Here is a 60948-nt window from a genome sequence, read left to right on the forward strand (position 1 = left end):
TGCATCCAGCTCACAATAGTCTGTTTTCCCACCAGCCAACTTACATTATATAGCACCAGAAGAGAATCTGTCTGCCTAACTGAGAAAGTCAGATCCAAATAAAGTGCCTGGACCACATCCAAAAGAGCCAAAATTTCCCTGCTCCGCAGCGGAAGCAGGAGGCCGATACACAGGAAGAACTATTTCCTGTTAGATGCAGATAGTCAGCACAATTTTCGTCTGGAATGACGGAGCCATATGCAAAACTTCAACTCAACAGTCTCCAAGGGCTCAAATTGAGTCTCTTGAAGGGCAGACAGAACCAGGTTCCAAGGAGCCAGCAGTTCGTCAAAGGGAGGCTGAGAACACAACCTGCACTGCAAAAAAGTACAAACCGTCAGAAGTGCCAACCTACGTTGGAAATAGGGACAGTGCCAAGACCTGCATCTTGAGAGAACCAAATTGGAGTCCTGCCTCCAAACCATTCTGAAGGAAAGCAAGAAAATGGGAGAGATGAAAAACTTGAGTACTGCAAGTACTCCTCCTTCTCGCACCACAAAGTGTAGGAGCTGCCTGCCTGCAACATGGTCTGCACGACACTGAAGAAATTCTCTTAGCCCTCAAAAGACCCGCTTCAATAAAAAAACGGTCAAATACCAAAACATCACACGAGGGAAGGGAGGGATCGCAGTGTTCCCCAGCCTGCTTAATAGAAACAGGATTCAACGGTAAGTTAGATATGAGGATTTAGATATAAATTAGATGTCTTCACTCTTATGTATTGCTAGGTCGGGGTAGCGACTATAACTCTTTTCTATTTAAACACATTACATATGTGTCAGCTTTTTTGTGTTTTTTCTGGTCTTTTTCTTTTTTCTTTCTTGATAATAGGTTAAGATTGTATTTTATTTTTATATACACCAATTTATCAACTGTATTACTAATAAATATCTTTATCGAATCAGATGAGATAATTTTATTATTATTATTTTTAACTTTAATTTCCATTTTTATAATTATTATATATTATAAATTAATCAATATTTGAAATACCCTGACTTAATAAGTCATATTTATGTTGGGACACCAGATTGATTTTTATCTATTGTAATATGTTATATATCTATATGCTGTATTTATTTCTAACAATCATGCTAATTAACATTATTGTTCATATTATTTTTATAAATTTATTTTCTTTATATTAATTATCCATAAATTAAGTTATGCATACTAGTCTATTTATTTAATGGAGTAATATTCCACAGTCAATGATGTATGCTGTTTTAACTAGACATAATGAATTATAAACCTGCTGAATGGCTTTCTGAATGTACCATCATGGGTTAAAAAACAAATCAATTCAAATTGATGGATTGACCAATGAAATTGATGTGGGGGTTATTTAAACCAGACAACAGACATTTGGGAACATCTTGGCTTGAAAAAGGCTACAGTGGTAGCCGAAACGCGTTGCTGTTCCCCTGGATGCCTGGAGATTCAACCTGCCTACAGTTTTTTCTTCCACCTTTTTAATACAAGCTGCAGTGGATTGCCGAATCCAGCTTCCTGTCTATCGTGACTTACATTGCTGTAGGAGTCGTAGGAGCAGAGGCTTATCTGTTATTGAGGATCAGCAGGACGCCTATCCATCGCCCATGCCGCTGCCCTCCTGAGTAAGCTGTCAGCCGGTGCACTGCATGCAGGTGCATATTACTGCTACGGCTTGCTCTCCACTACATGTCGGTCACCAATTAGCTGTCTAAGAGATACTGCGGCTTCCCTTGGAGACGCTTTACAGCCAGGGCTTCACACTGTCACGTTTGGAAATTGTCTGCTCGAGAGCCACAGCTAACCCCTTGAAGACGGCTCCTACCGTGTTTCCCCGATAATAAGACCTACCCCGAAAATAAGCCCTACCCTTACTTTTGTAATCCAGTCCAAATTAAGCCCTACCTCGAAAATAAGACCTACCAAAATCCCATTTTGAGCTGGGAACGCTTCAGAGGCCAGCGTTCCCAGTCATGCAGTGCGCGGGTGATGTCATGACATCACCCGCACGCTGAGGATCCTGTGCGACCGCGCCTGCTGGATCATGTTAGATCCAGTCAGTGCGCAAGTGAGAGGGACATCCCGGACGGCGGCGAGTCAGGTAAGTACCATACTGTACTGGTGGGTGGGGGATCAATTAGAGGGGGCTTGCACTGCAATAAGGGAGGCTGCATAAGGGACACTGCTACAGGGGGGGGCCTGCATAAAGGGGCATTTCTACAAGGGGGCCTGCAAGGGGGGGTCTGCATAAGGGGCACTGCTGTCACTGCTAATTAAAATAAGACCTACCCCGAAAATAAGCCCTATGGTGTTTTTTGGAACAAAAAAAAAAAATAAGACAGTGTCTTATTATCGGGGAAACACGGTAGCTGGCGGCTCATACTACAAGTGAGTTCTATTACGAGCAATTAATCTATGCAGCATACAGCTTACAATCAGGTGTACTCAGGATAGGGGAGGTCAGTTTTATTTGTATGACATACCCCGTACACTGACTTTATACGAGATTTATTTGTTTCATACAGAGAGCCTGTTATATGTGATCCTGATTTAGGCAATACCGATGAACCACCTCCTTTTAAATACTGGTATAATATCCCTGTATCCTGTTTTGTGCTGAACCAATACGTGAAATTTAATATACAGCATAACCACTGAGGCAATTTTTTCCGGTCTCCAGGCTACCATACTTGTTTACTTGTATAAATATCCTCAAATTGTAGGATTATTGATACATTGACTCGCTTTGACAAGGATCCCCAGGAACATTATTGCTACTTCGTATTGTATCTATTTCTCAGATACAAGTCAATTCAAGACTGTTTTTTTTCATTCTTTTTTATGTGTCGAGAGTCTGATCAACTCTATTGCATTGTTATTTTATTATTTTTCATTATTTCCTGTTTGTCTATGTGTGGCTAATTAGCCTTTTTTTATTAAAATCAATTGTATAATCCTATTATTGTATCTTGCTGGTGTCCCAACATGGACTTTAGAGCGCAGTCTAATTGCCTATTATTCAACGGTAAGTTGACCAAAAATCATTTTCTCTGGCAGCAAGGCTGGGGAACACTGGACAACAGAACATTCAACAGCCACCCCCAGGGAAGGGAACGCTCAGACTGTCTGACCGGAAAATTGTACAGCCAAAGTGCGTGCCACCAGAAGGACAATATCCTGTTGTAATTACAAGGCTGAAACAAGTGTCATCTGGAACGTTAAACCTGTACGGAGAACCACACAATCTTCATGGAAGACCATGAAGGTTAAACACTAAACTATGCAGAGGGAAGGCAATAGCCATAACATTCCCGTTAGGCTGTTTTAGCGGGGGCATAGCACCCTGCCTGATTTAAAAAGGGCAGAAAGCACCCTGCCCTTTTGGTGGCACCCCGCTAAAGCAATCTGTCGGGTACCGTCCCCACCCGCGGGCTGCAGTGACCCGCGAGTGGAAAAAATAGTGGTGAAGCAATCACCGCCGGTGAATAGATGACAGGAGAACTTGGGGGCAGCCCGGCATGTTGGTAAGTTCCGGACACGCCCCCAAGAGCAATGGAAAAAGGATGAGACTTAAAGCCTCCTCTTCAGAAGTGTCCCTTACTAGGACCGGCACCCTGCCCAGCGCCATACCTAGCGTGAACACTAAGCCATAAGGAAGACCAGCTTCCAAAATCTACTGAACGCAACAACTCAAATGAAGCCTGTTTGAGAGCGGATTCCACGGTTCCACCTGCAGAGGAAACTGTGGCTGAATACGCAGCACACCTTGTAAAAGCGGTTTGGACCCGCGGAAGACAAGCCAAAGACGCTGGAAAGAAAATTACATGGCCAAAGCCTGTATGATCACAAAACAAAAATGTCAACTGGCCTCCAAATTCTCCAGAAGGAAGGCCAACAAACATAAGAGTTGAAAATTTGTATTGCTTACACCACAAGAGGTAGAATCTCCAAACTCAGGAGGTAAGCGCGAGATGGAAACGATGTCCAGGTAAGCAGCCTAGTACAGACTACAGAGAGAATAACCTGCAGCTTTCTCACGCATGGTCACACAAGTCCGAGTTGTGAAAACCAACCAAGGAAGTGCCCTTGTAGAAACAGGCCATGCTGCAGCAGGTCTGGACGAAGTGGAAAATGCCACCCTGGACCTTGGGAGAACATCCGCGTACCATGACATTGTAGCCAGCCTGGAGTCACTAGGTTTACCCTCACTCAGGAAGCCTAATGGAGACCTGAGGGAACAGTGGGGTCGGTGGAAATAGATGCTAGAGATGAAAAATTCCATGGTACAGTCAAGGTAACCACTGCAGACGGGAGCGTATACCCAGATGCGGATACCCAGATTACATACAGAAAACTGTGGAACCTCAAAAACGTGTTAAGAGCCCATAAGATCACTGCCCAGGGAGAAACCTGGTTCTGCTGAGGAAGTCCGCTGTCCAATTTCCCACTACCAGTATGACCATCGCTGAGAGAGTCAGAACAATTGTCTGCCCCGGAAAAGATTTCCGGCTGCCTCCACACTCTTGTGCCTACTGGAAGACATACATATGCCACAGCCGCGTCATTGCCCGACCGACTGCAATCGGCCGGCGAGGACAGACAGGTCCCCCAAGAGAGCCAGAAAGATGGCTTGGAGCTCAAGCCCATCGATCAGCCGAGCCATTGTGGACAGTTACCCATGGCCCTGGAGCTGAAAAAGCTATTTCACGGCACCTAAGCCCTGGAGACTCGGTCTGTGGTCACAATGAGCCAATCCGGAAGACCAAGGGCTAGACTTGGAGGAAGAAAACAGAAACCCTCCACCAATGAACAGTGATGAGTGCTGTTGACAGAACGAGAAACTGAGATGAAAGGGATGCTGAGCAACCCATTCAAGTTTGGAGGATTCCGCACTGGCACTCCAGCGAGTAGAACCTGGTCCACTGAATGGTCCCCAAGTGGAGACCTTATGCCTAACAACCGAATGTTCCGCAAAGTTGATGGACTAGGCACCGACCAAACTGAATCTTGCACTGTCTGCCACAAGAAAGCACCGCTGGTGAGAGGTGCCGAAGGCCACCCACAGAACTGGTGGCGCAGACAAGGAAGTGAGGGATACCTTGCAAAAAGTCAGGATACAGCACTGATCCAAAAGTACTGGAAACAAGCAACCTAGGAAGGTCCGTAACTGTGAAGCCGAGGTATCCTTCACAAGCAGTACCTCTGAATAGGGCCAAAATGCGATACCTTCTGTGCGCAATATGCGCAGCATCACCAACCGTATTGTGTTACAAACACATGTAGCCAGTGCTCCACCCGGTAGGGCAAGGAATAAACAGGGAACAGAGGGCCTGATTCAGCAAGGAATGCACGGATACAGACACACGCACCCGTTCGCTGCGAGTATATGCTAACAAATGCATATGCACACAGAATAAGCAGACAGCTAGCAAAATACAATACCTCCCACTTCCCTTAACGTGCATTCTGTTATACCATTGAAGACAGCCGAAACATCGGTAACATTGAGAACCATCGAACACATTAGCATATTAGTGCTTGACCTGACTCCACGCAGGATGTGTGCTACTTCCCGCATGCAACTAGACCTCAGGCTATGGCCGTCGCCGCAAGGGCTTAATTATGCATGCCCCTAAAACTCTGACCAAACGCACAGACACGCCTTTGTTTGCCCGTCCACCCCCACAAAACGGAACTTGCTGTCAAACACTTTTCTCTGGGTCTGCGTTGTCTCTGCAGATGCAGTCCCCATCGCAATAGCTAGTACGCACATGCGCAATGCGATGCATACGCAGAGCTAAAACATCGGCTGAATGCGTGAGTTCTCTGTACTTTCCTTGCTGACTCAGGCCCAGAGTCGATTATCCACTGAGGAAGAAGGACGACCTGCCCAAAACAGAACCTGAAGACACGTGTTTGAGACGTATAGCGAGGATTTGCTGGCCTCTGTGCTGTGGATCCTTGATCGGCGAGAGTTCATGCGAACTGAACTATCCACCCCCTGGTGCTCAAGGCATGAAGAGACAAGAGCGGCCAGAATGAGCCATTCGAACTAGAAAGGAGATAGAATCCCAATTTCTATTCCTGCGGCAGAACTTGAGTAAAAACATGCCAGCTGAGAGGAGTGGAATGATACAACGGCCCAAAGTCACTGCATTTGCCGGGAAGAGCGATGTGAAAAACAATAAACAACGCCTTGGCGGTGGACCTCTGAGGTCCAAAATGGAGCCATAGCGAATGATGCCAAGCACCCAGCTGTCTAAAGAGTTCACTCAACGGTCTATGAACTGGAGCAACCGCCCTACTACTTGCAAGCGAACTGGGAAGAGAGAAAGACACACCATTAGGCCCTAGGCTTCCCAGAACAGTGTTCCCAGAACGGCGAGTGGTACTACAACAACTGCCCCAGAAATGGAACCTCTGCCGGGGAAGAATCGGCTTGTGTCAGGCTTACCTTTCAAGGATGCACCACATCGAAGGAGGAGTGAAACTTCGAACCGCTGTTAGGGACGGCCACTGAAAGAAAAGTGTTTTCCCGACCAGTGGGTAATATCCAGGTTTGACTAAAAGTACATCCTTACCAAACAGAAGATAGTGTAAGAAACAATTTGGTGATGAAAGCACATGCGAAGCACAGAGCCAAGGGACCTTCGAGCCAAACCGGCCATAGCTGAAACCTGTAAGCTACCTGTGCCCCGACTTGCCTGGCCACCCACACAGAGCCTGCCACAAAACTGTCCCACCAATTCAGCAGGTAATCCCAGGGCAAATCACTGTGAAACCCTGCAACATATCCTTCAGCAGAAATTACCATAGCTCACGTCACCCATGTCGAGGCAAAAATGTTTGGAACGGAGACCTCTTAATCCAGCGTCTGCTTGGCCTCCCAGATGAGACCGGAGATTTGCAGAAGGGAAAGTAATGACTTTCCATTGCCAACGCTTGAACAGACCAACAGCCTCCACTTGGGAATCCCTATCCAAACTGCCTAGAGAGCGGTGCACAGTAGCAATGAGCCAAAAAAGACAGGTCCTCACCGTACGGCATGCGTAAAACTACGCTTGCTCCTTCACATGAGAAGCAACTAATGGAGTCCTGGAAGGAGGAAGATGCCACCAAGATCACCCTCCACCTGCGCCTCGCACAGCAGAGGGTATCCTGAAAAAGCATGCCAAATGAGAGGGACCTATCTTAAATTCGAACACTACACAGCATGGAGCCGGAGCTGGACATACCGTGGCTGGGAACTTAACCCTATACAGGGAAAGAATCCTGCGCCACAGACGAGAGACTACCCAAGCTTGAACTTAGTTTCCCTGCGAAGCACAACCAGCACCACTTGGGTGTACACCAACCTGCTGAGAGCCTGAGCCCACGTAGTTCCCCCCTCGATAGATGCAGCACCTCAGATGCCTGCACAACAATGGGCCCTATACACACAAGGCCCCTGAGGGCAACCACCCAGTACCCAGTGCATACCCAGCAAAAACATTGCCCAAAATACGGCAAAATCCAGGCATACAAGCTTCCCACAATTAGAGCTGTAGCAGGAAACTAACCCATGACCGGGCGGCGGGGCCATAATGCTAACCATTACACAGTCTACACTGCCTCTTGTATAACAAAAGACAGCAGGTGTGATTACCTGCAAAGCAGGCAGCAGTGAAAACACTGTGACAGAGCCTGTGTATACATAGGTAAGTAACACAGAAGCAGCTAACACAGACGGCGAATACAAATGGAGAGTACTTAGCCCTCCAGGGGCTGCAAGGGAGAAGAGTGGAGTCTTCCTGTGACATGCAGAAGAAACCAGCAGTCCCTGCAGAGGGATGATGCTCTGTGCACCTGCTGTTGGCAGAGCTGGCATTCTGTGCTACTGCAGAAGGGTTGGAAACTCCGCCTACTCCTTCTCCATGCTCCGCAGAACTGGAGTGCTTCCAAGGCTTAGGGAAAACTCTGGTCAAGCCCTGTTGATGGGCAGCCGCAGCAACAAGCCCATCTTCAAAATGGCAGCCACCATTTGGGTACACAACCCTCGCCGGCACCCTCTAAAAAGGGTGACTGCATGCGCTGGTCCCTGGCGGTCTCACTGGAGACCAGAGTGCTGTGGCACACAGCTACCCAACTAAAAAGAAAGAAAAAATGACAAATAAAAAGTCAAATCTATAGCTACACAAAGGGCTGCTTAGCAGCCCTCTTAAACGTGCCCTATTCCTTGAAGCACTTCAAGAACACTGGAATTGTGGGATTGCAGGGGGAGGAGTTTCAGATTTAAAGCTAGTTTCATTAGGTGCCAGCTTCAGCCCCAACCTACAATTCCATTGTCCATCGTTCCCTAGCCTTGCTGCAAGAGAAACAAACACTGCAATACATAACCTTCCTGTAGAGGCCAAGAAGCAGCAGTTGCAGAAGGGAGAAGCTGACTATCTGTGAAGCAGTTTTCCCAGAGAGCTGTCTGTGGCTGCACTGCAGAGAAATGTCATCCTTCCCTCCTTCGGCTGCAGCACAAATAGGCTAAAGGACCGCACCATCATGGGGATGGGGGTACAAGGGTAACAGCCAACTTCTCTCCCATAAGAGCGCTCACAACCCAGCCAGTGCACCATACTGAACTTCCCTTAAGAGTAGATTTTCCATATCATCCCATCAATTAGGTACACATATGAATTTCACTTTATTTTAATCAGCCACAGAGCCTGTGTAATTCATGAGTGTCCCAAATTAAAAGGGATAATATGGCAATCCTACTTAAGTGGGAAAACAGTCTATCCATTTCCTGGGCTGTCTGTTATTTGCATGGTCCTCCTCCAAGAAGGGGGTAGCTGTGATAGAAAATACCCACAAGATGGCACAGCCATATGACAGCGCAGCTACTGGCACCTTCTAAAGGGGTGGTGGTGCTTACCAACCAGCTACGCTGGCCCCCAAAGCAAGGACCATGACAGGAGAGTGAATAAAGTTCACTCCCCTGCTGGTTCAACAGCAACACCGCTCTCTAGTGCCGCTGGATCTCCTGATGTTGTGCTGCGTGTCACAGCACACATCCACCTAAAGTGGAAACAAAAAAAAGCTACAAATTAGCACTAATGAAAGGGCTGTCAGCACAGCCCCCTGCAAAACAGCCCAGCTCCCATGGGCACTTAAGTAACACAATACCAGGGTTTGCAGGGGGGGAGGAGCTTCTATCTTAAAGTTATAGTAGTATAATAAGTACCAGCTCCTCCTAACCCCTCTGACGACCCGTGGTGAGCAGGCAGGTGCAAATTCTGGATTTCTAGAGTGGGGTTCCAAATGCTTGATTTTAGCGCAAGTGTTGCCAGCAATTACAGTATGCCATTAGATGCAGCAGTAGTGCCAGTCCACCTGAGTTGAATGTTTTTCTGTTCCAAATGTGGTAACCATTCCAGAGTCCTGGGACCCTGTTCTGCGGAGCATTGGAATTAGTTGGGGATTCTTGGGGAGCAGCAGAAAAACCTACACCGGTCCTGGACATAAATACACATTGAATAGTGTATTTAATATAGTATTAAAAATGAACACCATTAATGGTCTATAGTATAGGCCAGTGGTTGTCAAACTCGGTCCTCAGGACCCCACACAGGTCACGTTTTGCAGGTCACCCAGCAGGTGCACAGGTGTTCTCATTACTCACTGACATATTTTAAAAGATCCACAGGTGGAGCTAATTATTTCACTTGCGATTCTGTGAGGAGACATGGAAAACATGCACTGTTTGGGGTCCTGAGGACCGAGTTTGAGAACCTGTGGTATAGGCTAAAATAATGAACTTTCTATATCATTCTGCATTTGCTATGGCAGTGTCCCCCAATTGGATGCAAAAGAAAAGGCATAAATAAACTTTGAAGCGTGGTGTCTCAGTGTCATAATGTCACATAGCTCCATACAGACCAGGCTTAAGGCTGAGTTCTTTAGAGGAATAGGTCCTGCCAAAAAAATGTTGCCCTTTCCCTTGTGGTAAAACAGCCCCCTGCTGAAAGCACTAGGGCTCTTCCCACACCCCTGGAGTGGTAAGTATGGAGTAATAGTTAATAGATATGTATTTTGCTTGCACATTATTGGTCTCACAAGCCTTGGTAATCCTATACTGTTTGGCTATGCTGATCTCTTACAGTACAGTACTAACAGATGCTTACAGTGCTTTGAACAATTCATGATCAAGGCACAATATGTAAGCTCCACTGGGAACAGGGACTGATGTGAATGACTGAAAATACTCTTTGAAAAAGCTCTCTGTGCGCTATATAAATGACTGATCAATCAAACAAAACCTGTAACCAGAATTTTCCTGTAAATGTGTGGCTAATGTGAGAAAAGCCTTCAGTTGCTTAGAGGTTACCTTGGGTTCCTTTGTGACCTTGCAAACTATTAGATGCCTTGCTCTTGGCGTGATCTTTGTTGGTCAACCACTCCTGGGGAGGGTAATAAATGGTCTGGAATTTCCTCCATTTGTAAACAATCTGTCTGACTGCTGATTGGTGGAGTCCAAAGTTTTTAGAGATAGTTTTGTAACCTTTTCCAGCCTGATGAACATCAACAACTCTTCTTCAGAGGTCCTCAGAAATCTCCTTTGTCCGTGGCATGATACACTTCCACAAACATGAGTTGTGAACATCAGACTAATAGTGGATACACCTGATTGTCATCCCATAGATTGAAAGTACCTGACTAATTTCACCTTCAAAATATCTGGTAAGCCTTAAGGTGCATACAAACACGATTTTTGGAACGATTATCGTTAACGAAATCGTTTATCGTTCAATCACTGTAAAAATCGTTCACTTTCTGAGTTAGAATGATGAACGATTATCGTTCATGCGCGTTCACATTTGTAGTTCAGTCAGACTGACCAACTGAACGATTTTCATTAAGGAAATATGCAAAAATCATTTGTAGTTCAAAAAAATCATTCATTACACTTTTAAAAATCTGACAGAAAATCGTTCATAAAATCGTTGGTAACAAAATCATTGTGTGTGTATGCAGCTTAAGGGTTCACACACTTTGCCACTCACAGATATTTTTTATTGAGTAAAATGATCTACTATCACATGAGCACGTCTACATTTTTGTGTCTCATTTGTTTGATTTGGTTCTTTATCTACTTTCAGGTGTGAAAATTGGAGGTACTTTTAGGCCAAAATTTCAGCAGAAATATAGAAAGTTCTGAAGGGTTCATCACACACTTTCAAGCATCGCTGTAGCTTAGCGTATCATAGGGAACAATTACAGGGCAGCTTTGTTTTTTAACTAAAATGTAAAATTTAGGTAGGATCTGCGTCGTAACTATGGATCCCGGCAGAAGCTATGCCCTCTCCACCTGACGTCACCAAGAGGGGGACGGTGCCACGATTGCTGGAAATGACAGCAATGACCAGAGCATCCTCAGGATGTGCCAGGGTACTGTAAGGGCAGCAGTGTGCACGTCTGATGCATCCTAAGGGCGCTCCAGGCGGCACTGCTGCAGAGACTCTGACTGCAGGGTGCCGTTCCAGCCACCCTGCCAGCCAGATGCAGGGACCGTGGGCCAGTGGCAGTGCCGCCCACAGGGCTCTGCACTCTGTGCTGCGCACCGCTCACACACCTCTAGTTAGGGCCCGGGGTAGGATATTCCCCTTCCAAGCTATACATTTCTCTTTTAAATCTGCCCCACCTGCTGTGCAACATGGTTTGCAAAATTGCAAATTGCTCCCATTATCATCATCATTGTGTAATATATGGCGGTATGATTACTGAATGGGATCATATGAATGTTGGACTCATTACTTTAATTTAGTTTTGCTTGTTTATAAATGTAGGTTTATTACACATTGCTGAATGACATGCTGCCTAAAAATAATACACCCTTCAGTATAAAGGACCAAAGATAATACACTAATTGCAAACATTTGCTCATTTCTAGAGACAGGACCAGATTTAAGAAAATAAATGTGCACATAGGTCAAATTAGGTACCAGCACGTAGTATGGGCATAGATGCCTACTGTCCATCTGCTGAACGGAGATGGTCGTGGCTAGATTATGGAGGGGACATGGCTAGTGCCAGGGTCCAGCCCCCTCCAAATACACTCTGACTACTGCACGTGCCACTGCATAGTCAATCAGGACAATGCAGTCCCTATCGTGGTGGGGGGGGACCAAAACCTCAAATCAGGACTGTCTGAGCGAAATTGGGGCCATTGGGAGGAATGTAGATGCACTTGCTCAGCACAAAAATGTACAAAGTTATTTAGTTGATAACTATAATATACCGTCTACAAGTAATAACATTCCCCTATCAAGTAAATAATGTTGGAAAATATGTTAAACTTCAGTGTGAATTAATTTCACCTTCAAATTACAATGGAAGCTAGGCAGACTTCCACTTTTGTAACTGGTCATAACATACATAATGCGAACCATTTACAAAACATGGAAAAAGCAGCCACGTCATAGGCAAACGCAGGGGGGGTTTCCATCTGCCTGGAAACCCCCCTCTCCAGCCCACACCATGACCACAATAGAAATAGTAATATAATAGATTGTTACTAGTGCGTGTTCTTCTCAGTATCACAAATGAAATAATTGGCACCACCTGTGGATCTTTTAACATGTATCAGCCAGTAATAAATAACATTTGCACCAACTAGAAGATCTGGAAAACATGCACTGTTAGAGATGCACTGCTATAGAGACCAAAATGTATATATACTGTATGTCCAGGGCAGTGCTAGGTTCTAAAATTAAGCCTTTGGAAACCCCCCTCTACAAATCCTGCGTTTGCCACTGCACGTGGCACAAAAACAGCTATTTATCAACAGTTGTGGGGTTTTTTTGTTAGCATGGCAACATCATTTTGTTATTTTGAGGGGAACAAATGTCCCTTCTGGATGTAAGATCTGGACAGACATGAGCCAATCAGGTCTTATTAAGCAGAACATAGGATTGCTGCTACAGTGTAATGCAACACATTCTAAACACAAATGCAAAATCATCATCTCAATTTGCCGGACAGAATATTTAGGGCTGTCATTGATGTTCTAGTTGGTATCCACAGGCCTTTTATACAACTGAATCTAGATAAAACTTGGAAATCACAAAACTATCATAAACACCATTTACTCTGTAACTTGTACAAGGCATGTGTTATCGTATATAAACAAATGTAAATCTATTGTCCCCTTAACTCTTCTATAAATATATTGCGCCTGCCAGGAAAAGTACTGGATGAGCACCACAGAGAGCAGACTGCGTGCGCTTGGTGGACAGTCAGGTGCCCATTGCAGCGCCTTGGATATTTTTTATATTAATTTGTCAATGACCCCAGGGGTATATTTACTAAAGGTCTATTTTAATCAATCAAAATCGATTAACATCGATGTTGTGTTTCTGGGGTTAAATCACACAATTACTAAATGAAAATTTTTTGATTTAGCTTTGTAAGTATTAGTAAATGTGTGATTTAGCCCCAGAAACACAACATCGATGTCAATTGATATTAAACAGATTAAAATCAACCTTTAGTAAATATACCCCCCAGTGTTTTGAAACATCATTCCAAAAAGTATCATGCGCAAAAAATGTTGATTTAAAATCCTCCACACAAACTCTACATAAGCAGTGTTAAAAAATAAATAGTTTTTACTGACATTTTTTTTTTTGCTTTATCAGATTAGGACAATACAACACAAGTGAAGAGCAAAAGATCACAGAGTAACAGACTAGGATTTGGTCCCATTGTGAAAGTAACAGTCTATGTTGGTGGAATATACCAGGGGAGTGCCAAAGTTAGCTCCATTTGTATACCAGTGAAAACAGTGTTACTGCTGTTTATACTATGTGTAAAAGGACACAATGGAAGACTCCTAGTGTATCCATTGAAACCATAAGATGGACTTTAAATTTGGTCTTTGCAAGGTTATAGCCTCAGACATGTTTATACACTGCAGTGCTTCTGCTACACTGTACACACATGGTGTACTAACAATGTATCACTGTACAGCACATAATCCATATTTCCATCCACCACCCAGTACACACAAACACTATACACATAGGAGTTATTACTAGTGGGAATTGTGCAGCAACTAAGGTGCATTTATATCCAGTCTCATCACATAACACAAAGCTGCCAAAGTATTTTCATCATTGCCAGTGTTGTATTAAATAGCTTAAGCAAGAAGGTGATGCCAAATGCACAAAAAGAGGTGGTGTGTAGTATCATCAATCAGGCACTCATAGCAAAAATCAGACCCCATATAAAACTTTGGTACAGTCTAGGATATAGGACACAGGCTTCAGCTCAATAAAGTCCCCAGGATGACCTGCACATAATGCTGGTTGATTCATTCTATGCAAACAACTCAGTCTAGGCCATCTGAGAAGTCATCATTACATCGAGTGCCAGGGAGGGTCAGGGCAGCAAGGCGATAGAGCATTGCTATCCAAGGGAATAAGACAATCATGGGGTATATTGGGAGTCAGAACACAATCTGCCCTAACAGTTTGTGGTCAATAAAAAAAAAAAAAATGTGTAAATGCATTAAAAAAAAAAAACATACATTGCTCAATAACATATGATAATTGTTTTAAAAATATATAAATATTATAGTAAAACATTTGAAAAATAGCTTTTGTATAAAGGGGGGCACACAATTATAAAATCCCTTTATTATCATAGTGTTTTGAATTTGATCTATAGCCCTCTACTAATTGAATGTGATAATCAGGCTATTGGGAATCATTTTGAAAATCGATAATCCAGATTTTTACTCTGTGTTCGTGTGAGGAGGAGAAAACATAAAAACCCTTCAAAAGTAAAATAAATAAATGACAATAAAGTGGTTGCCCACATTTCCCACCGCTGACCATTTAAAAAATAATTAAATAAATGGCACAAGATCCAGCCACTGTTTCTGAAGGATCGTGCAGACACAGTGGACATGGAATATTAAAGTAACATTACAGAGATATGAAGGAAGTAAATCAAATTGTTCACGTCTAGACAAGACACGGTGGAATATCGGATGTCCAGAGAGGAGTAGTGAGTACAGACAGAACCTGCAGCTGAGTTAGTTTGCCATTGATAATGAGGAGTTCTTTGTGTTACTGAGGGATGGTGTGAGAGAGTCTGAGAAGATGTTCAGAGCCGGCTTTAATCACACGATTCCATGATCCCGCTGAGCTCCAGCTCCTGGATGGTCTCTGTGTACTCTGCACAATCAGCGCCTCTCTCCTTACAGAAAACGCAGCTCTGAAATACATCAATACCATTATTTTAATCAAAATGAACCAGTAGTAAAAAACACAAAACTAAAACGACAAACTAGGACAATAATAGGTAAACTGCTGTGACACGTAAATGGATAATTGAACTGGGAAAGAGGAAATGCTGAACATTTTGGAGATGTCAAGTCTCACTCTCTGTTGTCTTATATGTGCAAACCAATGTGTCTTCTATAATTCAGAGCTAATACAATAGTGTATTTAATAGGATGGTACCTAGTTATGATCTGCTTTTTACATCGGTACAAAGGTTTTTTTTTTTCTGGTTTAGTTTTATTTTTTTGCTACTTGACCAGAGTGTTCAAAAGGGATTTTCCTTTGTCCGCTGTGCAATGACTGCCTCGCTCTCCTGTGCACTTGGCCATAAATGGATCATTCTAGAGCTCCTTCTTTCTTATGCACAGCTTGGGATGCAGGAAAATATTGTGAAAATGATGTGAAATGATCTCCTTAAAAGTAAAAATGTCTTTAAAGAATATAACTGGCACTAAGCTGGGATAGCAATATGAAGAGAACACCAGATCTCCAACACATGAAAGCTGTCAAGAGCAACTAATGAATGTTTAAAAATGAAGGTACAAGGTACTTTGTGTTGTAGACAATTGACCCACTTACATTTTTTGCCTATAGAGATTTTGCTTAGTCTCAATAAATAAAGCGTTAAAGACCGCAACGTTTAATTATTTGCCTTTCTGATGTTATGTATTGTTGTTCTATAATTCTCGTATTTCACTTTATATAAGAAGTCCAATGTCTTACGCTGGGTTCACACTTAACAAATATATCTGCAGATGATGGTTGTTCATACGCACTGAACCATCATCTGTCTCCTGTGCGTGTGTATTGCTGGCCATGGGGCATGTCATGCCCCTCTCCCAATGGCCTCTGCAGTCAATATATATTGGGCATCGGCTGTGCAGCACAGCTGACGCAATGTGTCTGGACGACGTCGATCACAGACATATCGCTGGTGCACACTGGCCAACGCACACAAGATAAATTGGCCGATCAATTGATCGCCCAATAAATCTGCCAGTGTGTACCCAGCATTAGGCTGCGTACACACCTATAGATTGATCTGTCTGGTAGGAAGGAAAATCTGGTAATGGTGAATGGGAGCAAATAACAATAAAAATTTGCTACCCAACACTGGAACATGGACCAGATTTTCCTTCCCACCAGACAGATATATCTATAGGTGTGTACGCAGCATCAAGGGAAGCATCAAGGGAGAAATAGGAAAGTCCTTGAAAAATATGTTATGTGAGGGCAGATATACAGCTTATACAGAGTCCTGTCTAAGCTACACTTCTGATCACCATATTTCCGAAAGAAGAAAAACCGGGTACCTGAATAGCTTGGGATGGTATTGGAATCACACTTCTGAGCTGAACGTCAACAAAAACTGCAAATCATTTTACTGGTGGGGAAAACTACTAGTCCTGAATGGAGCTCAAAGTTCATTAACTTATTATCAGTGATGTGCTGCTGGCCATCGCTGTGATGTTTGGCTGCACACATCTGCGATGTTGCCATTTGCGGTGTGCTGTTCCAGAATGGCACGGTGTGGTCACTGGGGTCTATTCATGCAAAACCTGAAGTGGCTACCGAATAATATTACTATATACATCGCACTACATTGATGTGATATTTAGTGACATTTTGTAGCTATATACAGTATGTACACTTACCTGTCCGGTGACGTCCTACGGTAAATGGCCCCTCGACAAACACAGCAAATACAGACATAATGGGAGTTCAATATTTCTTCCCACTGCGCATGCGCCGGCATCTGAGAGCAGGGGATGCAGTTTATTTGCCGGCGTCCGGCATGCCGAACGTCGGAATCCCGACACTGAAAGCCCGGTCTCTTTAGTACAGACACCAAAACGATGCTGGTCTACAGAGGGCAGAGTAAGAGTCTGGTCAACCTGAGATGGCGTAATCTGTACGCAGCAGAAGAACAGACAGCGGAGCTTTCCATTCTTCTATGAATTTCACTCACCATATAAAAGTATGGCGATGCGATGCAAACACAAAGCAAGGATGCCACTGGAGAAGGAAAAACCTTCTACACAGTAACCCACTGTATGAATTGACAAAAGCCATGTTTTCAGCTAAACAGGGCTTTTCCCTGCTCTATGACTAGATCCCATTGTGTTAATTGATTTGCCCCCATATAGTAAAACAACCAGCCGCTGGAACTAGTGTTCCTTGTAATTCCAACCAAAGCCTTATCCTTGTGGCAGGTCGCACAGCTCACCAGTGTTCTCCCTCGAAATTCCTCAAAGCAGAGCGTCACAATAAGGCAGCTCGTGGTGCGGTGGTGTTAAGACGTGGGTCGGGAGGGGTGGACTGAACTCCGCAACAGGAGGCAAGCAGCAACCTACCCTCCACCCTGGCATCACACCCACTGACTCGGGCAGGAGAGGGGGAGGCTGCGAGTCCGCATTGCCTGCAGCCCATCTTCAGTGCAGGGTAAGCTGGGGCAGAGTTGGAGAGGCCGGCTGTTATCCACCCTCTGGAGAAGCTTCCCTGCACAGTGAGCTCAACTGCTCATTGCCCCCTTTACGGGCTGGTGCCAGCGCACTCGGCAAGCGTGGCCGGCCCCGAAAGGTGTAAGGCAAAAAGGCCCAGGGTAGAAAATTTCTCACTTTATAGCACATTTCCGTTTTAATTCACAGTTATAGGCAAATACTTCTAGGGCTTCTCACATGATCTGTATGCCTGTTCTGGGGTCCCCTCTCCCATGCCTCTATAAAGTGATGATCAAATCACTCAGGAGTCTGTTATACAAGACTATGCTCTGCCATTTTGGCAACACCCTACAGTTACACATTTTTAGGACTTTAGGAGTGTAATGAAAGATCTATATATAGGAATAGCAAATAGTGGTTGCTAAGAGCAACTCAATAGTCTTTCACAGGTGCATAAAATTGAGGGGTTCAATCCAGACTACAAAAGAAAAACAAACAAACAAAAACACATGTCCTCAGCACACTGCAATAGCCCAGCAATACGATTTGAATACTACATGGTAATAGAAATACAGAGATCTTTGTTGCATATATTTGCAAATATATGTTTAAGCATCAGGCCGTGTCAAGGAGTCTCTGAACTGATAGATAGATAGTCTATAAATAACACAAAAGTGGCTTAAAGGTAAGCTAGTTTAACCATCAAGGTATATGTTAAAGCCTAAATCAGATATTTACTGATCCCTAACATAACCCATAGTAGTAATAACTGTACAGCCCATAATTCCTTCATGTACTGGCTACAGGACCCTACATACAAGCCAATCTCCACCTGCCACCACTGTGTGTACATCTCTCAAGCCCAGCTGGCTTCACACAGGCACAAAGACGTCCACCCTGTCCTGGGCAGACTCTGCTATTTTCAGAACAGGATTTATCCTTTAGCCAATTATAGAAACTGCTGAGGACAATCCGATTAGCAAATTAACTAGCAGAACTTTGCTTACATTCCTGCTGGAGTCCAGAATCTGACTCACAGAAGTCATCTTAATGTATACTCAGAATTTATAAGTCTTGTGAGCATTAAGATTTTTCACCATCTTGTTTCTAATACATCTAGTTTCTTCTCTGGATTGTATGGTACAAATTCCATAATAACAAACAACTCCATATCCTGATTGCAGGTCCAGCCTTTGTACGCATATCTTCTCAGCCACACCAGCCGACAAGCAAGGCCCTCCTTACATGCACAATCACGCAAGCTCCTAGAACAGTTTATGTTTCAATGTTCCTCATTTCATCCATGAAATGTAAATACACAATTAATTTACACGACATCACCTACAGAAGTTTGTCACCTAAAGGTGCATACACACGTAACGATTTTGTAACCAACGATTATCTGTCAGATTTTCCCTTGAAAAAGTGAACGATTTTTTGAAGTGTAATAAACGATTGTTACAACGATGAACTAAAAATGTTCCTTCCCTTAATGAAAATCGTTATGTTGGTCAGTCTGAAATGAACTACAAACTACAAACGGGAGTGCGCTTGAATGATTTTCGTTCATTGTTATAACGCAGAAATTGAACGATAATGACGTCGTTATAGTTAATTCGTTACGTGTGTATGCACCTTAAGGATGACAACTGAAAAGCAAGTTTACAAGGAAATAAACTGCAAGGCCTGATTCGCAGTCAGAACAATCTCTCCTCATGGGTGTAAAATAGCGATTTTTACCATACAGCGCATGCGCCAAAGCGAATTTCCTCACTGTTGCATACCTGTGATCAATTCAGTCGGCCAGATCTCGCTTTGCGTGAAATGGGCTGAAACTGGAATCCGGTTTCCGGTGGATCTCTTGGACCTAGAAGTGCTGATACTAATAACGGTTGCAGCGTTTGGCGTAAAGGCAATGGGCGGCAGGGAGTCACACGGATTCTCGCACTAGCGCTATGGAATCTCACATTAGCATAAGTAAGGCCGAAGTCTGTACAATTATGGTCCATAATAAGTTTGGTACATAAACCAACCATCCATGCCAAGGAATTTCTAAGAAGATGGTATCTAGCGAATAGCAACCATACTGGTTTACTAACTCAATGAGAGTAACTACATTGGTTAGCATACATATTAGACAAAGGAAAGCAGTTGTACAAGGCTATCTTCCAAAAAGTGGTCATCCCAGGGTCATGTGCTTTATGCCCTGGGCATCCTCCCGGAAAGCAAGAGGACATTATAAACTACGAAAGTTTTTTTTTACGTTCAAAGTATCCTGTTACTCTCGCAGCTTAGAGGTCTAGGTAAAAAGGAAGTAACAGGGTTTAACAATTCCATATACTCACTGTCACCTCGATAGCCCCTGGGAGCCCTCCTCTCTGTATCCAAGAATGAATCTCTCCCAATTCTTTCCACTGATCATCAGTGAAACGAGGCTGAAACTTCTGCATGGATTTCAGTTGATCACGGTCCTCTCTGAGAACCACATCCACGTCCCTGATAATGAACATTTGACAGACACATAGTTATATGTTGACAAACGTGACATATGCACAAGCATACTTCAGGATTTTGACGACCTCTTCAAGAAGATTCAGAAGGCCAATAGTATAGTGCCCAATCATGACAAGAGTCTTACATCCTAAAGGAACTTGATAATGATAACCCATTCGAATGAATGGAAAATCCATTTTAAAATATATTGAAAGTAAAAACATTGCTAGCCCCAGTTATATTGGAGATCTAATCCCCAAACACTCACGGTAGTGATATTTGGTAGGTCATCATGACATTTTCATCTGCGTTGGCAGCTAGAAGCCACATCGGGTCTTGAAGGACATATTTCATAACAGGCTCCCCACTGGCAACGGTTGACCCTCGCTTTTTTTGATTGTTTTCTGAAGAGTCAACACTGCCAAAGTACTTGCTGCTGTGGCTCGTCTGACTACTCCCTGCAGCAAAAAAGACAAATTAAGGTTAATAAACACTTAGTGACACTTCCAGAGATTTAGATACTGTATAGTTAGTTTATAGCAGAACACTTTCACAAGTGCTATAACATACACACCTGTCTGACTCCCAGATGTCATGTTTCCACGGAATCCCGAGGTCTGGAATTCTGAAACTGCAGAAGACACTGAACCGGTTCCAGAAAATGTATCTTCTTGCAGTAGTATATCCATAAGGTCACTGCCAGTAGAGACAGCATCACTAGTGTTGTCATCTGCAGGGGAACCCGCCTGTGAGATACGCTGAGGGATTAGGAGGGGGAGATGCACATTACCCAACTGAGTACAACATATATTAAAGCACACCCTATGTAAGGTAACTAATATTATAACTACCAGCTCAGGATCTTCGAAGGGTTGAGGCATGAATGTACTGTTCAAGGCACCTCCAACACCTGTGCCTCCCTCTGAAAGGTCAGTCTTTAGTGACTCTTCCAACTGCAACAAGTTCAGCTGTAGAGGTGAGCTGCAGCGAGACTGGAACAGAGGGGGCGACGGAGGATCTTGCAGAGTGGAGGAGTGAGAGATTCCTTCCTTATGCTTTAGTTCACTCTGTGGCATTGGATATGAAAAAGGCTGCACAGTGCAAGAGCTGGACTGAGGAGCTACAGGCTGCGGAATAGGGATGGGAGGCTGTGGAATAGGGAAAGCAGGTTGTGGGACAGAGAATGTAGCATTTGAAACAGTGAAGGTCGGCTGCGGAGTATATAATGAAGGCTGAACTGGAAAAGGATGTTGGGGTGCTGCCCCAGGATAAACAGTTGTCGGTAAACTAGAGGGATACATATAATCAGGTAGAACAAGAGCTACCATGGGTGACATTAGAGGGGTATGGAAAGGCTGCATGTTTGAGGTGGTACCATGCAGGGTCTCAGTTGGCACAGGGATTTGGGGTGAAGGGAAGATGGGCAAAGAATAAGCAGGCAACACCGGATATGGCAGTGGAGGATAACTAGCATGTGAATTGTCAGACTGGGACCAGGCGGTGGTGTTGAGGCCAGGAAGAGGGCAGCGATGGGGCTGTGGAATGCCATAGCTGCTGCTGTCCCACGATTCTGGCCGGACACGTTTTACTTTAGCCTTCCGTGCCTTCCCGCTTCGCCTCATGGCAGCATCTGCGCCCTGTGGGCCATGTGATCTCAGGGCTACAAGCAGAGGAAACCTTTATTTTTAAATAATCAATGATTTTGTGATTTGTGCTAGTCATATTCAGTGAGTCAATCTTTCCATTAAAGTGACAACTCAAACAGACTTGTTCTCGTACAAGAATATCCTTTCCAAGGTATCCACAAAACCCTCTAAGCTGTATGGTCATCTCATCTTGCCAATATCATCATGGCCCTCACTCAAACCACTATCCATCCGATAACCCACTCGCTCTTGCCAGATCCCTTAATGCTCACCTCCCGGCCGCTCATGCATGTAGCTATTGCACCTAGTCTGGAAGGCACTTAGCCTCTTGACATCCATGAAGCCATTGAGAAAATCGTTCTCCTCTCTGTAAGTGTGAGCCACCAGCACTTTCTTGGTTAGCCCCAGCTGTTTATATGGCTCCTTCTCTGTGTTTCCTGGCGGAACTTCAGCAGAATGTAAAGGCCCATCCTCCAATTCTAAGTAGCATAAAACAAGTAAAAATAAAAGTTATAAAACACACCCATCCAAATTCTTTCCTGATAAAATGATACGGCCAAGTTTAGGCACATCTTAACTTGTGGTGAAAAATAATGAGTGGGATAAAGGAACACTGATCCTAGAACACAAGTTGGCTTATATAATGGACCCACTCATATCATCCACAAATACAGATATTAAAGCTTCAGATTTTTTTATGCAAAGCTAGGAACACACCTGAACAATCGGCGATCTTGCAATGAAGGATACGATGTAATGATATATTGTGCCCACGTCCACACTGCACGATCGGACGTATGACTGCACAATATATCATTACAGCATTAATGTTAGCGAATCGCATCGTAAGTTCCACCATCCCATCTGAAGTGCAGCGTATCAGATGGGAAGATGTGACCACACAATACACCAAATGATGAATTGTGTGTACTCACTATACAATGGTCATTGCAATCCATCGCAGATCGCAAGTTTGGTCAATATATATCGATTAGTGTGTACCCACTTTCAGTCTACATGTGTGTTAGGTTTAGTAATCCTTTAATGCACTAACACTGTTTATATGTCTACAACTTGTTAGCCCAACCATCAGGTTTACCTGGACTGAGTATACAGTATATAGAGACAGATGCACAGTGTGAAGTAAATTGTGTACATTTCCAAATGCATACAGCCCTCCATTGGCAGTACTACCCCTGGTTTACTACTAGTCACTAGCACCCAGGTGTACAGCCATCCGCCTTATAGTAGGCACAAAAGATACAAATCATACTGCTTACATGTTAGTCTGCATGTGTGACATTTGTATGAACATGCACTGAGGACGCCTACATGGGAACTCCTATTCCCACCCCATTCCGCCTCTTTGGTCTGAAGTGTAGATGTGTGTTCCTGCATTTTCTGATGTGCAGTTCACATTCCCCCCTATACACTACGCAAACCAGCTCTGCATTAGCACCTTCATGTTTATAGGTAACCGTACCAATAATATAGATGCTGGAAAATCATTTAACTGTAAAGTCGTGTAAAACTGGAATAATCTACTTTTGGTGCAGAAACCCCAAAACGTGCTGCAAAAATGCTTTTCTGTCCTGAGAAAGTCATTTTGCTACTAGTGTAAAACTAGATGAGTCCTGAAGCAGATAAATGCATAGAGAATAGAATCTTTCTTTTACATGTGCTCTTTTCCTTATAATAATGGACTTTAATGTATGCACTAAGCACCAGTCTAAAATGTTATCAAGATGATCTGTCAATATGCTGATCACAACAAAATAAATAGGAATTAAATACACAAACTGCAAACATCTTGAAGTCAAAACAAACACTAAACAATTTGTAGGGGAAAGGATGTATTCAGACAACAAACCCCACTGGAACATATTGCAGTTTTATCAGAATTTCATAGCAAATTACCCTATTACACGCTTAGCATTGCAGGCAAACTACATGTGAGTGGCAGCCTATGGCATAGCGTGTGAAATAACTTCACCTCTACAGGAGGCAGTGGCGTTACTAAAAGGAGTGGGGGGGTCAAGCAGGGCAGGTTGCCCTGGGCACCATCGGACCAGCGGTGCAGGACACTGTGGTCAGTGTAGTGCTGACTGGAGTTCGGTCAGCACTACATAGTAGGCGGCTGTGTGTTTGTCTGACTCTCATTGGCTGCTAAATAAAACAGACTCTCATTGACTGCCGCGCCCACTGCCGGAGCCGGGCTGGAGCTCCATCTTCCGGGTCCCGCAGTGGGTGATGGTGGGAGAAAGGTCATGTCGTCAGAGCGGGCCGGCCCAGGAGGTCGGAGGAGCGGACTGCAGCGGCAGCAGGAGCCGGAGCGGGGATTCAGGTGTTTTTTTTATTAATCTTTTCGTCTATGTGTGTCTTTGTCTGCACTACTGGGGGCACTGCATTGGGGGGGGGGGTTCTACTACCGGGGGAATTATATTAGGGGCTTACTACTGGGGGCACTGCACAGGGGTGATCACTACTAGGGGCACTGCACAGGAGGGAACTCTACTGGGGGCACTGTATAAGGGGCACTGCATAGGGGGGTAACACTGGAGGCACTATATGGGGGCTTACTACTGGGGGCACTGCATAAGGGGGACCACTACTGTGGGCACTGTATAAGGGGCACTAATGGGGGGCTGCATAAAGGAGGGGATCACTACTGGGGGCCTGCCCAAAAGGTGGACCACTACCACTACTAGGGGCACTGTATAAGGGGCACTACTGGGGGCCTGCATAAGAGGGACCACTACTGGGGGCATTGCAAACTGGGGGTACTGTATAAGGGTATACAATCGGGAAGCCAGCTGCCTTAATACCGGCAGCCGGCTTCCCGACTGTCATATGCCGGCGAGGGATGAAATGCCGGGCGTCTAGGATGAAGACGCCTGACATTTCCCCGACAGCGGGAGAAAGGCGCCCGGCATCCCGATCGAAGGGATGCCGGGCGCCGCGAGCGGACAGCTGCGGGTGGGAGGGTTAGGTTTAAGGCACCCGGGGGGGACTTATGGTTAGGTACTCCCCTGGGAGGGCTAGGGTTACGCTAGGGAGAGTGAGGGTTAGGCACCCCTGGGGGGGACTTAGGTTTAGGCAGCGGGGAAGGGGGAGGTTAGGGTTAGGCACTTGGGGGGAAGGTTAGGGTTATGCACCCCTAAGGAGGGTTTGGGTTAGGGGGTTTGGTTAGTTAGTACTTACCTATCCACGATCGGGATTTCCAGCGCTGTCAGGCCTCTGCTGCCGGGAACTCTGCTGATGTCGGCCAGGCGCCGCCGGGAATCGAACCGCCTGTATAAGGGACGCTGCATTAAGGTGCATATGGAATGGAAAGAAATGTTCCCAGAGTGACGAGAAAGGGGTGTGTGTCATGTTGACACGCCCCATTTTTCAGTGACCATGCCCATTTTTCGGCACATAGGGAGGGGGCTCCATTTTTCAATATGCCCTGGGCTCCAAATACCCTTGTTACGCCACTGTCCGGAGGCAAAAATTAAGCTATGCTGCCACATACAATCCGGTGCAGTATACAAGTTGTATTCAGATAGTATGTACCCATTTCTGGCTGCAGCTTCTTGTCTCCCACATGTACGATTGTGCTGCTGTAGCTGCAATGGCTGGTCAGCGATGCCACACTCTCAGCCTTGGCAGCCAAAGATAGTTGTGTGACAGCAGGACTAGGAACAGGCATAGAAGTGAGGGACGGGTGTGGTAGAGAGCCTGGCACAGACTGGCAGGTGGTGGCAGGTCCAGAAATGGGAGCGGAGCTTGGCACCCCATCAAATGGTTTAACTACAGAATGCGCAGCAGAACCTGCCAAAGACAGAAGGAATGGACTGTGGGCAAATGTTTGTGCATCATCTCTAACAGACACTGGGCATCTGGATATCACGTAACATATAGACAAGATCAGACCTACTGTATAGTTTGCTTATTTTAATGTAGCATAAATGAACAGTGCAGTATACATAGCTTACCAATTCCCAGCCTTGCTGCTCTTACTATGCTATATTTTGGCTCCTGGGACAATGACAAAAAGTGACCCCTGGGGGGAGATGCACTAAGCTTTGGAGAGTGATAAAGTGGAGAGTGATAAAGTACCAACCAATCAGGTCCTAACTGTCAGAGTTTGAAAAATGACAGGTAGGAACTGATTGGTTGGTACTTTACCACTCCCCCCAGGATATTAGCGAGATCGTTGAACGAACTGAAATCCCAGAAAAATAACTTAGCGGAAACTTCTTATCTATCACCATTACAAATGTGGCAGCAATCAAGTGGCCAATGCCCCAATAGGTTATCCTTTATGGCCTACATAAACTTACCCATGTGCCTTCCTTGCGGACCTCCCTGATCTTGCATTTGGACTCGGTCATCAGAAGAAACCAATTTGCATTTTTCAGTGACCAAACCACTACAGCTCTCCAGGTATCTAAAAGCAAATTAAATAGCAAATAGACAAAAGAACGGGCCATTTTCTGTTGTGCACCTCTATTAGGCTAGCGTCAATTACTACTGTTAAATCTAATAAACACATACACGCGCACAGTCTATAGGAAATCTGATCAATTAAAATTACCATCTAGTACATAACTAATCCAAACAGTCCATGTTCACGGAAGAGGCTGTGCTCACCTGATAACACTGTCCAGGCAGCTTATCTGCTGGTAAGAGTAGGGCTGTTTTACTGGTAGCTGCGCACAGCACGGAGAGCCAGCAGCGCCCGACGATCCCTCACCATCGATGGCCTTACTGCAACAATTCCCACCTGGTAATACAAATCTGTAATTAGGCTCCCTCCTCTCCCCGGAAAGTGTCTCTTCCCATCCAAACGTCAAATGTTCTAGTAGCTACATATAACAGTACTACCTATAATGAACTATAGGATGAATTTTATGGCTTCAGCAGATCACACGGATGTCCTTCATTTAAATATCAAAGCCCCAAATTAGTTCCAAAGAGACGTCCATAAATATTGCCACAGTCTTCTCATTGTCACGTACATTACTGACTTCTGTTCTTAGTGTTTCCTATATCAGTTTTTAATCTATAGAAGGTTGTCACTACTAAGCATGTTCCCATCCCAAAGTATCTTCCCATAAAACATGTTACATATCTCAGAGAACTGCACTTCCTATCGAGTATGTTGTAATTATAAGGCCTTGTACCTAGAAACACTATGATGCTGGCTGACAAAGTAATACCACTGCCAGCCAGCCTTATTCATCATACTGATAAATAAGGACACACATTTCTAAAATCTCATCGCTGAAGTTTTTATTTTTACAGATATAGTAAGACCAAAAAAAAAAACCACCGCCTTTCTCCTATATATTATATAGGGTGCTACACACAGAAGCAGTGCTCTGATTAACATGCTTGGTGCACAGAGATTACAGAGTCAGATGCAGCCCCAGCTGACCTTGTGTGCGTGTTTTGTCACAGTTGCGTCTGTACTTTATGCTAGTGCCGGTACAAATTCCTTCCCTGGTGTACATCTGTGCATCCGAATGTGCAAGGACTGGGAAGCCCACACGCAGAGTCTTTGGACGCTGCATTACCGTCTGATGCCTCTTTAGACTTCCACCAGCCCTTTGGTAGGTGCAGTTTCTCCATCAGTTTATGGCCTCCTATGTGAGTGATTGTGCGTCTCTATACGCAACCTCTTTCAGCGACACTCCCAGAAGACACATCTCCGTGCGTTTTAGCTACCCCTGTGTTACCTTCTAGTCAACGTCCAGTAAACGCTCCTAACAATTCTGATACAGTGCATCTAAATTTGTGCTACGATTCTGGACAAACAAAATTGGGACGCACAGACGGTGCTGATGTAATAAGGGTGCGACTTGCAGCCGCTGCGGGAACTCCTGCTAGTCTTCCAGTATTTTTAAAGCGGCAATCATTTTAAAAGGCAAAACCAGCTTGGTTTTGCCTTTATAATGATTGCAGCTTTAAAAATACTGGATGACTCGCAGAAGTTCCTTAAGCAGCTGCAAGTCGCACCCTTATTACATAAGCCCCTGCGACCCTGACCCATGTACAGACAAAAAAAAACATTGCTCCACTGAGTCATGTGCCCAGAACCTGTGTTATGGGAGCCACGGTATCATTTTGGCAACTTGGACCACATGTCATATTGTGATTAACAGACACTCAGCCAGCTGGTATTAATGTGCAATCTATAGGTGAGCGGTATGTTCATCATAATGCTGCTTCTGTGTGACAGCAACAACCTAGGGGGAAATACCACAAACATTTTCATTTCACTTTTTTTCTTAAAATATGTGGAACATGCATAAGGACAAATCACTTCATACAAAGTCATCCCATAAAGGCCATTTGAGCAATGATCCCTTAGGATGCCAGCTAAAAACATACTGATTTTATAATCTCTCGTGCATCTTGCTGTTCTATTTTGCATAACATGTATTTAGGGAGAATTATACCATTGAGAAAAATGATAGCAAGGGTACAATACTGCCATGAGATGCAGAATCAATCCAAACTCTGGGTGTAAATATATTATTAAGCCTTGGGATTATGGGATAAATGTAACGCCAATGTTTAGCCTTAACATTGTCACAATGTATGCTTTCTTATTGATTACATATAACTGTACAAGCCTCACCTCCCCTGATCTGAAAATCAATAAACAAAGTTACAAAGTTCCCTTACTTTATACACTACTTATATTGTAAAGCAGATGTATTAATAATAAACAATGGTAAATAGCACTGAAAAGTTAGCAATGTAAGTGAAAACACTGGACACATGCCGGCCCCTTCATACCTGTTCCAGGTGCGATCTCCAGATTCTGTGGGTCTTTAAGCTCTGGACTGCTAGATCCTAGCTCTCCCTTTAGCCCATGCACAGGGTGGGCAGCCTGTAAGAATATAGGGCAGTGTTACATACAGTACAGAACTTCTGTTACAGCAGAGCTATTCATCATGGGTCAGGTCACAGCCTGCTGCTATTGTACTCAGTGCTTCACATATGAGTGAATAGAGGCAGAGGCACTGCATTCAATTGTCAATCAGCTAGATAGGAAAGGAGTGCACACACATACGTTTAACTCAGCATCAACCCCCATGTGGTAATGAACCCCAACCCTTTGCCATTTAACTCATTCAGCTCACCTGCTTCTCCTTCTTGTCCTCGTTGAGGTTACCGTTACCGTCACTAGACGAGGCTCCGCTCATTGGGTGTTCATGAGATCCATTGCTGCCCAAACTGCCATACCCACTAGAGCTGCTGTTATGGACGGGCTGAGGGGAGAGACAGAAGCTCTGTATAACATGTCTGACTACCAAATACAGCATATTATTTCTACAGATCACTCACCCAGCCGCTGACATGCACGTATCCCTATTTATGAGACTTACATATGAAAACAATTAGAACACTATTTTGTGTATCGACATAAGTTATTTCTATACCTATGGTCTACTCGGGGAGTTTTTAAACACTCAATACCTTTATAATATGCACAGTAATGGGATGCGTTTTGTATAGATTTGCATATAGGCTATATAAAGCCATACTGAGAAATGGAGTTTGACAAGGTGAGTAGGATTATTTATAAACATGAGGCATCACCTGCATGAGGAGCTGGTGTATTTGCTCTGTGAGTTCCTGAACCCCAGGCTGTAGTGACCGATCTTCCAAGTGTCTTGGTGCGGTAAAAATGTCTTCATTAACAGGACCCCTATTATTAAAACATAGATCTTTACAACTCACTGTGCCATTTTGTTTAGATATGCAATTACAAAACATACCATGGTTATAGGTTATCAGATCCAAGCTGGTTGTCCCTGAGTCTCAATGTAAAGTTCACTTTGCCCACATGCCCTTCCATTAGTTTCTGGACAAGTTATAGGATTACTTGAACAAACTTCAAACACCTGGAGCTAACAGCACTTACCCTCCCAAGATCTACTTCCAGAAACCTGCTAACGGTACCTAATGCTGGGTACACAGACGATATCTTGGACGAATTGTTCCGAAATATTGTCAATATCGTCTAATGTGTACCCACATATTGGGCATCGGACCGTTTAATGTGTACCGGCTGCCCGATATGGTCGGCCCATTGCCCCTCGGATCACTGGGTACACATATTGTTTAATGTGTACCCAGCCTTAGTTCAATAAAGGAGTCTGGACTCCTGCCAGGATGCCCCCTTTTTTTAAATATTCTACCGGCCAATAAAATCTGTGACCAGTCCCAGAGGATTCAAACAGGCTGATATAATGTAATGCTTAATCCTTTCTGGGTGTAATCTGTGCACTGTACATTATGTACCCAGGACATAGCTACAAATGAGAGAAAGCTCTATGTATTTCTTCCTGGGAAAATAAGTTGGGCCTCATTTAGATTTGAGATGTCTGTCAATTTTGATTTTTGAATAATATAATCATTTCTGTACAGCAGATAAGCATCAAAATGAGTTTGTATCTAGATTTTTGTGTACCATAAACATGCATCACTTTACTCCTGGAGAGGGTGCAGTAACATCGTCTCCATATAAATGAGATACAGCCATTTCTGACTGTTTGTTACCTCCTGGCTGTATTGCTATATAACAAGTTATGGCTGTCTATTAGTTTTCCAATTGGACAACAGCAGGAAAGAAATATCCCATCGGATTTCTAAAAGGGCTACACAGCTGATATTGTATTTAATTACATTTTTTATGGAAATGCCATTCGCATTTATTCATGACTATCAAGACACTTACAGTACATATTGTGTACAAATAGTATTATGTCAAGACCTCTATCCATGCATTGTTGGGCAGAACCTTGCCAGCCTGACAGAATTTCTAATGGGACGCACCTTGAGATATCCTACACTACTTTACATATCCCGTCTTGCAGCAAAGTACTGTTAATGATGAACAACTTTATGCAGCGAGAAAGCTCGCTGGAACATACTGAGCCCCCATCATACATAAAAGCACAGCCACCTGCCATACTCACATTCTAACTTTATGTCTGCCAATGATGAAAGACACTTTTTGACTCCAGGGATTGATGAAGCTGGACCAACTGCTATCTATGGTGATGTACTCCCCATTGCGAGTACAAAATCGTACCGGGGAGAAGTCAAAGGGCTGTCCTCCATACTGTAGAACTGGGAAAGGGAAAACAAACATCAGGTTTAATACAATAGCTCTCAGTGTTCCAGATTTATTTACAATTTATTCATTATTATTTCATCATTTTTGTTTTCAAATGCCCTCCTACTTTCCTAACACAAGCAGAGGTGGTATCTCCCTCGTGGTATTTCCATTGTTTGCCCAGTTCATCACACCACCTGGGATACCCTCTGCTGGGCAGTCGGGGGAAGGTGGAGAGAGGAGCTGCTTAGAAGTAACTGCCAGGTTCTAATTGGACAAGCTAAAGGACAATCATTCAATCAGGAGTCAACTATAATGACACACACACACACACGCACGCACGCACGCACGCACGCACGCCAGATGTAACTGTCTAATTGGATTCTGAATAACAGAGAGAAGTGACAGTATACACATACTCTTCTTGTGCACAGCCAGCATGAGGGACCGGTCACTGGGATGCACGTGCAGTATGATGGGACTGCCAATCAGATCTTGGGGCAGGTAGCCCAACAAGGGCACAGCTCTGTGGATATCAAAGTCAAAGATCAGCACGCAGAGCAATTGTACGCAGGAACATATGGGCATAAAAGCAGTTATCAGAGAGAGGTTAGAGTAATGTGTAATCCTCTGCAGTGAGGTCTCCTCACCTCTCATCCACATCCTGGAACAGACAGCTGGGAGTGTGAGTGGTGGTGAAGATGCGTTTATCTACCGGGATCCGTGGAGCTAAAACAGAAAAATAATACAATAAGGCAACGCAATTTGTACATCGTTACCACCACAAATAATTAGCAGAAAACAGAAGTGGTCATCACTAGTAGGAGCCCTGCCAGGCAGAAGCTTTTATAATAAAAGAACACTCCTCATTTCTGCCTGTGCAGAACAACACCTACTAACTTTCTGGCTTCATGCAATTTTCTAAAAATACCAGAGACATGATCACAAGTCTCTTACTGGTCATCAGCAGATAACGCTGTCATGTGATGTTTTGCAGGGGGATATTTGCAGACATTTCTCCCAGATCAAACAGATAATACTGTGACAGAGGCCCTGCTGCTGTAGAATGATCGGAGATGAGGGAGGTAAATCTCCTCCTCTCTGAGCAGTAGCCAGATGGATAAATAAAAAACATGTCTTGTAATGGGTGAGATATGTAGAGTACCCCGTCCCAATTGTAAACTCAGGCGTTTCCCGAGAAACAGCAGAGAAAGTTATGGTTTCCCAGGATCACCCTGTAAGTAAACTGACCTACAGGAAGATATACAGTAAGTTCATTTGTACTTTGGAGCTGCAGTTGCCATTTTCCAAATAAAGAAAAAGCACGGTGGAGCAATGACTTGCTGCCTTACAGTACTTGGGGCCACGGGTTTGATTCCATCCAGGGCCCCATTTGTGTGGAGTTTGTATGTTCTCACAAGTTTCTGGTGGGTTAATTGGCTTTGGACGAAAATGTAACCATAGTGTGCGTGTGGGTACGTGTGGTAGAGAATATAGATTGTAAGCTCCGCTGGGGCAGCGACTGATGTGAATGATTAAATATTCTCCGTAAAGGGCTGTGGAGTATGTGTGCACTATATAAAACAGCTGTTCATAAACACTTAATGGAGGAAACACGGCCATACGTACCTTCATATCCCGAGTGCACTCGCTCTGCAAACAGAACGCAGCACAGCTGCTCTGCTGTGCTCTCCTCGGACAGTACACGGATCAGATACGGGGTCAGACGGAAGGGGTGGTAAGACACTTCTCTGCGTGATCCGCGCCCACAACTGAAAAGTAACACAGGGATGTCACAGTATGAGCAAGAGGCATGTAGTGAAACCTCAGAGGTAATGCAGCAACATTTACCACTGTGACAGAGCAAGGTCTGTGCATGTAACCTATCTAAGCTAACACCAGAAACACGGATCTTTGCGTCTGCAGGGTATTTACGGCAACCTGTTGGCATGCTTCATTTGAAAGCACCCACAAAACACAACATACCTAATAACAGTCACAAAGATATTTATTGACAGAATTTGAGATGTTTTAGGTTATATTTAATTTGTTATGAAGTTGAGCGCAGCTAAGTTTTTTTATTATCAGTCCCTTTAGGTAAAAGGAGGCCATTTGCAGCATCTTTCAATCAAAGTTTGCTATGTGTAAGAAATTAACTCGCTCCACACTCACAATTTAGAAGTTCTTGGAAATGTTCCATACTTGTATGTGAATAACATTTTGTGTGTGTACAGTAACTTATTGTTAAAAAAAATATATATGTTTAAATTAAACTTAAATTTAAGAAGTTTTGGCCACATCATCCAGCACAGTCTGTAACACAGGCTTCAGTTATCAAGTGAGGCAGCCTTGAGGGTGCAGCAATCAACCTTCTTTCCTTATGATCTACAGTCTATGGGGGAAAAGTATCAAACCTTGGAGAGAGATAAAGTGTCATCCAGTCAGCTTCTAACTAATTTTACAGGCAAAATGACAATTAGGAGCGAATTGGTTGGTACTTTGGGGGAGAGGCAAGAACAGATATTACGTGCAAAATCGGTAACTGGGCACATTATGTGCTGCAGTTACCGCTTCCCCGCATGTAATAATGCAGGAAAGTGATAAGAATGACAGGGGTGCTATATGCCCCTGTCATTATCAGCGTCGCTATACCTAGATTTGACAACTGCAGCTGTTGTTGCCACACTTTCATAGCATGGTCCTGGCTGTCTGTTCTGACTACTGAAAACAAAAACAAATCTGCTGGTCAGGTATATAAACCATTATCCTCTAAGCAACATCTCAAAAACAAGAGATATGGTAAGAACTTACCTTTGTTATCTTTGTTTCTACAAGTCCATAGGGTCCACAGGGTTGACCTTGGGGTATAGCTGGATCTCGATCCACGGGCACCACGCAGTTAAAGCTTTTGCTGCTCCCAGGATGTACTGGGTCCATCCTTCTCTATACCCCGGCCCCGAGGCACAGGCACCTCAGTTGGTAAGTAGCCAAGGCCGGAGGAAAAACAGAGAGAAGGAAGACTGGAACAAACAAGAACCACACTCACAGAAAGGGAGACGGAAAACCGGTGACCAGCCACACAGCCCATATGAAGCCAGATGTCCCAAAGCAGTACAACTAAGGGCGGGGACACTCCTGTGCTGAAAGGAGAATCTGGCGCCGAAGGATGCATCCTGAGAGGCGAAGGTGTCAAATGCATAGAACCTCAGAAAAGTCTGGATGGAAGACCATATGGTCACCTTACACAGCTGAACAGCCAAGGCGCCACGGCTAGCAGCCCACGAAGGACCTACAGACTGAGTAGAATGAGCCTTAACAGCGGGCGGAACAGGCAAACCCTCCTGTGCATAAGCGTCACAAATAACCAAACGAAGCCAACGGGCCAAAGTTTGTTTGCCGGCAGGCCAACCCCTCTTGTGAAAACCAAAGAGGACGAAAAGAGAATCCGACTTCCGAATGGAACTAGTCCGATCCACAAACTTTGAGAGCACGGACGACATCCAAAGAAGCCTCACCAGCCGAGAGGTTAGGTGACTGAAAGGCTGGTACAACAATTTCCTGATTAATGTGGAATTTAGAAACCACTTTAGGTAGAAAACCTGGACGAGTGCGAAGCACCGCCCTGTCCTGGTGAAAAGTCAGAAAAGGAGGATGACAGAAAAGTGCCCCTAATTCTGACACCCTCCTGGCTGAAGCAATTGCCAGGAGAAAAAACAGTTTTAACACTCAACCACTTGAGTTCCACCGACTCAAGAGGTTCAAATGGAGGACCCTGTAGGGCCCGAAGCACCGCCGCCAAATTCCAAGGAGCCACAGGGGGAACAAAGGGAGGCTGAATCCTGAGAACCCCCTGGAAAAAGGTGCGGACATCTGGCAGAGTAGCGATCCTACGCTGGGACCACACAGATAGTGCAGACACATGAACTTTCAAAGAAGCTAGGCGTAAGCCTAGTTCCAAACCAGACTGAAGGAATGCCAAAACCCTAGAAACACGAAACGCCTGCGGATCGTAGTTTCTGGACTCACACCACTGAAAATAAGTATGCCACACTCTGTGGTAAATCCTGGCGGAAGCTAGTTTGCGCGCCTGAGGCATCATGCTGATGACAGAGCTGGAAAAACCCCGGGACCTTAAGACGGATGTCTCAAGAGCCACGCCGTCAAAGACAGACGACCCAGATCCGGGTAAAGGCAGGGCCCCCGAGACAACAGGTCCCGACGTTGAGGCAGAAGAAAGAGCTTCGATGGAAAGGCTCCGAAGATCGGAATACCAAGGACGTCTGGGCCAAGCCGGAGTCAGCAGCAGAAGCGTGCCGCCGTCCTGTTTGAATTTAAGAAGGACCAGAGGCAGCAGGGATATCGGAGGGAATAGATACGCCAGCTGAAATGTCCATTTCACTGACAGTGCGTCCACCAGGCTTGGCCGGTGTCTCTTGTCCTGGACCCATACAAAGGTAGCTTGTGATTGTGACGTGAGGCCATGAGGTCCATCTCCGGCAGTTCCCACCTGTCCACGAGTAGATGAAATACCTCTGGGTGAAGCGACCATTCCCTGGGATGCACGTCGTGACGGCTGAGGAAGTCCACCTCTCAATTGAGGACTCCTGGAATGAAGACTGCCGAGATGGCTGGAAGGTGACACTCCGTCCAAGCCAGGATGCTTGACACCTCTGACATCGCTGCTCGACTGCGAGTCCCCCCTTGATGGTTGATGTATGCCACAGTGGTGGTGTTGTCGTATTGAACTTGCACGGCCCTTCCTTGAAGAGTATGACTGGACAACTGGACGGCCCTCTACACGGCCCAAAGTTCCAGAATGTTGATGGGGAGAACCGCTTCTTCCGCAGTCCATCAGCCCTGAAGGGAAAGTGGACCTGTCACTGCCCCCCAACCCCGGAGACTGGCATCTGTCATGAGCAGAACCCAGTCCGGGATCCAGGCATGCGACTGCATATACACGCGGGTCACCGCAAGCGGTGACCCGCGGCTTACCTGATCCCCGACAGCAGTCGATGGAGTCCCCAGAGCCCGGCTAGTACAGACTCTGGGGTCCCGCCGCAATCCCCAGATCTGTACTGGCGTCGCGGCGCCAGCAGGGTGTAGGAGCAGCAGCTTGGACGTCCAATGGACAATCTGATGCTGCCGCTCTGAAGAGTCAATTAAAAATAAAAAAAACTCTAAAAATAAGCTTAGGGGCTGCTAAGCAGCCCCCCTGTGCTAAGGGTGACCCGACTCCGGCCGGGCACCAACTAAAACTGAGGTGCCTGTGGCTCGGGGGCGGGGTATAGAGGAGGATGGACCCAGTGCATCCTGGGAGCAGCAAAAGCTTTAACTGCGTGGTGCCCGTGGATCCAGAACCAGCTATACCCCCCAAGGTCTACCCTGTGGACCCCCTATGGACCCTGAAGTAGAAATCCCAAGAACTATGAGTGGCCAGATTCAGAGGCCAAGAACTATTCATGTGAGACTCAACACAGCAGGAGGGAAGTAAGGACTCAAACTCAGTCGGTGGTGCCGCTGAGAATTTCTGACTGATACATGCGCAGACTCCTTGCAAGCGCTGGTCAGATGCCGAAGTATAGAGAATGGTATTTGCCGGAGAGGTGAGTTAACACTCTCCCTCTTCGACAATGATTTATTCATACATGCAGTCGGTAACTGGCCCAGCTTCAACTCAATAATAGGCGAAGCAGAGCCATGCATTTAACAATTTCTCTCTCCCAAGGTTTGATACATTTCCCCCTATGAGAGAATGTGTTTTTTGACAACAGTCTCCAACAGGCCATACATCCCTTTACACACTAGACCAGTGATGGCGAACCTTGGCACTCCAACTGCTGTGGGAGTACATAATATCCCAGCATGCACTGCCAGAGTTTTGCCATTAGAGAATGCTAAAAATGTGGCAGGGCATGCTGAGGTAGGTAGTCCCACAGCAGTTGGTGCCAAGGTTCGTCACCACTGCACTAGACGATATATTGAACGATTTGTCATTTTGAGGTGAATCGGAACAAATCGCCCACATCATGCTGTGTGCACACACTATTGTGCGCTCCTGTGTGTCGTTCAACGTATCTTCTGAACTGCTGTGCATGCGTAGCAAATCAGAAGATCCAGGGGCCGACACAATGCGGCAGAGGAGAAATATATTGGACGGTCATACACCAGATTTTGCAGTGTGTTCGGACCCCCCGATATATATTGTGCCATTGCATCTGCCGTCGCTGGGTACGCACATTGTTTAGTATGTACCCAGTTTAGGGAGAAAAGTATCAAACCTTGTAAAAAGAGTGGAGAAGTGGGCAAGTGGCCCCTAGCAACCAATCAGCTACAACCTAGCAATTATAAAGTACATTCTATAAAATGATAGATAGAAACTGATTGGTTGCTACAGCCAACCTCTCCGCTTGTCCACTCTTTAAAAAGTTTGATACATTCCCCCATTAGTCTCTGCTGATCATTAGAAAACATATAAAAACGGACAATGTAATCATCATTCTCGCTCATTGAGACTTGTGATGCCCTAGAATGGGTAGGTGGTGAGGCCAGAGATGTCCTCTCCAATTTAGTTTGACACAAGATTAATACCCTGCCGTGTATCCACTGGGTGTGTATTAGCTAGCAATGGATTATTGTACCCCACGCAGTGCAGGAAAATCACTACCATACAAAGCACAGATCTGACAAAAGATTTGCACTGTAACCCATTTCCTGCAGAGGAGATAAAGAATTGAGATTGCTCATAACGGCATCATCCATTCACAGGAAACAGTATGACAATACGCAGCCAATTACATTACATAGACATCCTGGTGGTGTCCTGCAACTACAGACATAGCAACAAAAATAAGGACAGCTCTAATGAGCAACATTCTACCACAATTACGAGAGGCTTACGTAACAAAGGATATTCTGCACTCCCCTGATACGACAGTAAAATGATTTTTCTTCCAGGCCCTCTAGATTTCCAGCATCTGAGAACATGAAGAAGAGCAGTTACATAACATTGCTGCAACAGTATGCCTCTACTGCCCAACCATGTCATAACGATCAGTCAGCCTGCTCACTGGACCTTCAATATCCATCCAAGGAGAATAACCAGAGCACGCTGCTTGTGTCCTGTTTACATGAACCAAAAGTTCCCCCCCCCCCCCCGGCAAGATGTGCAGAGCAGTCACAAACACTCGATCATTCAACCTGCCGCAATAAGCATTGGGCTGGTCAACTAACAGCATAGAGATTCCCACACAGGGCCTGATTCAGAGTTGTGCGCTAGGCCAATGTTTTCGCAGTTCAGCGATTATCGTCCGTCTGTGCATGTGTCAGAGTTGCATTGTGCATGCAGCGATGTACATTACCGTAGATGCTCGCAGCGACTATTCGCAATGAGATTGTCATTCAGGGAGCATTTGGGGGAGGCAACGGGAAGTGTGCACTAAAAATGCAGGCGTGACATTACCGTTTCGGGGCGTGTCACACTCTGCGTTTGCGATCCAGTACGTAAGAAATATGGCTCCGGCATCTTCGTTCCTGCATCCGTTCTGCGCGACCATGGAGTTACTCAGGGCTGCTAACATCGAATGAACTGTGGCTGATGCTGCGTCTTTGTGCGCAGAAGTTTGGATGTGAAGAGACGCCAGTGAGCATCATCTATATCCCATCGGCTGCGGCATTTGTATATTTTCACAAAGCAGCTGCGATCCCGTATGCAGCTGCTGTGCGAAAATATGCAAATGGCGCAGCCGCTGGGATATATAGTGTGACATCCGCCGGCGTCTTTGCACATCCAAACTTCTGCGCACAAAGACACAGCATCAGCCACAGATCATTCGATGTTAGCAGACCTGAACTAATTGCAGTGGCAATAGCGTACACCTCTGAACCAGGCTCAATATGGAATCCCTTATCCAGACTACTTAAGGTTTTCTGGATAAGGGTTTTATTTCTCCAATTTGAAGCACCATGACTAAAATATAACAGTATATGCCTAATAAAAGCCTCTGACCAAAAAACATAACAAAAACAAAATTTGCTGGTCAGGTATATAACCATCATCCTCTTAGCAACATCTCAAAATCCCAAGAGTGGTCAGATTCAGAGGCCAAGGACTATTCCTGTGAGACTCAACACGGCAGGAGGGAAGTAAAGACTCAAATTTTACATAAAGTGGAAAACCCCTTTAACGCAGAGCAAGGGTGACGGGTTGGTGTAAAGTGGGGCGTCTTATTGATAGGCATATCTAGGAAATGCAGCTTTTACAATGAAAGTGTAATTTATGGGGCTTTGTGGTATACCATATGGCTTTAGGGCGGTGTGCCTCACACCTACAGAAGGTTAGAAAGGAATTCCCACTCTGCTTGTTACTCTTATTGATTGATTTTGTTATTCAAAACACATTTCTGTACAATGCAATTCTGCTTTAATATTGAAAATCCTGCCTGCACGGTCTTTATTGTTTCACATCTATCCACTTTCTGTATGCGGTTTAAATTAGTAACTTCTGCACCCACCACTTCTCAAACACTTCTCTTTACATGAAACTGTTCTAGCTGTGCTCTTATATTTAGCAGCACTGCTCTATTACCTGTATTTTGGTACATTTAGCTACACTGTATATTTGTCACAGTCTCCACTCCAGTTATCCCCCTAATCCCTCATCCACACCATGACCAACTGTACTTCAACCACCCCCTTATTCAGTGTCTACATAATCCTTTACCTCCCGTTTCCACCCCTATCCTCACCCTCTAGTCTCCTCCACTTGCTGTTCCCCCTCTCTCCTCTGTCTCCCTTTCACTCTACTGCTTCTCTCCCCCACCTTTCCTGTTCCTCCATTCTCAATCACCTCCCTTCCTCCATGGCCTTGCTACCCCACCACTAAGCCCAATTTCCTTCTGTTTCTATGGGTCATCTCCACTCCCCTTCATTTGTGTCACATTAAACAACCTCCTTACCCACCCATCTGCAGGTTTCCTTCTTTGCTAAGGAGACCTCCCCATTACTACACTCTTCACCTCTATCTTCCAGTCACCTCCCGTTACAGCAACCGGAATCCGATTACTTGCTCCCCACCTCTGGAATTCGCTCCCTCTTCCCATAAGACTCCACCTCTACACAATTTTAAATGGGCTCTCAAGACCCACTTCATCAAAGCCTTCCAGCTCTCATCCTAACCTGCTGCTACATGCTCCTTGCTCACTGTCCATCCACTATGTGTCACCCCTGTATGTCTGCCCCCTCCTTTAACCTGTAAGCTCTCATGAGCAGGGCCCTCTTCCCTCATGTGCTTTTCCTTCCCCAGTTTCTACCACCATATCCACCCCACGGCCTACTACAGCACCCAACCTTTGGGTTCTGCCACCCTGCTGCTTATTTGAGTTTTATGACGTCTGATGCAGCGATGTTTATAAACAATGTCCATGTCCTGCAATGCTCTGTATTGTATGTCACTTTCTTTCCTGTGTTATCAGTTTATACCGATTGTGTTTTTGTACTTTGTAAGGCTCTGCGTCAATCGTCAAGGCTCCTCTATACTGGCCAGTATAGAAGACCCTTGACGATTGGCCTGGCGCCTATTCATATATTTGCAAATGTATGTAACTAATACCTCTGAATCTCTATTATCATGTAGGATGTAAGTATTTTTAATTTTGCTACAGTGTGCTGGGGGGCAAAACCCTTTTTTCTTGTTACAATGTTAATTTAGATAGGTTCCTGTTAAATATGTATGGTTCCTTACCAGTTCCACTGCAGATGTTCCATGACGGCAGTCTGTATGGAGTAGTCGAGCTGTAGAACACACTAACATCTTGCGGGGCCAAGAGCTCCACAAACCGAAGCTGGGAAAACAGGTCTGCACTACAGCGCAACACTACCGACGCCTGCTCCGAAATGTAGAGGATCCGTCCAGTAACTAAGGAAACGGTCACGGCAAATACATCCTGTGTGTAAAGCAATACAGAGAATTATTTACTGTTCAACAGAACAGACAAATCAAAGCAAACTAACTGTAGATGCTCATCATGCTGATTCAATTCCACTGTACAGCAGTACTCATTGCAAACACAACTATCAGCTTAACTGGCCCACAGCAAACAGCCAGAGGCTCACTCTCTCTCTAACCAAACATAAAGCTACATCTGCCACCAGCTCGGCCATCAGGTACAGGGGGGATACATAAAACCTTTGTTACTGCCTATTCAGTCAGCACATGCTGTTCAGAGTGATCCCAATGTGCTGCTGAATGAATAAGTTCTGGAGGGCTGGAGGAATATATATTACAATATTCACCTGTTTTGGGGAAAAAGAAAATTGAGGCGAAAATATGGTCTGATCATATAGGGGAGTAGCCTGCAGTATTGACGTTGCTAAATCATTCATTGCTTTTTAGAAGTAAACAATACTTGTACCATATAGTATCTTAAATGGGACGATCATGCAAAGCTTTGACCTATAAGACTGGTCTCAATATACACATCACTGCCAAGAAACTAACACGAATCAAAGAACTCATGGCTGCTTGTTTAATAAATGCAGTTTTATTCTAGCCACACAAGTCACGTTCCCTCTGTACGGCGCTGCGGACCACATATTGCACCCTATAAATAAATGCTAAGTAATAACAACATTCCTTCAGTAGTTCTCCCAGACCTGGCTGAATGACCAGTCTGAAATGTAAAGGGACATTTTATACTTCCCGATCAACCAATTATTTCACACACAGGGGGAGATTTATCAAAGCTTGGAGAGAGTTAAAGTTGAGAGAGATACCAGCCGATCAGCTCCTGCTGGAATTTTACATACACAGCATGTAACATGATAGTTAGAAGTGGATTGGCTGGTACTTTATCTCTCTCAAAGGCTTCATACATTCCCCCCACTGGTATGATATCCCTGTCAGCCTATCGGCTTTCCCATTCTGACCAATAGGATTGCCATAGCTGTGACAGTGTGAGGCCAATTTAAGAACACACAACAGCTTTCTTAGCACACATCACAAAGTGTCTGCTCTCAGAGCATTATATGATGGAAGGAGTAAGCAATACATTAAAGACTACTCCACATATTTCCCTTTATTTAGGGGTTTATGGGGGGGGAGATGTGTCAAACCTTTGAGAGAGAAAAAAGTGGAGAAGTTGCCCATAGTAGCTTCTGTCAAGGGATGGCATCGACCATCAATGATTCGAAATCGATTGTTTATGGGCAATGTTGAATAATTTTTTTTTACCATCGATGGCTAGCCATTGGCTCTGAGCGGGAGCCGATTGTTTTTTTTTCCCCGGATGGGACGGAGCCTTAGCCCTGCCCCCTGGCACCACTAAGCCCTGGCCTTGTATTTTGACTGGCCCGCCATTCTCCCCCCCACAGTGGTGGCCATCGATGTGTTCAAACCGCTGATGGTTTGTGTGCTATGGATGGTAGCCACCGATAGACCATCGATGGTAATCATTGCTGGACACTCCACCGATGGCCATCCCTGCTTCTGTCATTTTATACACTGTGCTAGTTAAGGGACAGCTAGAAGCCGATTGGTTGCTATGGGTAACTTCTCCACTATATCTCTTTGAAGGTTTGATATGTCTCCCCTTATGTGTGGTCGCAGGTTACAGCAGTGTGGAGATCTGACTAGGCCTTGTATTATAAGGAAGTAAATGAACAGATCAGCAGCTTTGCAGGTGTTTCTATAATGTTATTTATATGACTGAAGTTACTAAAGCATTGTGTGGTCTTCAGTTTTACTAAACAGGCCTTATCCAATAAGGATAAGCGGTCACAAAAAGAGATTAACTTAATGCCTCTCTGTGCAAGAGGTCAATGTAACTTTAACCATTGTCAGTCTCCTTATCAAGAAGTAAAAGAAACCGTTGCATCATGGTATATTTCCACGTATTAATAATAATCGGTCATCACCTCAAGTCTTTTAAAACTATGGTGCAATTTAGATAAAATACTTTGCCATGAGTATATATGCTTGTGGTCTTTGCACATCTAGTCTCAAAAGAATTATCACAACTGCCTATACTCACGTTATTTATTACCATCACTATCGGGCTGCTTTTTGCCATAAAGTATACACAGAAGCACAAATGTCTTCGGTCATAGATAAAGAGAATGATGACAAATGAGTGTCATACAGATCTTGTAGCATGCACATGGTATGCAGAACATACGTGCAGCCTTAGCGACCTGCAGACTACACCACAGAGTTAGGCTCCAGAAGCTTGGGTCTGCGTAACCCGCTACACAGCACAAGACATCACTACTCATTAGGCAGACGTTGCACATATGAAGTGTTAGCCCGGAGGGGCATCTTCCTCTGTATTCTCACCATATTGTTCTTTGTGAACTCAGAGGTGATGGTCGCTATCTCCTGCACGGCGTAGCACGGAAGATCCTGGCTGCACGGATGCTTGTCATTAACAATCAGCAGATGACAATATTGCTCATTTGCTACAGAAAACAAATAAAAAAAATGTGTATTCCAAACAATACTGAGAAGCACTGCACAACTGGTCTTTAAACTAGCTCTTTTTCAAACAACTTTTCTCGGTGCGCTAATTCCCGTGTGACTCGGCTTGTGCCAAGCATCTTTTTTGCCTGAAAAAGAGAGTCTTTACCGCAAAACAGATGCAACAAACCACTTCACGAGACTTCATGGATTAACTAGATATGCGGCAATTGTATATATCGGTCTGCGACTGAATCTGTATACGAAGTGCTAAGATGCAGCGACCACGTCTTTTTTCCACACCAAGTTCCGTCGTGCTTTGTATTCAGACTCAGTTGCACACAGATATACAAGTGTCACATATCAAATTAATCTGCGCCGTTTTGTGAAGAGGTTTGTTGCATCTGTTTGCAACAAACTAAAGTTGCGCGGGATCTGGCGGCTCAATTGCGCAAGACGTCTCGCACCGCATGGTGTATTGAGGCTAGGTATAGGAGGACACATCTGTAGTCATGAAATGGTTTACCTGTTATTTTATTAATAAATGTTGACTTCTGGCCAAAAAGTAAATACAAAGAGACAGTTTAATGCATTTTTAGTGCAGATTTTAAGAGATTGTAATAAAAATGGAGTTACTATGGAACAATCTGAATCCTGAACCATCATCAGCTATTTGCATGTGATTAAGACGTTGTGAAGCTAAACGGTAGGTAAATGTGGTGTTAGGTTTTTAGAATGTCACGTTTTTAGAGAATCCCTTATTGTGCACAGACAATGTAATAATGCCTGGACAATGTTTGCCCTATTAGAGAAAAGAGATTAACTAACCAGACGGTGCCATGTATAAAAGGAACATGTAGGTGACAAATCTAGTTGATCACAGATCAATGAAGGTAAATGCTGTTCCTAGTTACATCATTCTGTGTCAGACAAAGTGACATACTGTAGTGACATACTTTTCTGTCAACAGCTTGGTTGTGAGTGAAGTCTGAACAAGAACGAAGTTATGGTTAGACTGGGAATGCCGGAAAAGCGTTTTTGGCTTACGGCTAAACACATCAAGAACAGGGCTTAAGAAAATATAATAATTTTTGAATTTCCGTTGAAAAATATAGATTGAGTAGTAATGGCCATCAAAGGTTTCCCTCAATGAAAGGAACCATTAAGGGGAAAGAAAAACAACGTTGGGCCTGGTTCATGTTGTGGCGATGTCTCATGCAAGCGACCGATGTTATCAGTCTGCGCATGAGTCCCGATGATTACCACTCTGAAATGCAGATTGAAATTACACGCAGAGAGATTTACTTTCAGTGGGCATTCCAGGGAGGTAACAGTGGGGTGGCTGGCCAGACGCGGGCATGTTGTGGTCAGGGACTGAATCAAATGACTGATTTGCACCGACACAGGAGGCCATGTACAAACGGCAAAATAGCTGGTGCAATCTTTGATGTTGGGACTGCAATGGATTAGCTCTGCTGCCAGTGGGAGTCTTAGTAGACGGAGAATCAGTCGCAACATCTCCATAAAGACTCGGATGCTGCTGCGGAAATAGATGCAGTCGCGAGCACCTCTGAATCAGGCCCATTGTGGCATACCATCGATGGCAGAGAACCATCAGACCTCTACCATTGATGGCAAACCATCGATAGTTGCTAGCCATCAATGGTCGATAGTCACCCCTAGTGTGAGCATGTGCTGTGGCATAGCAAAGAATTAAAGTGTAGGTAGGTCCATAGAGTGAGACAAGACGCACACCAAGAGGTTACTGTGAGCTGCATTACCTTTCACCTGCTGGACGCACTGTAAGGCATAGCGCAGAAAGGCAGCGGTGCTGGACTTCCCCCGAGAGCGCTTCTCAGCTGGGAGACAGGAGCGTATTTCCTTGAGAATTTTCAGCAGTTCCTTTTGCGTTTTGGCTTTTGCCGGCTGCTCACTGCTGCAAAGACAACACACAAGAGCTGACACTAATGCGCCAGAACAACAAGTCTTAGTAGGTTTTTTGACTGTTCACGTACAGATTACACATCAGCCTGTAAACAAGACCAGATACACCAATAGACTTGCACAAACACGACACGATGAGCATCAGACACAGGGAAGCAAGCAAAGGAGGAAACTATACTGAGAGACAGTTCATAGGTGCCTTACCTATACCCACTGGTTGAGGGATTCTGTTCAGAGTCCGCCAGCATTAAAGAAAAAGCATTGGAGCTGCAAGGAGGTTGCTGGCTATCAGAGGAGCTGTAAGTGGAAAAGAGCAAAATAAACTGTAATTCAGAAATGTACTGACATGGTTGTATGAACATATGAATCCCATGCAAACACACAGCACTGCAATTTCACTCTTGTTTAAGGATCGTGGGGAGTTTTATACTATTCATACAGAAGAGAAGAAACATCATTGTTATATTAATGGACAGTGTCCAGCTAAGGTCCGTCTGCAGCATCCTGGCTACTGCTCGTCTGAGTAAGATGGTCCTGGCTGATTGTCGTCATGTCATGGTACCAAGCAAGAACCAAACTCACCTGCAACATGTCCCAGCATTCTATATAGGATGCAGTGTAAACCGGAGAGGTAAGTACATTTTGTTTCTTTTTTAACCTAGCTTCCATCACACAACCCCCCTCCCTCTAAACAAATACCCACCTACACTCCCTAAATATAAATCTACATTTAACAATGTGTATGGTGTTAAATATGTAAACACGATTAAATAGGGAACAGTCTATTAAAGTGATTTTGGCTATGGAACATGAGACAGGGAACCACACTATGACCAACAGAGCAATGTGAACATTTTATCAAGGTCACTAACCCCAACGCCTAGTTCCTTTATATAAAACAGACACTAGCATCATTCAAAATGAAGAGACGTTATAGATTCTGTATACTTAGGCTTGCCAGACCTTCCCTTTAATTTAGGACACACATGAATTACACAGGCCCTGTAGCTGGCTGACTTCGTCTCCATTTCACCTGGTTTTAATCAGCCACAGAGCCTGTGTCATAGAAATGTGTCCAGAATTAAAGGGATGTCTGGTAAGCCTGAACATACTGGCAGAGAGCGAGATGTGCGACAGTGCCTCTATACTTCCTGCACAACAGAGTGCTCGCTTATCAGCATTTATCTGGTTGGGTGAAGAGGCTGCCTTCAATATCCTTCACAATAATTACCAACCGGACGTGTGCAGTGTGTAAGAACACAGGGCCTAACTCAGATGTATGTAAATCCGATGTTTACGCACATCTCCAATGTTTTTACATATGCAGATGCGCAGAAGCCGCACTGAGTATGTGCAGATCTGGGGCTCGGAGTGCCCAAACGCCGCAGCATGATTGAAATGCTGCTGGTGTTTGGGGTCAGCGACACAGAGGTTTCCAGAAAACGGGGACGCGAGACCCATTTTCGTGGCGTGTCCAAGCCAGTGGGTACGTCCATGGACGTGGCTTCACTGGTCACAGCAGCGTGATTTTCCCGCACATACCAAGTAACCTGAGGATAGTCAGATGTCCGATGGTCATGCAGGTGATTCAATGACTAGGTCTCCGGATGCAGCATCGGATCAGGGAAGTCTTAAGACTGTTGGCTAATCATTCCATCAAAGCCCCGCCTCCCTCTTTGCGATGTCGCGATCACTTCGCCAGGTACGACTCAGCCATAATGATTCACACTATCTCCTCCTTCACAGTGACCATCTGGTTCTAGGCACTACGTCAACATCCTCAGGACGTCGACATCTGAAATGTCACCATGCGAAATGTCTACATTTATCAGCATGCCGACGGTTATGGTCCAATAGTTAGGGTGCGGGTGGAGGTTAGGGCTAGGTTCTACGGTTGGTGAAGAATGCTGCTTCTCAGACACCTGCACTGGACCTGCTCCTTAAATGAACCCCGGGACCTAGAATAAGGCACAGGAGCTTCCGCCAGGAGAAGGTAAGACACCACTAGACCACCAGGGACGTTTTGTCAACAGTTTATCATGTCGACATATCATCCGGGTAGGAATGATAGCTTAAATCATACCATAACACTTCTATGTAAACTGATCTGTATAATAAGGCTAGTGGTCCATTAGTCAAAGTGATATTGTGCCTATGAGAAGCGCAGAGATGAGTGTGATTTCACAAGTGTAGGTAGTGAACATCAATATTGTATAAGCTACACTTTTCTGTGCACTTCTGACAGACTATGTATCATTTCCTTTTCATTTGAAGCAGCTAAATAATTACAGGAGCACAGAGTTTGCTGTAACCCAAGTACAACAGCCTTACAGAGAACGGTTGCGGAATAGAATTAAACACTAGTGATTATACTAGGCACTTAGAAACAAATCATATCCATGTAATGTGAGCTGGAAGACATGCAATACATGAACTTTTTTTTTTTCACAAACCCCTTTAATTCTGCAAACACCTTCAGGAGTAGGGAAATTACAAACACGCTTTACATACATGACTTCATGTCACGCATTTTAAATCTGGATTAGCAGCGATGTTTAAGCTCCTGAGCTGAGAGTTGCACAGAGAGGATCTCTGATCCAAGACTCCTGGGTCCTGGCCAGTGGAAGGAGGTCAGAGCAGGTCTACTACATAAGCACATTTACCTGTACCACAGACAGTACATTATTAACCTACAACATTAATAGGATGAATAGTATAACTTAAAGAGGCATCTGGACCTCACTGCAATAAGCCCCTTCCCCATAGATTCTAAACTCAGACAGTATTAAGTGTCCAGATAGGCAAGCCATAGACGCTGTATAGGCTTTGCTCACTTTTGAGGGAGTTGAGGATATGGAAACACTATTTTTTTTATAACACACATATACATATATATATATACACATACACACACACACACACACAGCACGATGGACAAACATATCTGCCGTCGGCTGACTCGATAGCGATATCTCTGTGAACGACAGTGTTCCCTATCTATTGGCCGATCAATATATCTGCCAATGTGTACTCAGCTTTAGTAGCAAACCCAATCTAAGATTATTGTGTAAGATTTGGGCTGAATGGGTCACCTGCTAAAGAGAAGGACTGTGTGTTATTGCTTCTAACAAAGAGGCCAGATATTTACCAAGTCACCCTCAGTTCTCATGCTCAGCTCGGTATGCCATAGACAGTAGTCCTAAAAAGTAGCCTTCAGTGTTATCCAAGAGGAGTGTCACACTGCTTGTGTGCTAAAGCCGGTCTCATTATTGCCCTTTTTCCCTATGGTGCATATAATCCTCTAAAGTTCTAGGCTTATAGCAGCTGGTGCCTGAAGCTAAGATCTGAAAGCCACATACAAAAGCTATAGTTGCCAAGTGTCTTCTATGTAAATTTACAGTTCTCATTTATATAGCCCCCAGGTTATTATTAAATCATTTAATATAGTTGCACTTTGCAGGCTTATGTCACTGATTTAGCGAATGCTCGTTTGTGGACACCAAACAGATGCTGACAATAGACACAAAAAAATATTTAAAAAGGTCCTAAAGGCGAATGTTTATTGGGATGTAAATAGCCTTGGTAAAATCACAATCTAAACAGCTATAAGAAATATCCTTATCGATCTTTAAGAAAGTAATTACTATAAAAATAAATTTAAAAAAATAAAGGGGACCAAATCCATATTTCTGGAATTTAGATAGGACGTGTCTGTTAAAGTTTAAACAAACTTATGAGATAGGCCCAAATAATAACCTGTGACTTCCAGGTAGCGGTGAGATTTCGGCACTGTAGCCACCAAATTTAAATTGCCAATTAAATCTGGTTTTACCTTGTTGCAGGGTCCTTTCCACTTTCATCTGACTCATTAAGCTCATTGCTGCTAGAGTCATTGCATGTTTCCATGTCCTCTTGTAGATGGGCAGTAGGATCTCCAAGTTCTCCTGTCTGATGAGGACTCTGCATGGCTTCTGTCTGGTGGGGCATTGGAGTCACATGTGTGAGAAGATTCTTGAATGTGGCATAGTGTTTCTGTGGTATTGTGTCACCAATGTGAAATGAACCACAACTCTTATCTGTGGCAGAAGTCCCACAGGCAGCAAGGCGTTCTTCTGTCTTATGATCTCTTGGGTTGGTTGACAATACACTTAGTGTCGCTACTGAGAGAGGTTGCATGATGCTACTAGAGCCCTGCAAGCCAGCGATTACATTTTGTGAATGTGGTACATGGCTGTAATTGGTTCCCTGTTTAAAATGAGGGCTGGCATTGAATATCGCTGTAGAGACATGGTGCGGTCTTGGTGGGAATTCTGAAGACTGGAGCTGTACATTGGACGGTAAATCTCTTAGTGTTCCATGAGACATGGTATCACCTCCTTGTTGTCTGTCTTTGCGCTTATTGGCCCTCGCATTAAATGGAAGTCATCATCAGGCTTATACAATGTACCTGGATAAAATAGAGAATGTGTTCATTAAGGAAAAAATAATGCTACCATGCATAGAATAATCAAAAGGATGTAACCAATAGAAAACACAAGTCGCCCACCCAGGGAATGTTGGTTTGTTTTTTGTAGACTAAGGATATAGGCTGCCCTCTTTGAACATTGTCCCTGACCTCTATTCCCTTACTATGCCATAAATGTAGTAGCGTATGCCATGACATACACTGTAGTGATAACATATGCAGATTGGGAGAAAATGCTTTGAGTGGTGTAGCTGAAATCTTTAGCTTTGCACCCTATCGTTTACTATTAAGACAAAGAATAAGCCGTCCTCATTACGAAGGACCTCGTGATGTCTCGTTGGGTCCAACAAGTTGGAAATTTCGGGAAACAAAGATAACTGACATGTCACCTGAACGGCAATGCCAAGACCACATAGTATATAGAACATTACAACTGCAAAGCATTTCACCTCCCCAGACTATACGAAAAGTCAACTTTAGACTGCTGGACTATGTACCATGACCCCCACCCAATGAAAAACCCACCCAAGGTCTCACAGGCACTGTTCAAACAGATGTAGCATTACTTTACAGAATACTTCTCACCCACTTTCCCCTATTCTGCAAGCATATCACAATGTTTAGAAACTATCACTATATGCTATATCAGCATATTTCAAAAAGCACCTAAAATGACATAAAACAATGTCACATAACCATACTGGATTCCTGCATTATCCTTTTCAACATCAATATTATCATTGGTTTCCATTGATCTGTTGCAGCTTTTGACATGCGATATCAGAAAGCTAAAGAAACTTACATTAATGTGCACACTGAAGCCTTGAACTTGACGAATACCCTCAGTGCTTGCAGTAAAAGTCAGCTCCTGCCGCTCCATCCAATTCCAGAAAACATTAAATACAGATCATCATTTCTCCAACCTTGTGGCTCAAAATGACCCTGAACATTAAAGATGTTGTATAAGCTGTTGCAAGCAACCTACATCAGAATCCTGCCGGCCCTCATCTCTATCAGAGTGAACATAGAGATAGCCTCACCCCCTCCCACATAGACACGTTATATAAACCCCTCTCCTATCTAGGCTATGCACCCATGTGACTGAACCACACAAATGCCAGATCCCTTCTAATCACACAAAATTCTCTCTCCCTGCAGGGACCAGTCAAGCCAAATTCTCAGCAGCTTGGAATTCCCATTAACCATTTGTTTGCAGCAGAATTGGTTAGAGAGGCCAATGTGTGTTCTGGAATGTCAGTGTACCCTACATAAAACCTGTACAATGATTTCCATATTAACATTTTAGTGCCAATCCAAATGTATGCCCTTACATAAGAGACTATTTGTGGCCATAAATAAAACTATATGCCAGGGACACAAAAAAAAAAAACTATCATGTAAATGTGCACACAGTCTGTTATGGATATTACTATTACTGTCCAGGAATGTTTGTCAGGTATCTCAGAGATGGAGAAGACGAATCTCTTAGGATACAGGACTGAAAATTAAATATTGGTAATGAGGAAATTATAATGACAGCCCACAAGCTACATAATTGAAATAACATTTAACATATATAACATATTAAGATATTTGTAAAAGGAAGAACAGGATTATCTTTCAAGTCAATCAGAAACTGACTACAGGGTCTTAAAGGGGAACACACTTCACCACATACAGTAGTACTAAACTGGTGCTTTTAAGGACAAATGATCAAATGCTGTAGTGGCTGACTGTTAGGAATGTATAGAAACACATAGGGGAAGATGAATTATCAGTAGATAAGTGTCAAATGTACTAGATCCAGCGCAATTGGACACTTACATCGATCTTCAACATGTATGAAAGCAGTTATGCTGGACATACACTGCCAGAGCGACAAACATTGTATCTGGCAGCCTGTCACCCTGTAGATATCACAGGCATACACCGAGATCTCACAGCGTATTTCCCAGAACAGGGGAAATACGCGGCTGACCGACAGACAGACATACACTGCCCGATGCTGCCGACATTTAAACTTACAAAATATCACATCAGACGGGCATGCTGAACGATCCGGTATGCCCGACGGATCGATATTTTAGCATTGGTTGGCCACACACACACAGTACAATATAGGGGCGATCCGCCAATATCGTATCAGCCCGATAATTGTATAGTGTATGCCCAGCATTAGTGATTTTCTCTAGAGTCTCTGCATACATGTAACAATATCGCTGTCGCCAGACAGTTGTACGGCAAAGGCAGTCACACAGCTCTTATTAAAATAACAATTAGCTAGCTTATCTTTTCTTACATATTTGCTGGATTACGTGCAGGTATGTGTGCTGTCCAGCGGTGCCCGACTCCTGGGAACAGCGGCGGCCATCAGCACATGAAATCTCGTCATCTTTGCAACAACTATTGCATGTAACGTTGTGGCTGGCAGGAGGCAAAACAAGACTGACCCACCAAAGGGCTCGCAGAGATCACCGGAGGGGGAAGTCCTCTCCCCCAGTGCAGCAGCCAGATGTTAATACATCTCAGCATTTTGCTTCCTGGTTTGCCTCGATAGAAGGTGCAGCAGGCAGAGCTTTAGTGCCCTAATACAACATATCCCCCCTTTAGTACCAGAGGCACTACCATAACAACTTAAAGACCAACTCCACTTCTTATATTTAATCTATAAACACTATGGGGCAATTAAATGGAACGCAATGTGACTAGCGTCAAGAAGGAGTTCCCGGAGCTATTCAATTGTCCCACTCACGCCCAGCACTTAATCGGGAGATGCCAGACAGCACGCCTTAAGCCGGGTGCTTAGAGCACTAAGCGGCATTTTCAGACTGAAGTGCTGGCTGCATTGCTGTTAGTGCCGCATTAAGCTGAAAAAGACTATCGCGGCCGGCACTTTAGTCGGATTTCTGCTTGCACCCTTAGGAGGGTTTCATTGCTGTCTCTGACTAAAAACCTCAGGATTTTTCATGGTGATATTCAATATTTTTGTTATCAGAATGGACCATTTACCATGATTTGTGCTTCATAATGCAATAAACCTTCAAATATCACACAAAAACAATATGGAACAGTGGCAAAGGCCCTCATTCAGAGCCGTACGCTCTGAGCAGAGCGCACGCTCTGAATGAGGGCCGCCCTCCATAAAAATGGAGCGTCCTCCTGGACGCTCGTATAGCTGTGGGACACCACCCACAGCCTATACGAGCGTGCAGTTTGATGGCCGCGATGGTCGTGACCATCGCGACCATCGAAACTGCGAGCCGGAGCCTGCGGTTGAGGTTTTCAACCGCAAGGCCCGGAGTGATTTTGGCTCTATCAGAGCCAAAATCACTCCCACTGACATCACTAGTGATGTCAGTGGGCCGGCTTCTGACGGGAGGCGTTCCCTTGGGAACGCCCCCGTCAGGGAGGCACGCCCCTGGCACGCCCACCAAAGGGGGCGTGCTGTCAATCAACATCGACAGCACGCCCCCTTTGATCAGACACAACGAGCGAAGGACTTTCCTTCGCTCGTCGCGTCTGGCGCATGTGCACGACGGAGCTCCCTCCGTCGTGCGCATGCTCAGTGCAGACCATCGACCCACTTGCGAGCGGACAGCCGCTTGCGAGTGGGTCTGAATCAGGGCCAAAGTCAGCACACATTGCCTGTGTTATAGATAAAGCTCCTTAGTGACTAGAAAACATATACAGTATGTATAATCAATAGTATGGCCTCGTTACAGATTATTGCCCTGATCCAGATATGTACGCAATGCCGATATTTACACAGATCAAGTGATTGCCATTGTGCGAAAGCCGCACTGTACACACTCAGCGATTGCATTGCGAATAAGCTCATACAGAGGATTCAATCGCAATGTGAGTGACAGACAATCAGTGTTTGGGGAGGTGGTTAAAAAAAACGCAGACATGTCTGACAGTGTAAACGCCGTTTCATGGGCGTGCATAAAGTAGTCATTGCAATCTCCTTCAGAGCATGAGAGCTGCAGTGTTTGCGTCTGGTCAGACTTGACTTACATATTGCGTGACTGCCCGCTGTGCATCGATGTTACAGATGTTTATGCTGTTGCATATTGTCGGACAGATATGAGAAGACAGCAGTGGGCGTCCCTATACTCAGCTGTGCTTTGGATGGCATTAGCACATTTTAGCAGCTGCGATTAATGAAAGAATGCAGTTGTGATTGCATTAGAGCAAATCTCAGAATCACGCCCAATGTTTCCACATAGTCCCCATACTTGTCTAAGCATTTGTTCCAACAATATACCAAGGCATCTATCCCTGCAAAGAAGAAATCAGTGTCAAGCACCAGAACATGATGGCTTACTGAACTTCACCCTCGGTTGCGAATCGCCTTCACCAAAGGTGCTTCTTCAATGGTCTAAAGAGATGGAAACCACTCTGTGCCACGTGAAGGCTGTAGGGTCAATGGTCCAGTACCTCCCAATGGTAGCACCATAACAACTCACGCATGCGATTGGCGGAGTGTGGCCTGGTGTTATAGTGCAGCAATACAACGCTTGTTGGCAGCAACCCAGGTCGTTTTCTGATTGCCCTACGCAACCGCCTTAATGTGTCACAATAGCGGACAGCATTCACAGTATCTGCCTTGGTGAGGAAATCAACAACGCCCTTGTGGTCCTAAAACACTGTCGCCATGACCTCCTTTGCTGATGGAGTAGTTTTGCATTTCTTTGAATGTGAGGATGATGTGTGTTTCCATGTTGCCATGGTGTCACATGATGCACCCATTTTTAATCGTTCGTCAGCAATTTCGCTAGCTTGAATGCGCCTCCTGAATCAGACCGTTAGTACAGCACAAATAGGCATCTGTGGTGAATGTGATTGGCTGGATCGCTGCTCATCTTGAACGTCTGCCCTGCTGTTATCAAATGCAATGCACCAAACCGGTTTCTGTGACTTTACATTATCACTGTACACCTCGACAAAGTTGGCAATGAATTTCAGCTGCTGAGATGCCCTTTAGATGCAGAAGTCTAATCACACTACGCCCATCAATGTTTGACCATGTTTCCGCCAGCCCCGCCATCTTACAACTGATGTTGGGACAGTATGACTGGTATGAGGTGCAGTCTAATGGCCGTGAGGGAAAGCAGTGGTCTACAGTACCTGCTCTGGCCTGGTGGGTAATTAGAATGTAATAGAGAACATTACACACGTGAGAGCGGTTATCACCTTACCTATTGAACCATCCTCGTATACACAACTGACACTGCTTTAAAATCAACGTTTCAGTGCAATTTACCTGAAGAAAGAGTAACTAGCTCTGAAACGTTGACTTTGAGGGGAATGAGACACTCTAGTCCTACAGGTCCAGCCCACCACTCACAGCCCATGACAGTTTTTCAAAACCTACTAAGTGGCCCCCCAGCTGAAATAATTGCCCACCCCTGCTGTAAAAATATTCCGCCCTACTATATCCTTTAATATACTGCAATATCACTGGTACTGATGGATGACAGCCCAGTAAGAAATAATGCTTTTTATTATTTGAAAGTTTTAGTAACACCAGTCTGAAATACATCCATCTACTTAGCTAGTGTTAGATGGATTGTTAGGAGGTACAAATAAATGATGTTCCTGTACATAAGTGTCATGTCTGTGTAGTAATGTTTGCCTGTGGCATTTATAGGATTTGCATAAAACTTTTAAAATGCAGCCCACTATCTCATTCACACAAAATGGTACAGTATATAGAACTTTTCTTCCTGTACAGCTAAGTGGGGACCACGCAGGTCATGGACAAAAAGAATCTTCCAGTAATTCATACTGGTCCATCGTTATGCTCAATATTTCCTGTTCTATTTCTTCCTCTTGTTTTGCTCATACAGATGCACAGACACAGCATTACACAAATGTACAGCTGGAAGCGTCTGCCTTGACACAGAAATAGGTCATCCACCAACAACCTATAAAGGAGCAGCAGACTTGTTAACCCTATCCCTCAACGCAATCGCTTATGGTTGTCAATCTATTACATACCAGTTGAGAAGTAACGTGTAGTGCACATGTAGACCGAAAAAGTGCAACAGTTACAACTTATAGTGACTTCATATGTAAGGCCACACACCTACTGACAGTACTTTGTTAATCAGCTACAAACATGATGCTGAATAGCCCTGGGAGGGAGTTCCCGGAGCTGTTCAATTCACCACGCTGTTAGCCGACTAAACGATTTCTACTCGCACTCTCCTGAGGGTGCGAGCAGAAACCCAACTAAAGTGCCGGCCATCAAGCTGTTTTACAGTAGGACCCGGAGAACAAAATGAAAGTCTATCACTCTATAGGAAAGCAGGTATGGACTAGTTATGGTACTTGTGTACTTTACGGACTCATTGCAAACAGAACCCAAGTGTCCTACGCTCATTATTATTATCATCAATCATGGTAATGTCTAAACCCCCTTCACGGAGAAGACCCTGACGTCATTAGCCAGTGTCCAGTATCATTCCCAGTGTCATTCCCTAACATCCAAGTGGGCATAGAAGGGGAATATAACATTGTGGCAAGCGTAGCGAGCCCGCGAGGGGACAACTGTCTTCTTCAGGTGGGGACAACTTTCGGTACATGTGTATGTAAAAGTACACAAGTACCATTTAAAACATTCATTGGGTTCTTTCTGCAATTAGTCCGTAAAGTACACAAGTACCCTAGTTATATTGTCCATTTTATATTTGACATACCTTGTAATGTGTGAGAAATATATATTTACAAGTCATTCTATTCTTGTGGCATTTAAAATAAATTATATAACATTTATTGCTCTTATATATTATATAGCAGCGTCCAAACATTTGATTTCGATATTATATTCATTACATATGTATTGCTTTGCAAATGTATGGGGTAGGGTATATATAAGTAATGCTAATGGGCTGCCAGAGGGTTCCCAGGTGGGAAATGACAGTACCACTTGCTGAGGTAGAGAATACAAGTCACTAGGACTACAATAATAACATACCACTAGGGGAATAATACTAGGCAATGCACAGTCTGCCCCAAACAGCAGGTATGTACTTACAGTTATTGCTGAACGGCTTCCAGTTATTTATTGTCCAATATCAGTGACCCAGATACACACACGTTCTCCCCTGCCCTCTCTACTCCCCTACTCTACCAGTAGTACCCAGCACACCACTGATCCATCATCCGCCCCTCTGCTTTACACAAACGAAACGTGCTAACCCCGAGTTCCGCCCTTTCTCGTCTTCCATTGGATGCTCACCACATAGTCCCGCCTCCTATTAGAAAGGAGGATGAACAACAGGCCTAACACCACTCCCTTTGACAATCTCTTTCCCTTTGCTTCTGCTGATAGGAGAGGTCGTACGTCAGTCAGAATGAGAAAGCTGCTCATTGACCGTAGGCGGGGCCTTGCTCATTGCATAAGCTTCACGTGGAAACCCATGAGAGGCAGCTCGTCGCTAATATATGCTGAATAGTTGCATTGACAAGTGACTGACTTATGTAGCACCTCTATTCCTGAATGCTGAGCTGTCTTCAGCCGCTGATGGGTGTCATAGGGAATACTCAGTGTCAGTAACACATAATATTCCCCTTCTACCGTACTCTGGTCATCCAGCTGCAGTGGAACTACATATCCCAGCAGAGCATGCTGAAACTGTGACAGGGCATGCTGGGATATGTAGTCCCACAGCAGCTGGATGGCCACAACTTTGACACCCCTGCCTCCACGACGTATCATATGGGCTGCACATCTGCTCATACGATACGTTTTAGGAGCTGCAGGAGCGCGCATCGGATCGTATCCTACTTAAAAAATACATGATTTCTTCCGACGTGTCGAAAATCGGGCAATCGATACTGCTCATCCTGGCTTACCAGTCTTTAAATTCCAATATTTTAAATTAGCAGATGCATCTTTATAAGGCCGAACCATACACGGTGCGATGAGGCGACGGGGGATCCGACGTCCGCCATATCGGTCTGCACACATGGTGCGATCAGGTGGCCGGCCGCCCGATATGCCGGCTCCCCCCTCCCTCATCCACAAATCAATATAAGGGACGCATCCCCTGATTGCATGGTTTTGCAGTGCGATCAGGCGATGCGATGTACAACTCCACAGGAGCGCGCTTTCTGCGAAATCAGGCCCATACACAGTGAGATATCGTACCAACCCATCGGATCGGCTACTTTATCGCACCGTTTATGGGCCGCATAATAATGACAAACCTATTTGGCAATGGCAATCCGGGCAGAATTACAGTACCACAAACATCACAGCAATAATAGAATACCAATACTGAGAGGCTGATTCTTTAAACCCATCTGCTGGAAAGTATCAAAAACCACATGCAGGGACAGGGGCTAAGGAAAGGAGCTCGTCTCTGTGATGTATAAGAAGTGAAGTGATCGCTAATGCAGTCATTCATTTCTATATTAGGGACCCCGCAGAGCTACTGCACATGTGCGGTCTGCTGTCCATTTATGTCATTTTTACGGAATATAACCCATGGGCTACAGCCGCTTTGCATTCTGAATCTTAGTAACTGACAGCATAGAAGCCTATGGGGGCTGCAGCTGCTACTGGAAAGACATTAGGTGATACTTTATATTTGCGGGTATCCCTCGAAGATAAGTGATTTCGGGAGATAAGCCGCAAATATTGAGTGATAAATAGGCCCCTTAATAAGCAGAGCTTGTTTGCAAATTAGTGAACAGAATAGCTTATGCGTTTTTGTGCTGTGTGTTGGCATTGCCGGAATAACTTTTTATGTTAAGTCCTAATTAAGCTAATTTCTCTTTTATCCATGAGGGACATTATAATACTAGAAAGTGGTGTGAGGAGGATGGACAATTTAATTAGCCCCCCCCCCCCCCCCCCTATACCCTGACTGACTACCTTCCCAGACAGATTTTTGCATGGCCCTAATGGAGCTGTGGCTCTCCATGAGTCTGCCATTCGCAGGCTTGTGGGTCTCATTCAGACCCGCTCGCGAGCGCTGTACGCTCGCAAGCGGGTCGATGTTGCCCAAATGCGCATGCGCACGACGGAGGCGCCTCCGTCGTGCGCATGCGCGAGACCCGAATAACGACGGGGTAGCCGTCGGTATGGGTCTCGCACCAAAGGGGGCGTGCTGTCGATGGTGATTGATAGCACGCCCCCATTGGTGGGCGTGCCGGGGGTGTGGTTGCCCAGACGGAGGCGTTCCCATGGGAACGCCTACCGTCTGGGTCCGGCCCCACTGACATCACTAGTTATAGAGCCAAAATCATTCCAGAGCTTGCAGTCACCGAGACCCTACCACAAGGGTCTCGTCGCAAACATAAGCTGTGGGTGGTAACCCACAGCTATGCGAGCGTCCAAAAAGCCGGTTCGCAAAAAAAAAAAACACGCCCTGATTCAGAGCGGGCGCTCGTTTCATGTGGGGGTTTTTTTACTACTATTTCAACAGGTATCACTCAGCACCTATTGGAGAAGATGCTGCAATTGGCATATGATTGCATTTGTGTTATGAAAAATTTGTTGCTGGTCGCAATGCAATATTCACTAATATCTTGTGAATGTACTAAAATGAAGCCGCTGGGACGGGGCTTGCAAGAAATCTCTGTTCTGGCGAATCACCTCTCCAGCTTGTTGCCGTCATCCAGCTTTGACAGGTTCAAAAGACTTCATATGCCAGCACCAAAGGTTTGCTGGAGTAGTTTGGGCACAGTCCCTATTGTTGGTGGTTGGGGGCAGGGCTGGTGGTTATGGGGATATGAACACCCAAGGCAACTTGTTGCTACCAGGGAGCTCAGCAGGAATCCCCTTATTTCATCTGAATCTTGGGAGTAATGAGGAGCAACCCTACCCCTCTAAGTCTCAAGAATAAGGGGCTCTGGATCCCCTTTCCAGCATCAACTGATAATCCAGTTTGGGCACAAGGTCTGTTCCTCCATGGTAAGGATATTGAATTCTGCCTCCACACCCAGGAGTGTCAGTGTCCAGCCAGTGGCCTTCAGTCCCGGGAGGGTTCCATTTAGGACCTCTCTTCCCTAGGGGAGGCTGAGAGTTGAGTTGAGCCTGATGCAAAGCTATTAACCCTTGCTGAGAAGGTCTCTGGGAGTAGGCAGGGAGTGGAGTGTTAGTGTAAGCAGCCAGACAAGTATTTCGCATTCAGAACAATGTGGAGTCTGAGGTTCCAGACACATCACTGTTTAAAAGGAAAAAGAAACAAATTGTTTATTTTCCTTCTCAGTTGGAGATCTTTTGTATGAGGCATGGGTTTGCTCTTACTGAAAATTCCAGGTTACTTGTAAGTTATAATCTTTTTACCCACTCTCTAGTGTGGATAGGGTAATATAAGAATCTACTCCGTCTCCTAAGGTAAATACCCCCATTGCTTCCTTATCCAAGATTAGCACAATTCCTATTCCCAATGTATCTGCCCTCAGGGATAGCACTGAAAGGAAAATAGAAGTCACAGTGAAGTCTGTCTTCACAGCTGCAGAGTCTTTGCTCGTCCTATTCTGGTCTCAACCTGTATTAACAAGGTGGTTCAGTGGTGAGCTGATCACCAGGAGGAAGGCCTCAAGCCCAGTAGTTCCAGGTCGGAATTGCTGACTCTATTTGAGCACATATGTGAGGCTTCGATCTACCTGAGGGAAACTACCATCAACACATGTCATGGATTTCCTACAGCCATTGCAATTTGCTGGGTACTCTGATGATTCAGTAAGTCAATACAGAATCTAAAAGGACTTTTGTGTCCCTCCCCTTTACGGGGAGGTTTGGTTTGGATATGAGCTGGACAAATGTATATCTTGGGCTACTGGGGGGAAAAGTTTATTTCTTCACAGATCCCTTGCACCTTCTGTTTGCCCTCTGGGCACTGCTGGGTGCCAGCTCAGACCTCCTGTGGAGGTTAGCTAAAAGGTAAGCAGGCCTGGCAGCTCATCATCCAGCTGTCAATGTGGTTAGCTGTACAGTCTCAACATTTTCAGTTTGGGGCCCTTCCCTTCAAACTGTCTACCAGGCAAGAGTTTTCACAAATCTGGTGGTAGTCATGGCTGTCCTAC

At 44.7% G+C, this 60948-nt stretch overlaps 1 protein-coding gene across 1 annotated transcript; it reads right to left on the bottom strand.

The window, feature by feature from the left end:
- Nucleotides 1–13649: 13649 nt before the first annotated feature.
- PER2 (period circadian regulator 2) lies at nucleotides 13650–57024 on the bottom strand. The gene is made up of 25 exons (XM_088466467.1): nucleotides 56945–57024; nucleotides 50705–50844; nucleotides 49270–49884; nucleotides 45642–45734; nucleotides 45275–45429; nucleotides 43374–43495; nucleotides 40785–40986; nucleotides 37975–38019; nucleotides 35039–35045; nucleotides 32675–32817; nucleotides 31696–31774; nucleotides 31465–31571; nucleotides 30906–31059; nucleotides 29524–29632; nucleotides 29064–29192; nucleotides 28717–28810; nucleotides 26563–26695; nucleotides 26253–26359; nucleotides 25483–25740; nucleotides 22200–22406; nucleotides 21133–21941; nucleotides 20856–21039; nucleotides 20550–20739; nucleotides 20134–20284; nucleotides 13650–15279 (listed from the first exon to the last, which is right to left on the bottom strand). The coding sequence occupies exons 3-25, from the start codon at nucleotides 49800–49802 to the stop codon at nucleotides 15181–15183; spliced, it is 4110 nt and encodes a 1369-aa protein (XP_088322593.1). The 5' UTR covers nucleotides 49803–49884; nucleotides 50705–50844; nucleotides 56945–57024; the 3' UTR covers nucleotides 13650–15180.
- Nucleotides 57025–60948: the final 3924 nt, after the last annotated feature.

This window comes from Taudactylus pleione, unplaced genomic scaffold (genome assembly GCF_031769625.1).
Source record: "Taudactylus pleione unplaced genomic scaffold, aTauple2 ptg000066l, whole genome shotgun sequence".
NCBI lineage: Eukaryota > Metazoa > Chordata > Amphibia > Anura > Myobatrachidae > Taudactylus > Taudactylus pleione.

Coding starts and splice junctions, on each gene's coding strand:
- PER2 (XM_088466467.1), bottom strand. CDS start 49,802: ATGTCTCATGGAACACTAAGAGATTTACCGTCCAATGTACAGCTCCAG. Junction 29,633..30,905: donor GGCAGACATAAAGTTAGAAT/GTGAGTATGGCA, acceptor TTTTAATAATAG/GGGTCCTGTTAATGAAGACA. Junction 22,407..25,482: donor GAAGCTGCAGCCAGAAATGG/GTACATACTATC, acceptor TATGCTACTTAG/AATTGGAGGATGGGCCTTTA.